General features: G+C 42.8%; 1 protein-coding gene across 1 annotated transcript; it reads right to left on the bottom strand.

The window, feature by feature from the left end:
- Positions 1-4295: 4295 nt before the first annotated feature.
- On the bottom strand, positions 4296-29237 carry KPNA7 (karyopherin subunit alpha 7; the record flags this gene model as incomplete). The annotated part of the gene is given in 11 exon segments (XM_081134037.1): positions 4296-4340; positions 4344-4409; positions 6575-6721; positions 9739-9921; positions 11341-11574; positions 13239-13502; positions 16272-16354; positions 17691-17959; positions 18385-18467; positions 27379-27507; positions 29172-29237. Coding segments are annotated over 11 exon segments (1569 nt in total).
- Positions 29238-64136: the final 34899 nt, after the last annotated feature.

Below are 64136 nucleotides of genomic sequence, written 5' to 3'. Positions count from 1 at the left end.
ATATTACTTTGAAACAAATGCCAAACATCATTTCATCTGCAATCATTCAGTACATACCTTTTAAAGAGACATATTAACATAACCTTGATTATAAAACCTAACAAAAACAAACAATTCTTTAATATCAAACCTCCATTCAATGTTCAAATTTCCAATTATCTCATAAATGTCACATGTTTTATTTTTACATTTGTTTGTTGCAATCAGAATACAAATAAAGTACACACAATCTGGATAGTCGATATGTCTTTTCTGTCTCAATTCATAGCTTCCCCCGCGTGTAATTTTTAAATCAGAATGTATTAGATGAGGAGAGAATTTCTCAGTTTGGATTTTTCTGATGCATCTCCGAAGTGTTGATTAACATTTTCCTGTCTTCTGTATTTCCTGTGAATTGGTAGTTGGATCTATGTTTAATTGTTTCTTTCCATTGTTCTATTTTCAAGTTCACTGATTCTTTCCTCGCTCTACTCCATTCTGCTGTTGAGCCCATTCAGTAAAGTTTTGATTTCAGTTATTGTATTTTTCAGTTCTAAACTTTCCATCTGATTCTTTTAAAAAAAAATCTTTGATTTCAGAGAGAGGAAGGGAGAGGGAGAGAGAGAAACATCAATGATGAGTGGGGGCCTTCTGCATGCCCACAACCCAGGCATGTGCCCTGAATGGGAATCCAACAGGGCTCATCTGGATCCTAGGTCGATGTTCAAACGCTGAGCTATGCCTGGCTGTGCCCATTTGATTCTTTCTCTCTTCTATTTCTTTGTTGAGATTCACTGACCCTAGGCTATCATCTAAATGATTTTTAAAAATTGTGAGCACATGGTAGAGTGGCAGGATGTGGTAGTCAGCCTCTAAGCTGGCTGCCAATGATCCCTGTCTCCTAGTCTTCACATCCTGTGTAGCGCCTCTGACATTCTACCAGGGTTAGTTTGTGTAACCAATAGCATATGGCAGGAGTGATGGTGTATCATTTCTGACATTAGGTTATAAAATGCTGTAGCTTCTGTCTTGGCCATGCTTTTTCTCCCCCCCACACATGCTCAAATCACTTGCTTTGGGAGAAGTGAGCTACCCTGAGGTTAGGAGATTCAGGCAGCCTTCGGAGGCACCCACGTGGTAGGAAACTAGTCTCCAGCCGACAGCCACAGAGGAACTGAAATCTACTATCTACCACATAAGTGACTTTAGAAGCATATCATCCCCCAGTTGAGCCTTCAGATGAAACTGCAGTTCCAGTAGAAGCTTGAATGCACTCTGAGAGACTTTGAACCAGAACCACCAGCTCAGCTATCTCCAGATTCTGGCTCACAGAAACTATGCAGTATTTTTTAAAACTGTTTAGTTTTGAGGAAATTTATTATGTAGCAGGTAACTAATTCACTGGGGTCCCTGCTAAACTACTTACTAAAAGATTCAGAACAAGCTGAATAAGCTTGTGATCACCAGGTTCTTTACTTGGAAATTGATGACCATTTTTGGCTCATCTGCTTTTCAGGGTTGTTGAGTCTCATAGAAGCTAAAACATTATATAACTATTAATTTTCAAACCTAATCCTCCTAATTTACAGAAGAAAATGGGAAGCTAAAAGGAATGAAAAGAACTGACTGATGAGGCATTTAGGTTACAGAGGAATTATATGACTTTGCCTGGCATCAACTATTTAGAAAAAGAACAAAGACTAAAGTATCACATGCTATTATCATTAAACAGTCACTCCATGTTTCAGGAAAATAGACAGTAAATTATGGACTGTGTGTGGTTAACTAAGAGAATTGCATTTCTTCTATGGCTCATGACAAATGTGGAATAAATGCAAGAGGGTCAGAGTTGTTCCAATTCAGCTTTTACATCATAAAGCCAACATACAGCCAGTTACGCCTTCTTTCCACTCTTTGTTGCTCTGCCAGTCATCCCAACATGCTGAGTCCAAGCACGTGGGCACCCAGCCAGGTGACTAACACCATCTCTTTGCATTCAAACCATGTACAATAGGCAAGTAGTTCCTTTCTTTAAAACCTTGCTAGGCAAGTTGGTATCAGTAACTTTAAACTATAAATACTCTTTTGTTATGCAATTTTAGTAAAAAATAAAAATAGTTGACTGAGAGGAGAAAAGAGGCTAACAGTATTTTGAGACTACAGGGGCAGACCATTTGAGCAACAATGATTAACCTCAATGGGGTTTCAAACTTTTTAATTAAAAAAATTTTTTTCTCTCTCAAAAAAGTATTGTTGTAAACCACCTTACCTTCTGCTTTCCCCTGTGCTTCAGTCTATTGATAGGGGAGAAAGTGATGTTTTAAAATGTTGAAAAAGAATCAGATAAATAAAAGCATGTATGTTGACTTAACCTGGAAGGGAAAATGAAAACATGCAATAGTTGTTTTGGACTGGTAGGATAATTTTTTTCCATTCTTAGTTTTGTTTTTAATTTTTTAAAATGTATTTATAAATAATATGTATAAACATTATATATACACTATGTGGTAACATATTTTATATATAATTTATATATATAAATTTATATATATATAATTTACATTGTGTTTTTAATTTAAAAGTTCAGATTCTATACAATGTCTTGACAGAATGGGATTAATAGCTCTTTTGGATTTAAATAACTACTTATGCTTTAATTTTTCACCCTTCATGTGTATCTGTTGATTCTTTAGCTGCAAGCAACAGAGACTAGCTCTGGCTACTTAAGCAAGAAAATGTATTGGAAAAATATAGGAGAGAGTATAGGACCTGTAGGAAGGCCTTAGAGGAGCAGAAAGCAAGCAGCCACTGACAGTGTCCCCTTCACTGAACATAAGGCCCTGCCACTGGAGTAAGTGAACATGCGCCAACTATTTGTTTCTTCTGTTCAGTCCCTGGGTCTAGGATGCAAAGCCATTGCAGAATAAGATTTTTCTTGGCAAAAGATGTGCCAAACTAGAATGTCCTGAGCTGATGAACTAAAGAGGGAGTTGAAAGGACTCTCCCAGGTCCCCTCATTTCCATGTGGAAAGCAGAACACATTGAGGATCCCATCTCACCAATGCAGCCCTCAGCAGTGGGCAGGCAGTCACCCGAAAAGGAGATGAGAATACCGATTGGAAGGCCCAATGTCCACTCAGTTGTAGACTTGTTCTTACCACTGATCGAGAAGTTTGAGACATGAACTGTTTTCCAGCAGTGTTTTAGATGGATACCCGCACATCTTTCCTCCTCACTTATCAAGAACCAGCGAAGACATGCTTTGGGCATGACATTTTGGTGTGATGGATGCTTTATATAACTTTATATAACTCAAATTACATGAATCAAGTCCAACCCTCCTTTAAACATGCCCCACATCCATTATCAAGGCCTAGGTCCTTCTCATCCCAGCCTCTCTCCTTTTCTCCTCCTTTTGATGGCCCATACAGCTTTCCCTGAAACAAGTTCTATATTACTAGTGTAACCTAATCTATGTATATGCACACACACACTTTCTTCCATACCTTTGCCATCCTTTCCTTTGACATTTGCCAGGCCTGTCTTTTCAGGCAGATGCCTGGGATGATTCACACAACCAAAGGGCTAATCTGGCTCAAACTGCCTGGGTCTGGCTGAAGCCGCCTGAAGGACCCTTTATTGACCTCTTCATGGACTTTTCTCATTATACTACTAAAATCTCCCAGGGGTAGAGATTTTCCACCATTTTTGAACATGCGATGTACGTATAGGCATGTTTGCTAACTGCGCAGGTGAGGGAACGTCCCCACCCATACATGTGATGATGAAGCTTACCTTGATTCATAAATGATTTCCCTGAATAAAGACAAATCCAGTCCTTTGTTTGGGGACACACTGCTCTGAGAGCAACCCCCAGTTGTGTTCTTCGCGTGCTGGCTTGCAACAAAGTTCCTTCTCATAAAATCTTCTCAGAGTTGTCTTTTGGCTGGCAACTACTGAGTAATTGGACCCAGTTTGGGTCTGGTAATAATAGGTGTTACATAAAAGTGAAAAAGGAAGGGTACCCACATGTTTAAGAAATACTGGCTAAACCAAATCTACAAGTCAGTTTGTCTAGATAGCTAATAGACCATTCTACTCAGCTTTGAAGATCTTACTTTAAGATCCTTAAAGGTAACCATTAAACCACATATTCTTAGGAGATGAATTCCACATGGCTTTCAAACACAAGTGGTTTAACGGCATTCTTTGATAGAGGTGAAAGTGTGAAAAATTTTATTAACATTCAATTTTAAAAGCTTTATACCCGTGTTACACCAAAATATACGAGTGCTGCTTCTTAAAGAAGCTATCCTTCAGGGTGTAGTCCCTGGTTTAGAAGTTGTGGAGCTTTGGCATTTCTATGTTAACTGCTTTAAGAATTCATGATCTTGGTCCAAGGATCGTAATATTGTGCAATTTTCTTCTTCCTTCAGGGGAGAAGAGACACTATTACACCTCCAGGCTCTCAACACATCATTACCACCCAACTGACTCCTTAACGTCTTCTGTGGATTAGAATTTGCTCTAAATTAGCCTCGAGGCTTCCTTAGAGGAGAATTTGGAAGAGGGAAGTATTGAAATATTTCTTGAGATGGATCTTAAATGCAGTTTTTTGGTGTGTGTGATAAAAGATACATACCAGAAAATTTAACATCTTTGATCATTTGTAAGTGGACATGTTCAGCAGCGTTAAGCGCATTCGCATTGCTGTGCAACCACCACCATGCATCTGCAGAACTTTTTCATCTTTCCGAACCCAAACTCTGTACTCATCAAGCAACTCCCTTTCCCCTCGCCCTCTCAGCCCCTGGAAACCAACACTCCACTTTCTGTCTCTATGAGTTTGACTACTCTAGGTCCCTCACGTAAGTGGAATCATACAGCATTTGTCATTTTGTGCCTGGCTTATTTTTAAATGCTTTTTGATACATAGAATACTAGCCTTACTGGAAGGATACAGTGGGTGTAGCTGTCACTTCTAGATCAGAAGTTTTTCACCTGGAGCCCTTAGATGAGTCCTATGGATACAAACCCTATTTAAGGGACAAGTCTCCTAATTATAAGGTTTTCATAAGAGCTTTACATTCAAAGTATGCTAGTCACTGCTCTGAGTCTTCTCTGCTTTGAGAGCATCCTCTTGGTTCCAAACCAAGATTAGCTGCCTCTGGTTAGCACCAACCACCATCTTGGTCACATTTATTGTATGGCTCTGGGTTTTGCTGATGAATCAAGTTTGACACCTAACAGTATCACTCACTCTATAAATCTCAAGCTCCCATGTTGATCTGGCCACATACAAACTTTGAGGTCACCTTCCTTACATGAAAAATATCTACCAAAAATGCAAATCAAAACCACACTTAGATACTACTTCACAAACATTAGAATGCCTATGATAAAAATAAAGAGAAATAAGTACTGGTGAAGATGCTGAGAAATGGGAACCCTTGTGCCCTGCTGGTAGGAATGTAAATTGTGTATCCACTATTGATAACAGTAGGTGGTTCATAAAAAATTAAAAATAGAATTACCAAATGATCCAGCAATTCCACTTCTGGGTTTATACCCAACAGACTTGGTAGCAGGAACTTGAATAGATATTTGCACTCCCAAGCTCATAACAACAGTATTCACAATAGCCCAAAAGTAAAACAACCCAAGTGTCCATTGACAGGCTAATGGATAAACAAAATGTGATATATCCATACACTGGAATGTTCTTTGGTGTTAAAAAGGGAAGACATTCTGACATACACTACAACACGGATGAGCCTTGGGACATTACGCTAAGTGAAATAAGCCAATCACAAAAGGACAAACACTATATGATTCCACTTAAATGAAGTACTTAGTCAAATTTACTGAGACAGAAAGTAAAAAATGGTGGTTACCAGGGTCTGGGGAGGGGGAATGGGAGTTAGTGTTTAATGGATATAGAGTTTGGTTTGGAAAGATGAAAAAGTTCTGAGATGGACAGTGGTGACAGTTGCACAGTACTGTGAATGTACTTAATCCCACCAAATGTTCACTTAAAAATGGTTAAAATGGTACACATTTGATGTTATGAATATTTTACCACAATAAAAAAAAGTTTTAAAAAATGTTTAATGTTATCCAATCGTTATTCCCAGCTCCTGCAGAAAACTTAAAAGGCTTTTGTAGAGTTCATCCCCAAACACTGTATTATAGAAAGAGACAAAAAAATGCAGTAAACAGCAAAATGGGTTTTCAAAAGCTGGGCCTGCCTTGGTTGTCTGCATTTTTTTCAATAAAATGCCACTTTAATATCATATCCCTTCCTGTACTACTGCCCTCCCCTAAAAAGAGTCAAGTAGGAAAAAAAAAAAAAAAAGGAATATTTGAAACCGGAGGCAACAGGGCAAATGTCTGTTAGAAGTTTCCAGGGATTAGGACAGTTCCCAGGAGCCAGAAAGCTGCTGCTCGCAGGTGGCCCAACTCAGCTGGGGGAGCAACTCAGCTCAGTCCCGAGAGAAGCCACCTGTCTGAGCAGCACAGGCACCTGCCAGCTGATCACCTGCTGAAGTGGCCCACCAGGGGGTACGGACGCGGCTTCACACTTGAAGTCACCTACCTCAGGAAAGTAGTTCTCCATGATGCTCAGAGCAGTCAGCGCAACATGATGATTCTCGTGGAACTGCAAAGCCTTGATTCTATCAACCCCACCAAGTTCCTCGATCAGAAGACACAGGTTTTCCTTCTCGGAAAGCTTCGCTGCTGCCTGGGGGCAAGAGGAGAGAAAGTGACCAAAGGCTCCCGGTTCCCGAATGGGCAGCTGCAGCTTCACTTTTCCCAAATCCATTTAGACTTGCACGGTCTTCCTCCCACTTTGCATACTTACGTTATATGTACTTAGGTTTTTTTCTTCATTGAAAAAATACAGTATTTCTTTTGCTGAAGATGCTGCCTGCCATCCATAAACACATCGCTACCACTGTTTAGCAGATATCCCCCTTCTAATGAATAGAAATTATTTTGAAATAGAACATTCAAGTAATGCTACGTAAATACAGATGTTCTGGCCCTGCACGCCCTGAAAGCCTTGAAAGGTGAGAGGGGAGACCCTCAGTAACAAAAGCCACACCATGGCAAATAATGAAGTCCCTGGAAACGAATAACTTGAGAGGATTTAACCCAATGCTGGTCACGGGATTTATCACCCAGGGCTATTCATTCGCTCACGCACGTGAACATGGACGATGGGCGAGGCACACGAAACTGAGATACAGATGTGATTCAGAGAAGGCCTAGAGTAAGCAACTCATACGCTCAGGAGAGACAAGTAAATAATTGTTATGGTGTAGAAAGTATAATCTAGTAAATGATCAGAGGTTTAAATTATAGACGATATGCACGGAAGGCTTGGAAAGTAACACAAGTTCTTAATGAACAACACTGTGTGGGCTCAGTCATAGGGTAATGACATTCCCAAAAGGAGGAATGGCGAGGACTGGCCGGTGTGGTTCAGTGGCTGAGTGTCAACCTATGAACCCAGAGATCACAGTTCGATTTGGGTCAGGGCACATGCCCGGGTTGCGGGCTTGATCCCCAGCAGGGTGTGTGCAGGAGGCAGTCGATCAATGTCTCTCTCATCATTGATGTCTCTCTCTCCCTCTCCCTTCTCTCTGAAATCAATAAAAACATATAAAAAAAAAAGGAAATGGCGAGGATGAAGTTTTGAAGGAATAAGAGCTGCATGTTATGAGAAGAGGGAATAGTTCAGCTAAACAGCATATCTGGGGGAAGTGGAGGAAGGTGAAAAACCTTTGCTGTCATATCTGGAAGGGTTCTGCTCGCTATTTCGTGAGCAGTAATAAAAAACCTCCTATGGGTCAAACTGAATTTTTTGGGCCCCATTATTTACCTGATGACAGTTTGCACTGTATGCCTAAGCCCTGATATGCTTTAGTCCTGTGAGTGACTGGATTTGGGTGAAGAAAGTAGGGCAGGAATCAACATGCTAGGTTAGCCTCAGAAAGAAAACTGGAACGTGGGCAGCAGGAGCCCCGGCCAAGGATTTGGAACCTTAACAGCAAACGGCCCCAAAGTTACTTCAAAGAGCCTCAGCTACACCTGCTGCCTATTTGAACTCCTTCCCGTCTCTATCTTTCTAACCTACTGAACCAAGCACCTCTAGATGATCCAGGGCCTGAACTGGTCGGTCCACCAGATGGGGTTTGCCCAGACTCTCCCGAGAAAGAATCCCAAGCGTTTAATTTAAATGAAGCCAGTGAAGTAAAACTTCTAGAGCCCAAATTTGCTTTTACAAATTTGTTATGTTCAACTTAGGCTGTTGGCCGCCAAGTCTCTACTCACGGTCTGTGTGATTTGCTCAAAGTCTCAGTGCCTAGTTGGGCTGTGTTTCAAATCTGTTCTTGAATCAGGTCAGTTCTTTCCAAGACAGTCACATGAAAAGGGTGCTTAAAGTGAGTTTTCAAAAGGAGTTCCCTCATGTTACTTTGAAACTTCTCAAAAGGCTTAGTTGTATATAAAATACCAGGTGTATATAAATAGCCAAGATGGGCCCAGGTGGTCCCTTCCTCCTAGTATTCGTGCCCTTGTGTTGGTGTGAGCGTTAACCAGGGCAGATGTGTGTAACCACTGGGTGTTATTGAAATGACCTCCTTTGTAGGCCATAAGAGACACGGGGGCTTCCACCCGGCTTTCTTAGATTACTTGCTCCAGAGGAAGCCGGCTGCCATCACGTAAGGACACCCCAGCAGTCCCAGGAGAGGTTTCGTGTGGTGAGAATAACTTGGCTGGCACATGAGTGAGCCATCCTGGAAGCCGATCAAACTTTCAGACGAGACTAAAGCCCCCAAATGACATCTTGAACCTCATGAGAGACACTGAGCCAGAACCATCTAGCTAAGTTGCTCCCAGATTCCTAACCCAATAAATTATGTGAGATAATAAGTGTTTAAGTCACCAAGGGGTAATTTGTTTGCAGCCATACAGAACTGAGGCAAATAGTATAAAAAACAGTGCCTTAACTTCCCTTTCTTTCAGAAATAAGACTTTTCTAGAGCTATAATTCAAGGCTCTGTAGTCTATTTTCTTAGCCATGCAGATGAATGGAAAAGGAACTCTAGTCTGTATTCTTGCAGCTCCTTCCAGGATATCCGATGTTTCAGCTTTCTAAAAGAGCCACCCATGTGGCCGTCTTTTCCCTCCTTCAAACCTTCAGTTGGTTTCTTCAGCTCACTCAGATAAGTCGAAGTTCTCACAGACCTTCTGTGATCTGGCCCCTGGGTGCCTCGAGCCTGCCCTCCCACCACCTTCCCTCTGCTCTGGCCACAAGACTCACTCGCTTCTGAGGCTTTGCTCAACGGTTATTCCTCAGAGAAGTTCTTCCTAACTACTGCACGTAAGAGGTCACCGTCCCCTCGCCACTCTGAGCTGCAGTGACCACCTCTTTGTCTGCTATATTTATCTATAACTCCCTCCCTGTGTCTGTTCCCCTCCCCACTACTACATATCCTCTGTGAGAGCAAGGACCTTGCCCTGGCCACGTCCTGACCAGCTAAAACAGTGCTGGGCACAAGACACTCATGTGACAAAGGTAACCTACCTTCTTTGCAAGGCCTTGCGTTACTGTTATCTGTAGGATGGATGCACAGAGGGAGGAGGCAGGGGAGTCGGGAAGACAGAGAATCCTACTTGGGTTTTAAGAACCAAATTAAATGGCTTAAGTTTGGAGACAGGTATTTAGAAACCGACCTGCTCAGAACAGCTCACCTGGAGGAGAAAAGAGATGATGTCAAGGATGATGATAATAAATTTGATGTCTGGGATGGTGAGCAGTTTCACCAGGGGCTCCAAGACTCCAGAGTGGACAAGCTGGATCAACTGTTCCATGGTGCCCCCAGTTGTAAAGTTAGCCACTGTCCAGACAGCCTCTTTCTGGACTTTAAAATCTCCCTGCAGAAAGAGAACATTTACATTCTGTACGGATCCTGAAGAACTTAAATATAGTAATGCTAACTTGGTTCAGTTTCTAGATAGGCTGGGGACAGCCAGGACTAAATGTGCAATTTACATAGAACACCCTGGGGACTTGAAGCCTAAAAGGAGGCAAGCAGACTTATATGGGGTTCTAGAGGGAGGTTCTAAGTTCAAACAGCCTCGTTTCATTAACTCAGGCTATGGGAAAAATAGAACCAACACAAACCAATCTAGGTAATCAATATAGATTAGGAATTATGCTTGGAATTTTAGGTTATAGTGGCCTGTGTCTACATTTCTAGTCTTTCTGCCCTAATAAAACTTTGGCTAAGAAGTGCTATAGCTACAAAGTTAAGCACACAAATGTGATCTTGGTGACAGAGACAGCCCAGAGGTTACAGAGGAAGGCCACTGAAATATCACTCAATGCATCCCTTATATTTATAAAAGGCATTTTTCCAGAGATATGGGAGTAAATGATTATGGATCCTACTGTCCCTGGGCAGAAGAAGTTATTCCCATTTTGTGGCTGGGGAAAACTGTGACCACAGTTTAAAACAAAAATAAAAAAACAAATAGCTTATGGCTCCAAGCAAGTTTAGTTCAGAAGGCAGTTTGAAACAAGATTACTTCTTGATTCATGGCTAGATGTTTCTTACTAGAGTACAGACAGACTCACAGTAGAACACAGGTTAGGAAGTGTCTAATAGCTTGGAAGATGCTATAATTTGGGTTGCACACCTGGCCTAGTTTCTCATACTTAATGAAAACCTGAGAATCCACCATCCAACCTCAGAGCAGAAACACCTAAACAGAAAAACATAGCTCATTCAGGAGAAGGTGGTGAAAAGAAATGCTGATAATAGTGATTGTCCTGGAGAAGGGAAGTGGAAATCAGGAGGAAAGAGGAAGCTTTGTTGTATATCTACTTTTATATTTGGATTTTCTGTATATATTATCACTTTCATCAATGTGATTTGATTCTGAAAAGGCCACCATTCTTCAGTGTATAATATCAGTATAACCAGATATGGTTTTCCTTCCAAAACAAAACAAAACAAAACAAAACCTCCCTCCTCTTTTGGCAAGTAAAAAGTGGATGGCACGTTGTTTTAACACTATTTACCGGCTCAAGATTTTTCTGGATATTCGAGCTGTGAGGCCACCTTTTCACTGAACAATGCTTGTTCAGTCATCTAAATTGTCCATGGGTTGTCCAAACAGGATGCCCTTTCCTTTTCTGGGGGGCAGTGGAGCTGGGACACTAATGTGTCATAGTTTTGTTGTGGTCTCAATTAATTTGCTTCTGAGCATGTGTGTGAGTTCCTGAAGGAGTTCAACACAGGGCCAGCTGGAAAGTAGCCTTTTGTCATAGACACTGAGTGTGCCACTTACATTCCTTAGCAGAGCCACCAAGGGAGGCAGAATGTTGCAAGCAATCAGCTGCTGGATGTGTTGGTGCGGCCCCGCAGCCACATTGCTCAGGGCCCAGGCTGACTCCTTCTGGATGGAGGACTTGGGGTGCAGCAGGAGCTGGGGCAGCACTGTCAGTATGCCCGCGTCAATGGCCACCTGGGTCTGGTCATCGGTTCCCGTGACGATGTTCCCCACAGTGCGGAGAGAGGGCGTCTGCAAGAACAAGGCTAGAAGTGTAATCAAGTACTGCAAATGCGTCACAGTGGAAGGCGACGACAATCATACAAGATCTGTGCCCTCCCAGACGTTAGGCGTGCTATGCCGATGGCTCTCTGGAAGCCTGTGACCAATGACGACATCCATGACCCTTATTAATTCAGCACATTGGCGGCTGTTTATATAGCTTGAAGGTGCTTGCCAGCTTCCCAGCAGAGAATGAAGCAGGATAGAGGTGAAGGGGATACATTTATCAGGAAATGATGTTCCCGCCCGCAGGCGTGGCTCAGCGGTTGAGCATCGACCTAGGATCCAGGAGATCGGGGTTCGATTCCCGGTCAGGGCACATGCCCGGGTTGCGGGCTCGAGGCAGCTGATCAATGACTCTCTCATCATTGAGGTTTCTATCTCTCTCTCCCTCCCTCTCCTTCCTCTCTGAAATCAATAAAGATGTATTTAAAACAAACAAAAAAACCCAATCAGAAAAAAAGAAATGATGTTCTCCCTTTTATATCCTTACATTGGGAAAACGGCTAAATTGATTGTAGTGTTTATAATGTAACAATATCTATTGAATTTATATTTAGCACCAGAGTCAAGTTTCTGTTGTATATATTATTGGAGCTAATGAGATCCCAATGGCATTTTTAAAATATATTCACAAACCCCCTCAACAATTCTGAAGGGTTCCAGGATGGGTCTACGATTGGGCTCCAGACAACTGTCCTTGGTGGGTTGATTTTGGATTTATTTTGGTTCCTACAGACTTTAGTGAGAGATAACAGTTCTAGAATTTTCCTAGCCTATTATACTGGGTATCTGCTACTCATGTGAGAAGTAGTAGTGGTGCTATAGGCCAAGCACAGCCTTGCAGGGCCTGGCAATTTGCCCCCAAACCCCCAGGATAAGCAACTTCTTATAGATACTCTCTTCGCACTTCCAGGCTACCAGCACTCTCCCCAAACTCACCTTGACAGCTGAGGAATATTACGCTAATCTCAGAACAGATGATCACTAAGGCTGCATAATACATAGTATTAGGCATAGAAATCAAAAGGGGCACCCACATTTTAAAAGACATTTTCAAGAAGTATATTATGTAAGTGACATGTTTCATAACATAGCAAAGTATTTGGTATTGGTTTTATTTGCTTTTCTCCTATATCTGAAGTAGTCTTAGAGAACAAACTGGGGAGAGGATAAGATGGAATTTTTTTTATACTTGAGTAAGAAATTCAAATGTTGCATGGGCTTTACATTACACACACACACACACACACACACACACACACTGTCAGCCAGTTTGTTAACATCTACACACATAGACCACTAGAAGGAAAGGCCACAAAAGGATAGTTCACTGGGTGAAGGGATTATAGGCAATTCTAATTTGGTGCTCTCTATAATTTCCAGTTATCTGATTAAGAAAAAAGTACGTTACTTAATACCCACTAGGATTTTGGATCAAGATAGATTCAAGTGTTTGGCTAGAGTAGTAGAAACCAAGGAAATGCAGACAATAAGCTTTGTTCTAGGTAAAGGTTGAGAACGGAGTGTGGAAACCAGGGGGTGGGGAAAGAACAGAACTTGCTAAAGTAAATATGACTCACAGCTCTAATCGGAAGGCCCATACAGAGACAGACAAGACCTGGGGCACTTACCAGGACATTGAGTTCGGAGCTGGTCATGAGCTGAACCAGCCTGGGCAGCACCCCGATGTCAACCACTTGGCCGATGCGCTCATTGGAGCCCTCGGTGAGGTAGGACAGGGCCCAGCAGGTGTCAGAGAGCACCTCGCTGTCCTGGTGCTGCAGGAGGTGCAAGAGCACCGGCAGCATCTGCCTCACGGCTCTTCGGCAGGGGTACGGGTTCTTGTTTCGGCACAGGTTGGACAGGGTCCACGTGATGTTCCGCAGAAATGTAATCTGTAACAAGAGACTGCTTCTAGAATCAACCAGTGAATGCATAAATAAGTGAACAACAAATTGATGTTTCTCTCTCGCCCTCCCCTTCTTCTCTCTCAAATAAATAATTAAAAAAAAAAAAAAAAGACTTCTTCTAGCATCAGGTGCAAAGAAGAAAAAATGCAAAGGCCAGTGCATCCTTGCCATCATTGATCAATATTATTGACTAGCATGAGCCAAAGAATTTGAGCTACAAAAAGAAATTTGTTCTAGGTAGTAGTGTATACATAGGATGTCCCCAAAACATGCATACACACACTTTGAATAATTATAAAGGAATGTTTATTAAAATACATTTCATTTTCAAAATTGAGCTATCAGCTCTTGATGTGTGTGTACATTTTTTGGGACACCTGGTATACTAGGGACGCAGAGAATGAGCTTTATGCTGCCCATTCAAATGTTAGATGATTTCCTTATATTCTTCAAAATGTCCTTCCCCTCAACTCAACTGATGACCTAATTTCATTTTTCATTGGCCAAACAAAGATAAAGCAGGGGTTCCTTGTTCTTTCCACTAGTCTATAACCAAAATGTCATAGCAACATTTCTGATCTTCTTTTCGAGGATTAGTCTTCCTACCTTGCCTCTGAATTCCATCACTTTTCACCTGTAAAGACTCTGTCCCCAGGATCACTCCTCTCTCCTGGATCACTCCCGCTGGTATAGGAACACACACTGTGACCTTCAACCCTTACCCTTGACACCTCTGCAGCCATCACCCCGCTTCTGTTTTTCAGAGTCTATCCTCAAGGAGGCATCTGTATTTCACTATCTACCTTGTAGCTCCCAATCTGTGCTTCTACCCTTCCTAGTCTGGTTTCTGACCTACTTCTTTGTGGTTAGTGATGAAATCAGCTTCTTCCAAGTCACTAATCCCACAGCTGCTTTCTGTACTGTCCCTCTTGGTCATATTTAGCTGCCAGCTGTTCCCTTCTTGGCATCTGTGAAACCAAGCCTGTGTTTTTTTTTTATTGCTGTATGGGATGTTTCTCCTCAATCTTCTTGGCAGGCTCTGCCTGGCTTATGAATGTCAGAGCTCCTAGAACCTAGTCAGGGATGGGCAAACTTTTCTGTAAAGGGCCAGACAGTAAAGACAGGAAATATTTTCAGTTCTATGAGCCCACAGGGTCTCTGTTACAACTATTCAACGCTGTCCTTGTAACACTACAAGAGTCACAGACAATTATGTATATAAATACATAAAGATTTGGGCATGGCTATACTCCAATAAAACTTTATTTACAAAAGCAAGCAGCTGACCCCTGCTCTAGTTGATCTTGCCCTGCTGGATGGCATATGTGTGCGCAAGTACCTAGACCTACATATCCACCTACTTGATGTTGCTGCAACAGTGCCTCTCACTCACTTCAACTTCATATGTACAACTAAGACTCTCATCCTTTCTCCCTCCATCTTTCCCATTTCTCTAGGATAGTCATCTAAAAGAACCTAAGCCACAACCTGGGGCCCCCTTGCTTCTTTCTGTCTCACATTCATGTCTAGCACAGCAGCATCCCAGGTCCATCTGCTTCACCATCTCCCTGTGCTACAATCCTCAGCAAGCAGCCAGGAGGGTCTTTCTCAAAGATCAGACCAGTTAACTTCCTGTCTTGAAATCCTCCAAAGGCTCCCTTTTGCCACCAGGATGTCCAAGTCCCTTGCCCTACCTTTTATATTACACTGCTTTCTCCTTGCAAACTCCCTTGGTCATGCCAGCCTTTCACTGATTCAACCATGTCAGGTTTCTCCCGTCTTGAGGGCTGGGTGTATATTTCCTTGGCTTTTGGAAGCTATTTTCTCTTCATTTTTAAAAAAGATTTTTAAATTGATTTTTAGAGAGAGAGGAAGGGAGGAAGGGGGGGGGAGAGAGCGCAACATCAACATGAGAGCAGAACATCAATTGGCTGCCTCCTCCACACCCCCCGCCAGGATCGAGCCTGAAACCCGGGCATGTGCCCTGACTAGGAATCGAATCAGCAACCCTTCAGTGCGCGGCATGACACCCAACCAACTAAGCCATACTAGCCAGGGTTTCTCTTCATTTTTGTTTGAGGCAAAGGTAGAATCTGAATTTAATTTCTAATCCATGGAGTCCTCTATTGTTGCCACATCAATCGAATTTTTTTTTTTTAAACCCTCGCCCAAGGAAATGTTTATTGATTTTAGAGAGAGAGGAAGGAAGAGGGAAAGGGAAAGGGTGAGGGAGAGAAACATCAATGTGAGAGAGAAACCCTGATCTGTTGCCTCGAGTACGTGCCCTGATAGGGGATGGAACACGCAACCTAGGTCTGTGCCCTGACCAGGGATCGAACCCACAACCTTTTTGGTGTATGGGACGACTCGCCAATCAACTGAGCCATCCAGCCTGGGTGCCACATTAATCACATCTAATCTTTAAACCTAAACCTTATTATCTAGGAACAGAACCAGTGAGCCACTGATTCTGTTTATGCCCCTTGAATGGTAGAGTTTAATCATCTAATTTTGCAGGATTGTAAGCGGCAAACTTCCAATGCTTTCAAAAGAAAGGTCAGCACTACTGCCTACTGAGGACAAATTTGGATCAATTTCTACCCAAAGTGATATTCAGTTCTAGGCCTTCTTTATAATTGCCGTCATATGGGGCCAGACGGTGACCACATGACCTAGCATTGATTTGGAAATACTTCCTCAATTTCCCAGCTTTGGAACTTGTTACCAGCTAGGTTTTCTAATTTAGACACTCACTGGTATGGTTGATGAAATCAAGGCCAGTAGGTGTGGGATGGCATTGCTCGAGATAACAAAGTCTCTGAATTCTGGGCCGTCACCTACAAATAGGTAAGAACAGGACATTCAAAGAGGGAACAAAGAGAATCCTGGGATAGGTGACCAATTTTTAAAAGTCTGTGCAAAGGGTGAGAGGCCAAAACGCATTCCCGGGGTTGGGCAAGTAGAGAGTGTAGTCATGAACTTGATCCTGAGTCTTGAACATGTCGGCTGGGTGGATAGGCCTGGTGTGAAAGCAGGCCCCACACAGCAGCAACTGCCATAAGTAGTCTGTGGACCCATAAAGGAACTGGGCCCAGGCAGTGCTTTCTAAATGCTAATAGCATTTTACAGCATGGTTCTCAGGAAGATGAAGGCCACTGCAGACCAAACTGTTTTCACAGAAGACTGGCACAGGGGAGTAACTTCTAGAAGCAAATCATCAGAACAAAGTCTGGGAGATGGATAGGTGTTAGGCATTGGCTATCAGTGACTTTGACTAGAACACCATATTTCTAGACCCTTCAAGTTTCAGTTTGTAATTCTTCAACCATCAGGCAAGGCATAAGTTATATCATACAACTCAATTTTGCCTGTTCCTTACTGAACCACTCAAAATGAGAGACAAAGTCTCTGCAATAGGTGCTTTACTTCTGCAGGCATTTCAAAAGCAAACTCATTTTATATTCTGTTCTTGCTAATCCCAATATCTGATGTCCTTGGGGGTCTAATCACACTGTTTCTGCTGACTCAGCCAGCTATTGTGGATTGTTGATTCTCTGGACTTGAAATTGCTAATATTTGGCTGATCTCACTTTGTCAAAATCCTGAGGGACCCAGTTGAGTTAGTTTCCCCCAGAGAGCATTATATTTATATTCAGCCAAGAATCAGGGACCTCCCAGCCCTGCAGCACTAAGTCCCCAGCTTTTGCTTTCCTGGACCCCACAGGTAATACAGCATCATCTCAAACCTATAAGGCCAGTCTTAGGATTGTGTTTTCAGGGGAGACTTTTACCCCAAGCTAAGGAAACACTGTTTTGTATGTTCCCTTGGCAACTTTCTCTGGAGGTAGTGCAGCTGTCAAAACCCCCAATACTGCATAAGCCAAAAGCTTGTCCTTTTTTCCTGTAGCCATTAAGACCTAAGGGCATAAGGCTTGGTATTGGCAAATGTCCCTAGGTGGCCTGTAGCTCAGGACATACTGCATTATCTGGTTATAGCTTCAATTTATGGCCCCTGAACTTGACTCTGAATTTTGGAAAAGCCTGTTGTACTTTCTTCAGCTTTTCTAGGCATTTATACTTCAAGTGTCATGTCCACAATACTACCCAAAGGACTCCTATATCATGCCACGTGCCTGGCCCACTATTTTCTCAGCCCCCTGAATGGAGTCTCACCTGCTATGTTACCAAGGGCCCACACCGCCTGCTCACACACAGTCATGTGGGGGGAAGACAGGAGCTCCACCAAGGGCTGGATGGCGCCCCCTTCCACAACAGCTCGAGTCTGCTCGGATGTTCCTGAAGCGATGTTGGTCAGAGCCCAGGCCGCCTCGAACTGCAGGCAGGGATGAAGCGATGACTTCAGGAACTCCACCAGCCTGGGAATGAGCCCTGCTTCAACGATCAGTTTTAGAGGAGGGTTCTTTTCCCGGGACAGTATTTTCCTTTGCAATGAAAGAGAAAAAGAAAAAAACCAAGTCTCATGAAGCAGGTATTAAGAACCTCCTTTATAGATGTTCCTGGCATTCCTAACTATCACATGAGACAAATAGCTGGGCCAGAGCCACTTAATATCCTAGAGTTCAGCCTATAGCACTTTGCAGTGATGAAGCAACACTTTCCCTTCAGGTATTATCTATCACGAAGACTCCTGTAGAGGCCAATTTAAATTAAGCAATTCATCTCTGACAACACTTGTATATCGTAAGTTGTTCTCAAGGACAGTGTAGAGGAGATACTGAGTCTCACTTTTGGATGGACTCGCCTTTTCTTATATTTTGTGGGCATTTTGCCACTGCCAAGAAACCAAATGGGCCCTTGGAGCTCATTTCTAACTATGAACCTGTAAACAGCAGCAGTCTGGTGATACCTGGCTGCCTGGGTGGCCTGGAAACATAGGTCTGGATCTGAGGCATTCACACCATTGATTATTTCTTCCAGTGTGAGGCTGACCTGCAAGGAGACACACATTCAGGTCAGAGTCTCTGCTAAAAAGAACTGTGAAGGTCATCTAGTCTATCCATCTATCTGATTAGAACAGGCTGGCATGAAGAATATGTCTCAATCTGCACGCTGGTCTGTATTAAGGGAGAGAGGAATATTTGCTGGTCTCATAGGTCTCACATATCTCTGGGATGTTCCTCATGCTCTGGGGGAGAGGTGATTCCTATCATCGCTTGGATCCCCAGAACCTTTTTACAACTTGCAGTAAGAACATGCCAGTGGATGTCAGCAAAAATGAGAGAGTAAAGACCTCCAAAAATTCTCTTCTCAATAAAAGCAACAAGAAAACTGACAATAGTCAGAATCAACTTTTTCAGAACTCTAGAAACTGACCAAAGGCTTGCAGCAATTTGTTTTACTTAAGCTTAAAAGAGTTTATGGAAGAAAAAGTCTAGATCTCAGCCAGTGAGTACTGTGGCATTGTGCTTTGCCCTATTCCCAGCTATTCCCGGCTCAGTGCTAGCCCTGGGAACCAACAACTCAGTAGCCACTGGAGGAGGCAGAATGTGTTAGTGCTTTTCAAAAGTCTTATTCCCATAAATTATTATTTGACCTGTCTGGTAGTTTCCTGGGAGATCCCATTTGTAAGGTTTTCTGTATTTTATTTGACTCAGATATTACTCAGTGCAAAAGTTCCCCCCCCCCCCCCGGGGGCATTTATTTTAAGTAATTAGAGGAATTTGTTTAACTTCACAGTTGCTTTTAGAAAGAGAGGTGTTGAATAAGAGTTGGGGGCAAACAATAGACTAACCAAAAGACTTAAAAGGAAAATCTGGGAGATGAGATGTTCATTGGGGCTTTGAAAGCTCTGACATAGTCTTGAAAACCTAGAAGGCCATGTGCATGTATAGGCTGTGCACATGCTTACAAAAAACTGAGAAGTTCCTGAGCCCTCATCTCCAGCTGACTTTGAGGCTCTGTGCAAGCAGGAAGTGGAGGTTTAAGGCAGGGTTGTCAACTGCCTGGTGGAGTATTGAAGGCATGCCCCAACATGCACACCGAACTCCTTGGCAAAGACTGGGGAATTTTCGGTTCCAAGTATTTAAGGAAATCTGTTCAATCATTAGCTGGTCACTGAGCTAACTAAGCAGAGAACTCAGTGACCACACATAAAAGAAAACAGACTTTACAAAATTAGTTCAGAAGTCATTGAATAAGCAAACAATCAGCAACAACAGAAAACCATGGGCAAAAGGGCATCTGATGCCCAAAGCTGCCACATTATATTATTGAAAGTGACCATTGCCAAAGAAATAGCAAGACATGCAAAATATGGCATGTACACATGAAAAAAAATCAATAGAAACTGTCCCTGAGGAGCCCAAATATTGAACTTACTAGACAAAGACTTTAAATATGTTCAAAGGAGTTAAAAAACCATGCCTGAAACACACACACACACACACACACACACACACACACAAACAAACAAAAAAACCCATGCCTGAAGAACTAAGGGAAGTATGAGAATGATGCCTCACTAAATAGAGAATATTGATGAAGAGATAGAAATTATACATAAGAACCAACTAGAAATTCTGAAATTGGAAAGAACAAGAACTGAAATAAAAGATTCACTAAGGGGCTCATGGGCAGATTTGAATAAACAATCACTAAGCTTGAAGACAGGTCAGTTAAGATCAGTCTGAGGATGATAAATAAAAAAGAATAAACATGAACATTAACAGGTCCTTATGGCTCTGCGGGACACCATCAAGCATACCAGTATGTGATGCATAAAAGGATGAAAAGAAGAGAAAAGGGCAGAAAGTATATTTGAAGCAATGGTTTCCAAAAACTTCCCAAATTTGATTAAAAAATAATCTACACCTTTGAGTAGTTTCATGAATCCCAAATAGGAAAAACCCAAGAGATCCACACATAGACATATAATCAAATTGTTTAAAGCAAAAAACAAAGAGAGCATCTTACAATCATCAAAAGAGAAGCAACTCATCATGCACCAGCCCTCAGAACAATTAAGAGTTGATTTATCACTAAAAAGCACAAAGCAGCAGAGTGACATATCTTAAATGCTGAAAGACTGTTAAGCAAGCATTCTATATCCAACAAACTATAATGAAGAGGAAATTAAGACATACCCAGATAAACAAAAACAGAGAGAATATGTTGTTAGCAAATCCTCTGTATAAAAAGAGTTCTTCAGGTACTAAAAAGTAGAAAATTAAAATTATATTTAAGAAATCAAGAACACCAGTAAAGATATATATTAGTAAGTAAAAAGACAAAAATACTAATGTTTTTTATTATAACATTTTTACATGATTTAAAGACAACTGCATAAAGCAATATTTATAAATCTATATTTATGGGCACACAATGTATAAAGAGATAACTTGTATGACAATAAGACTAAAAGGAAGTGGGAGGGAATGAAGCTATATAGGAGTAAATTTTGTATACTATTAAAATTAGGTTGATATTACTCCAAACTAGATTGTTATAAGTTAAGATGTTAAGAATCCCCAGGAAAAAAACTAAAAAATTAATTTAAAAAATAAAGCAAAAGAAACAGAAATTAAAATATTAAACTATTTAGCACAAAAGAGGACAGTAATGAAGAAATAGAGGCACAAAAAACATAAGACATAGATAATAGCAAAATGGCAGACAGAAATCCTATTTTTATCAGTTGCACACGTAAATACATTAAACATTCTCAATAAAAAGCAAGGATTGACAGAATGGATATAAAAATCATGATCCAACTGTAAGCTGTCTACAAGAGACACATTTTAATTTTTTTAAAATATATATCTTTATTGATTTCAGAGAGAGGAAAGGAGAGGGAGAGAGAGATAGAAACACCCATGATGAGAGAGTCATTGGGGATCGAGCCCGCAACCCGGGCATGTGCTCTGACCAGGAATCGAACCTCAATCTCCTGGATCCTGGGTCGACGCTCAAACGCTGAGCCACGCCCGGGCGGGCAAGAAACACATTTTAGATTCAAAGGCAAAAATGGGTTGACAATAAAAGAATTGAAAACAATATAACCAAAGAGAGCTGGACTGGGTATATTACTAGTAGACAAAATAAACTTTAAGACAAAAGTTGTTACTCAAGACAATGACATTTTATAAGTCAATTCATCCATCAAAAACATAATTATAAACATATATGCACCTATCAACAACCCCCAAAATACATGCAGCAAAAACTGACAGAATCAAAGAGAGAAATAGAGAATCCAACATAGACAGTTGGAAACATCAAACCCTACACTCAATAATAGATGGAACAACTATATACAATGGTACCTCGGTTTTCGAACGTCTCTGCTGACGAACATTTCAGTTTACAAACACTGTAAACCCGGAAATAAATGCTTCGGTTCTCCAACATGCCTCGGAAGTCGAACATGCCACACGGCTTCCGCTGAGGGCAAGATCCTGCAGCCCAGCTGTTGGCTGCTGATCCCTCAGGCTTTTAACGTTTCACAACTCGAAGGGTCTTCCGGAACAGATTACATTAGAAAACCGAGGTACCACTGTAGAATGTCAACAACTTCATAGAAGACTTGAACAGCACTACAAATCAGCCAGACCTAACAGACATCTACAGTAAGGAATAGCAAAATATATGTTCTCTTCAAGGGCACATGGAATGCTCTCCATGATAGACCACGTGACATAAAACATGTCGACAAGTTTATAAGGACCACAATCATGCAAAGTATGTTCTCCAACCACAAGGGCATAAAATTAGAAACCAATAATAGAAGAAAACTTGGGAAATTCACAAATTTGTAGATGTTAAAAGACACAAAGAAGAAATCACAAGAGAAATTAGAAAATGCTTTGAGATGAATGAAACAAACACAACATAAAAACCTGATAAGATACAGCTAAAGTGGAGTTTAGCGGGAAGCATATAGCCATAAGTCCATATATTAAAAAAGTAGAAAGATCTCAAATCCATAATCTAACTTTATACCTTAAAAAAAAAGTAGAGCCCTGGCCCATGTGACTCAGGTGGTTGGAGCATTGTCCTGTACACAGGAAAAAGGTGGTGGGTTTGATTCCCAGTCAGGGCACCAGAGTTTGTGGGTTTGATCCCTGTTGGGGTGTGTACGGGAGGCAACCGATTGATGTTTCTCTCTCTCTCTCTCCAAACTGCTCTCTCTAAAATAATAATAATAATAATAATAATAATAATAATAATAATAATAATAATAAATCAATAAAATATATACTCAGGTGAGAATAAAACAACTAGAAAAATAAGAGCAAACTAAACCCAAAACTAGCAGAAGAAAGAAAATATTAAATACTAGAGAGGAAAGAAATGAAATAAAGAATAGAAAAATGGGCGGGCAATGAAACCGAAAGTTGGTGCAAAAGATCAGCAAAAACAAATCTGCAGCTGGACTGAGCAAGAGAAAAAGAGAAGACTCAAGTGATTAAAACCAGGAATGAAATTTTAGTTTACTACTAAACTTACAGAAATGAAAAAAGATTAGAGACTAGATGAACAAAGTATGACAACAAATGAGGTTATCAAATAAGGGACAGATTCCTAGGAATACATAAACTACCAAAAGTGACTCAAGAAGAAATAGAAAATCTTAATAGACCTGTAACAAATGAACCATTAATGAAAAAAAAAAAAATCCACAAAGAGAAGCCTAGGCCCAGACCGGCTTCACTGGTGAATTTTCCTAAACATTTAAAGAGGAATTAAAAGCAATCCATAAACTCTTCCAAAAAAATAGAAGATGAAGGAACTTTCTAGCTCATTCTATGAGTCTAGCATTACCTTGATACCAAACCAGACAAAGACATTACAAGAAAAAGTGCAGACCATATCTCTCATGAATATATATGCAAATATCCTGAACAAATTCTAGGAAACAAAATGCAACAATATATAAACAGGATTACATATCATGACCAATTGGGATTTAACTCAGGAATGTAAGAGTGACTCAACATAAGAAAATCAATATAGTATACTATATTAATAGAATATGGGGGAAGAATCACATGATCATCTCAACAATGCATAGAAAGCATTTGACAAAATTCAGCAACCTTCCATAATTAAAAAAAAAAATTCAACAAACTAGGAATAAAAGGGAACCTCCTTAAACTGGATAAAAACATCTACAAAAAACCCACAGCTAGCATCTTACTTAACGGTAAAAGATGGAAAACTTCCCCTCTAAGATCAGAAACAAGACAAGGATGTCCACTCTTATTACTTTTATTCTAGTATTGAAAGTTTTAGACAGGGTTATTAGGCAAGAAAAAGAAATAAAAGGCAACCATATTAGAAAGGAAGAAATAAAACCATCTCTATTTGCAGATGACTTCATCTTGGATGTAGAAAAATCCTACACACAAGAAAATTTAGAACAAACAAGATTTAGCTAGGTAGCAAAATTAACATATGAAAATCAATAGTATTTCTATATACTATCAATAAACAGTCCAAAAATAAGATTAAAAAACAATTTTATTTACAAAAGCATCAAAGAGAATAAAATAATATTTGGGGCCCTGGCCGGGTAGCTCAGTGGGTTAGAGTGTCATCCTGATAGGTCATGGTTGAGGGTTTGATCCCCAGTCAGGACACATACAAGAATCAACCAATGAATGCATAAATAAGTGGAACAACAAATCAATGTTTTCTCTCTCTCTCTAATCAATAAAAAACAAAAGAATAAAAAATTGGAGAATAACTTTAAATTTAACAAACATATAACACATATGCTGAAAATTGTAAATAAATTTAAAGAGGACCTAAATAAATGTAAAACTATCTCATGCTTATGAATTGGAAGACTTAACATTGTTAAGATGGCAATACTCCACAAATTGATCTATAGATTCAATGCAATCTCCATTGAAAGCTGAGCTGAGTTTATTGAAAAAATGGACAAATTGGTTCTAAAATCTGGATCTGGAAAAGCCAAAATAATCTTAAAGAAGAAAAACAAAGTTGGAAGACTCACATTTCCCAATTTCAAAAATCTACTACAAAGCTGCATTAATCAAGTCTGTGTTGTTCTGGCGAAAGGATAAACATGTAAATCAATGGAATAGAATTCCGAGTCCACAAATAAACCATTGCATTTATGGGCAATCAATGTTTGACGTGCTGTTAGGACCATTCAATGGGGAGAGAATAGTCTTTTCAACAAATGGTGCAGGGACAACTGGATATGCACATGCAAAACAATGAAATTAGACCCATCGTAATGTACTTATGCCATTTACAAAAATTAATTCAAAATGGACCAATGACCTAAATATAAGAGTTAAAACCACAAAACTCTTAGGAAAAAAACAAAGGATAAGTCTTCATGACCTTGGATTAGGCAATGGGATCTTAAATATGATACCTAAAGCACATGCAGGCAAAGCAAAAAGTAGATAAATTGATCTGGCCAGTGTTGCCTAGCGGTTGAGCATTGTCCCAGTCAGGGCACATGTCCAGGTTTTGGGCTCAATCCCCAGTAGGGGGTGTGCAGGAGGCAGCTGATCAGTGATGTTTCTCTCTCACTGATGTTTCTCTCTCTCTATCCCTCTCCCTTCCTCTCTCTAAAAATCAATAAAAACATATTTTTTAAAAGTTCCTTTAAAAAAAGTAGATAAATTGGACTGCTTCAAAATGAACAACTTTTATGCTTCAAGGATTCTATCAAAAAAGTGAAAAGGTGACCCATAGAATAGGAGAAAATATTTGCAAATCATATACCTGGTGAGGGTCTATTATCCAGAATACACAAAGAACTTTTACAATTCAAGAATAAAAAGACGAATTCCTTAATTTTAAAAATGAGCAAAGGGTTTGGATAGACATTTTTCCAAAGAAAATAAACAAACAGCCAATAAGCACATGAAAAAATGCTCATTAGTCATTAGAAAAACATATCAAAATCAGAAAAATATAGCCCTTCGCATGCTCTAGACGGCTATCGTCCCAAAATGGACAATACCAAGCGTTGGTTAGAATATCAGAATGTACAATGGTGCAGCTACTTGGGAAAACAGTTTTCCAGCATATTTCCGATTGCTGCATATTTGGAGGCTTAAAACAACACAAACTTATTCTCTCACAGTTCTGGAGGTCAGAAGCTCATAATCCGTGTCACTGGATTAAAGTTGTGGTGTTGGCAGGGCTGGTTCCTCCAGGAGGCTCTGAGGGGAGAATCTGTTTTCTTGCCCTTTTCAGCTTCTAGTAGGGCTGCTGTGTTCCTTGGCTTGTGACCGGTTCCTCCTTCAAAGCACAGCACACTAATCTCTGCTCCTGTCATCAAATAACCTTCTGCTCTGACTTGTCCTTCATCCTTATTATAATGATTGATGTGATTACATTGGGCCCATCAGATAATCAAGGATAATCTCCCCATCTCAAGATCCTTAACTTAATCATGTCTACAAAGTCCCTTTCATCATATTAGGTAACAGCCATAGGTTCTGGGATTAGGAGATGGAGACATTTGTGGGAGGACATTATTCAGCCTACCACAGGCAGATCCTCAAAGAGTTAAACATAGAGTTACCATAGAACCCTTGGGTATGTACCCAAGGGGACTGAAAACATTCCCATAAAAACTTGTACACAAATGTTTATAGCAGCACTATTCACAATAGCCAGAATGTAGAAACAGCCCAACTGTCCATCAACTAATAAATGGATAAACCAATTGTGGTATATCCATACAACGAAATATTATTCAGCCATAAAAGGTATGAAGGACTGACACCTGCTACAACATGGCTGAACCTTGAAAATATTATGCTAAGTAAAAGAAGCCAGGCATGGAAGGCCACATATTATATGATTTCATTTATATAAAATATCCAGAATAGGTAAATTCAGAGACAGAATGTAGATTCATAGTTACCAGAAAGTAGGGGGAAGGAGGACTGAGTGACTGCTTACCGGGCATGGGGTTTCTATTTGCAGTGATGAATATGTTCTGAAATTAGCTAGTGGTGATGGTTGTACAACTTTGTGAATATACTCAAAAACACTGATTATATGCTTTAAAAAGGTGAATTCTGTGGTACATGAATTATATTTTAGTTTTTTTAAAAAGGCATAGCAATATAGGATAAAAAGGAAAACAACTCTTTCCTTTCATAGATTCATCTTTCTTGGAGTGGGGGGACTCTCAGGGACTATTCTAGAAGAATGAAGCTAACTAGAGGTACAGTTTAGAGTCCTATAGCAGTTCAGAGAATGGCTACAGTCCCTCTGTTCGATGGCTGGTAACACATCAACAAATCCCCTTGCCTGGATCGAGCCACTCTCTGCCTCTAAGAGCAGAGTGCAGTGATGACACACAGTGTCGGATCACAAAAGGCTCGTAGATACAAAGGCACGTAGATCTGATGCTATTGGAGTTCTAAGAAGGGAAACCTCCTGGTCAGGGCATTCTGGAAAAGACCACAAAAACTAGTATTGGCCTGGAAGTCAACCCAGGATTTGTATCGAGCGAGGTTAGGGTGGATGGAGAAGGGAAGACAGAAGGCAGCATTCAAGTCCTGGGCAAGACTACGTGTTGAGTAACTAGATGCCTCTGCTGAGAGGCAACCTTCATGGCCCCTCATTCCCTGTTTCTGGCTGAGTGGCAGCAAGTGAATTTTCAATTAGAAGCAGTACTTCCCCCCTACTAGAACCTAGATCCCAGACTCACAGCCACAAAGATAATGACCCTTAGCTTTCTGACGACACCAGTTTAGCTCTAAACATAATCTCTCCACCCCTTTCTTTCAAGACCCTTGATTAGAGCTTGCAAGTTCTGAATGAAACATTTCAAGCCAGAGAAATTTACCAAGGTTATATTTTACACACAACTGCTCTAAACACCACATTCCCAACATACCCCTTTGGTCCCTTCTTCAGAAGCTGGGTCAGGGGAGAGGTTGGTGATATTTCTTCTCTTTAAGACCTGCTCATCTTTCTTGGCCTTTCGGAGCTGCAGGCTCACTGCTATCCGCTGCTGTCGCCTCATCTAGTGAGGGAAAGAAAGTTGGTGCACTTAGAGCTGGGAAGTTAGGCTGTTAAATTAGCCTTTAGAACACACTTAAAGCATCTGATTTCACTTTACAGATTTGACAGGCTGGAAGAATTAAAATCACACAGCTAGTAAATAGTCCCAGCTCTGTTGACCTCCTCTGCTTTCTTACACCATATCTAGAAGAACAGTCAGTCTTCCTCCCAAAGTAAAGGAAGATCACATATGCCTTCAGCAGACCAGGATTCTCAGCAGTAGAGACATCTGAGCAAAGTGTCCTGTTGCACTGAGACATCTTCACTGGTGCTGATTAGTTCCTGAAGGGCAGGCCTGGGCCTTCCAACTATGGGGATCCAGTTGGGCTATGAATGGGCTGCTCAGGCCCAGATGTCCCTGATCATTCCCACTGTTAGGGAATCACTCTCTAGGTCATTCAAATCTTAATCCAGTCCCAAGAGTTTTACTTGGACACCAGACTGAGGAAGATTAAAATTTAAAATAAAAACAACCCTTTTCTCATATCAAGGAAAACTCAGACTTTATAGTATTGAGAATCCTGGAGAAATGATCTAACCTATATGGATGGAGGAGTTTTAGGTTGAAGACTTTCTTGATTTAAGAAAATTTACATGTATTAGACACTTTTGATTCCTTAAACAAGCCATGTAATTCTTGCTGGATAGGGTCACTGTGATGTTAGATGGCGAGGCAGGAACGCCTTTGGGCCCACCGAGCCAATTGCACTGTTGCCCCATCACTAAGTGGCCCCTCCCTGTGTTTTCTCCCTTGTCTCATCTCCTGGCCCTTCCTGCTGCTCTTCACACAGAGGGTTCAATTCCTTTGTTCTAATTGGTTTCCTTTAATCTACACCGGTCTTGAAAGCCAGATAGCCATGCTTGTCGGAAAGGGTGTAAGAGTGATAGTACCCTAACCAAGTGGCTTCTCCCATCCTCAGCTGTCTTTCGGATTCCCAAGGTGTACCCAACTTTGTGTGATATCACATAGATATCACACTACATAGATGTGTGTGATCTACTACATAAAACTACATAGATGTAGGACACAGAGCTAGAGCCAGAAAATTGAGCCCAGAGAAACTGAATGAGTTAGAATCCACACACAGCTCAGGCTCCCCACCCCAGGCCCTCATGCTCAGCCCAGCAGTTAGAAGAACAGTCTGGACTTTTCATTTCCAAGTCTTATTTCTACAAGGCATGCTTGTTGGCTATACTGTATTCCAAACATTTTAGCTTCTTGGTAAGCCTACTTGACATGAGTGGCTGCAGCATCTATATGCCAGGCATTTGACACTGTTATCCAGTCCCTGAGAGGGAGGTATCAACCCTGTTTTTTATAGATGAAAAAACTGAAATAGTCCTAAGATCACATGGGAACCTTGATTTGAGTCCACAGTTGCCTGTCTCCTAAGTCCTTGAGCTTTTGCCCTCCTCACTCTTGATATTTTATTATGAAAATTTCAAACAGAGAAAAGTTGAAAGAATTATTTGGTGAGCACCCACGCACCTATCCACAATGAACATTTTGCTGTATTTGCTTTGTCACTCCCTTTCCCCACCCTCCGCTCTATATTTGATGCATTTCAACCATGTAGTTTTACTGCACTAGTCCTTGAGAGAGCGAAGCTCTTGCCTCATACTTACAGATGCGTCTTTGCCTCGGTACTTAAACTTCCTCAGCCTCTCTTCTGGAGCTTCTAAAGTTGGCATATTGACTGGAAGAAGTAAACCACCTGTAGGTAGAACAGTTACAAAGAGATTTTCAGTGTCCAGTGTGTGGGTTACTATGTTAAAGCCACCCAGGTTCTAAGCCCTTAAAGGCTCACAGTGGAATGGAGAGACTCAGGAAGTCCTCTCCCATAGGCATCACTACACCAGGTGATGAGCACTGTGGGAGCTCAGAGGGGACCAATAGATGGAAGGGACACCTTTTAGAGGCAGTTTGGCTTGAGTTGGGCCCTTGATAGCTAGGGTAGGCTAGAAATAAAACGCTGAACCCTTCCATGTGGCTGTGTCCAAGGAGTCCTACACAGATTGTATGTGTAGGACAGTAAGGAATCCAGCCAGGCTATGATAGGAGCATGGCCCTCTCTTCCCACACCCAGGCCACCAGTTTTTTGGGTCAGGACAGTCTCAAATGTAACCCACTCCTTTTAATTCTTTAGCAGACTGCCACCACTATCTTTCACTCATACTATGGCAATTGCCTCCCAATGATCCTTCCTGCTTCTACCATTGCTTTATTCTAATCCATTCCTACATAGAAACCATGTGATCTTTTAAAGACAAGAATCTGATCATGTAATTTCTCCCACTTAAAAACCCTCTACTGGCTGCCCATTGATCTTAAAAGAAAACCTAAACTCCTGGTGATGCCTTGAGTGAGCTGTCCCCAGCCCACTCCCTCTCCAACAACTCTTTCCCATCCAAGAATCTAAGTACCTTCTCAGTCTGTTTTATTTTCTCCATAGCTCTTCACCACCACACAATATTTTCTTGTTTATTGTGCGTCTTCCTCCCCACTACTCCCAATGACAACAGGACCATGTGTGTCTTATGTACAATTTTTCAGGCCCTTCACAATGCATGGCATATAGTAAGTAGGTACTTAAATATTTGTTGGATGAAGGTGGTGGGTGATAAGGTCACAAAGGGTATTGACCCTCAATTAGAGAAGGTTATTAAAATCAGGCCAGTTTGAACTTTCTACAAGGCTGCAGGGAATGACATTTCTTAAAAGTGTGTAATGAATATCTGTTTCCAAGTATACAGAATGGGCAAGACAACACTATAGAAAAGAGAAAGCTAGACAAAGAAGACCCGAGTCTATTGACTCTATTCTTGAGTGTGTAACAGCTGAGAATAATTTTGGCAGGAAGGACTAATTTAGACATATCAATTTGGAAGGATAATGTAGACAACTTGAAGAATTCCATAAGTGGGTAGAAAGCCAAGACTGACGTCTTAAGAAGAGATGAACTCTATGGGAGAGCAACACAAGGACTGTGTCTTGGTGATACTCATATTAGGGCCCAAGAGAACCAGCCAAAGACCAGGAGAAAGAATGGAACTGGAGACAGAACAACAGAACAGTTTCAGAGTCTCTACTGAAACAGCCAGCTACTAGGTAACGGCCAGCTACCAGGCCAGGGACAAGTCTCAAGACCAAAGCACTACCAGCCATCCACAGCAAGACAGGAGAACATGTTGACTGAGGCTTTGTTGTGGTGACTTTGCCCGTTTTAAAGCATTAGTCTCTTTGGGAGCTTGGGCAAGAATAGCATACAACTTGTCTGCACATCTGCAAATGGAAAACGCAAATGACTTCCTGGAATTGACCAATCCCTCTGACAACCCCCAGGACAGCTCCGACGGGAGAAGTGGAGAGTGACAGACCGGTTCAAAGGACATTAAGGACGTTTTCAACCATTCTGCTGACAAGGTCATGGTGGCCACTTCCCCAATCCCCACCCCCCATGCAGAGTAGAGGGGCCTCTGTGACATCCATAGTCCTTCAGTTGCTGTATATTTAGCAGGAGAAGCACCTCACAGACATTAGCTTAGAACAATCTCAGATTTTAGATTAATTCAATTAAAAGTTCAAGCTGGAGGCAGATTTACCTCCATCAACACATCAGAAGGCAGAATATCAGAAAGAGGAGAAATGTACTGCAGGACAACTTCAGCCCTGGAAGCTCAGGCCAGAGCTTAACTATGTCAATATCCTCTCATCTATTTTTAAGTAATCTCAAATTGTGCCCCATAAAAAGAAAAGAGTTGCTTTTTGACCAAAAGGTAAATCATTGCCATTAATTATGACCCTCTTTAAAAAATCATCTCAAAAGAGTTTTCTAGTTGCTGTAATAACCAGTTTCAAGAGGATTATCAGTGGGAGTCTGAGATTTGGGTTTAATGAGAAGCTATATCCTACATCTTCAAGATAGAAGACATATGGCATTTTATAAGTCTGGAGTAGACTAGTATTATGTGCCCATTTCAGGGAGCAATGGCCCAAACATATTGATTACATTCCAGGATTGTTGGACACTTACGATTAAACGAAGCAACATTCATAGTTAGGTAGAAATAGTTCCATTTCATAGGTAGGGAAACCATCTCCCACATCATTTCCCACAGAGGCCCAGAGTTCCTATAGCTGTTACATATCAGGGCCAGGACTTCAGCTTATATCTATCTGATCCCTGCGTCAGTGCTTTGGATCACTAAGCTTTGCAGCAAACAATCTGTAAGAAAGGTCTGATTAGGAAAACCCCAAGTCACCACCATGACACTTAACATGTAAGATGAGATGTTGGAAAATAGAAAAGCACATGCTTTAGGCAATGGAAACAATGGAGCCACCTCGGAAATAGTCTGCTTTGTGCTCCCACCTCAGTGCTGCTCAGCCACCGTAAGTGATCCAACCAGCTCAGTTCACGAGACTGTCTGAACGTGCATAAGTAAGAGGCCAGTTTGGTACAAGGAGATAAAATGCTTTTGCTTCTGAGGAGGCCCAAGGCAGTGCCTAGCTCTAGGACCATGGCCATGGGAACTATTCATCCTTCTGCCACATTCCAGAAGGTATGGCCAAAAAGAACCTTGAAAGTGGATCGGGGGGTTCAGATGGCTGCCACATTCCTTCACATCAAGTATCAAATATGAGATGGCATAAGCAGAGGAAGCTCAGCTTCAGATCAGACAGGGTTCTCTCCTCTCCCTGAGGCGTCTTGAGGGAACAGTTTGAAATTCACAGATTTGGCCAAACCACTTCATTGGGGAACATTCTGCAAAAACCAGCTGCAAAGCAAACCCTTCTGGGTTTCACACGCTTCTCTAGTCACAGCTCACAGCGTGCTTCCTTCCCTCACATTGCTATTTGTGGTGTCTGGGAGAGCCGGCTACCCTGCTATTCCTTACCAGTCGCTTCTGAATCTCAGCTCCAGAGGAAGCCGAATTTGTTATTTAGGCAAACGTCACCAACACCATGAACTAAATGGCTTTATCTACACACGCACCACCCCAGCCTCAGGCCAGCTCTGCTGCTCCCCACTCAGACACCCTGCCCTGGCTGCCGAAACCTAGTCAAGGGACCCTGGCCAAGTCTTGTTAATGGCTCTGAGTCACTTTTTCTGGTTGAGGCATCATAGGACATTTAAAAAATATATCTTTTTATTGATTTTTAGAGAGAGGAAGGTGAGAGGGGAGAGAGAAAAATCGATGTGAGAGACAAACATGGATCGGCTGCCTCCTGCATGCCCCCCACTGGGGATGGAGTTGCAACCAGGGCATGTGCCCTGACCAGGAATCGAATCAGCAACCCTTTGGTGCATGGGCCGATGCCCAACCAACTGAGCCACACAGGCCAGTGCCAGGACATTTTGTTATTTTCTATGCATTTCTCAATGTAGCCAAGCTTTGACTGTGAGCATCTTTCATGAACTGAGAGCTGTGTTAAATTAAGACATATTTCATCATCCAAGAGCGGGCTTCTCTAAAGCAGTATTTTTCTGATTTTAAATTAACACAGCCTTCAGAAATGTGTTGAGCATTAACTTCCAATAACCCCACTCCTCCTCCAAGTTAACCTTTGAATGCTCGCACCACCTTCTCCGTGCTTCAGTGCTCTGCACGTGCATCAAGGGGCCGATTACAGAAGGGGAACTTGATTCGTGGCTTTGGGACACGTTTCTCCTCTTTGCCTCTACTGTGGACATCTTTTGATGTCAGCATGTTGAGATCTGCATCACTAACAGACAATTTCTCAAGCAAAGCGGGATTTGTTTTAAGCTAAAACTACACATGGGGTTGGAGCGAGTGAGGCTCATTCCCCAGGAAGAACTGAGCCAACCTCTGCTCCGAGGTGCACACATCAGCAAGTGGTCAGCTAGCAGACGCCACCGGGGCCTGGAGGGGGCTCCTGGGCAGGGGTTGTGGGCCCCAGGAGCAGGGCCCAGTCTCGACATACTTTGGCTCCCTGCAGGGCTTTGCCGACATGGCTATGACACATCCAGACAGCATGTTTGATGCAGGGAGGCACAGCCAGACCCCACTGCAGGGCTCACAGTGGCCCAGAGGGAAGGCAGGTGTCACAGCAAAGGTGGAGGCAGGACCAGGCGCTCTTCCCCGTGGTCCCACCTCCCCGGCTTGGGAAGGCTTTGTGGGCGGGGCAAAATTGGGTGGACAATTCCCACAGGTGAAAATGTCCCGAGGGATATTTCGGGGAGAGAACACAAGCAAAGGCACAGGGCACACCCACCCACAGCTGCTGTATGGTCACACACGGCTCTACGCAGCCTGCAAGCTCCCATCTGGGCTCTCCAGAGTAAACAGACACCTGACATCTGCCACATTCCCCTCACCCGCCCTGGAAACAGGCCACGGGCCCCTGAGCACAGTTTCTGTAAACCGAGGCTGAGTTCAACAAGGAGACCCACTGAGGCCGTCTGGGAGCCGCTGGCTTCGGGAAGGGCCCGGCTGCAGCGCCTTGCCAGGGGCCCCAGACAGCTTCGTGGCTCATTACCTGAACAAGAGCAAGGTGTCTGTCTGGTCAATCCTTAGAAAGAGGGCTCTGGGAGGACACGGCCACACCAGGAGCTCCGGGCACCCTCACGCACAGGAACGGCCGTTACTCACCTGGCAGCAAACTGCAGCCTCCAGCGGCCTGGTCAGCCTTAAATACCCTCAGCGGGTAGCAGGTGTTTTGGGGCGTTTGGCCCTTCCCCACTGGGGTGGTTTCTGACTTAGCTCTGGATGCACATTGGGATCATGTGAGTAGCTCTGAACACTCTGCGCCTGGGCCTTAGCGCAGAGACCGAGTTGGTCTGGGGGGGGGGTGGTGGTGGAGGAAGGTCTCCAGGTGATTCTCATGGCCCGGTGAGGTACGGACAGGAGCCTCAGAGGCACCATGGACCTTCGAGCTCTGCAGCTGCAGCCTTTTGAGACCCTCAGACAAACTATTAAAGGTGAGCGGCAGGGGCATCTCCCTGCAGGAAGGGTTGCATTCTGGGTGTTTAAGGCTCTGGGAGGGCTAGGTTGAGAGGCTTCTTCCTCAAAGCAGAGTATTAGGCTTAAAGCTGATGTTGAGCAGTTAATAAATGTTTCTTCCCATGGTAGGCAAGGAGATAGAGTGGTGGCTTTGCTTAGTATTGAAATGGAAATAGGAACTGATTTTCATGTATATATTTAACAAATATTTATTGAGTCCCCGCTGTGTGCCAGGCCCAGACATGTGACAGTGAACAAGATCACCTGGTCCTGCCCTCCCATCAGGAGCAGAGATGGGTTGTCCCAGCACAGTGGAAGCAGGACATCAATTGGGACAACACAAGGCCAGGGAAGTCAGGGAGGGCTTCCTGGAGGAGGTAGTGTTGAAGCCAAGTCCTCAGGAAAAGCAGTTAGCAGGTGAAAAACTGAGAAAGATGCTTCAGGCAGAGGGAATAGCATAGGAAAAGGCACTGAGGCAAGAAAAATGGCCACAGTTCCCCTGGGAACACAGGCAATTCAGGATTGCCAGAGAAACAATGGGGCCAGGTGCCAGGGCAAAGGCGGGCTAGTGTACAGGGGAGTGGGGGTGGGGGGTGGGAGCTGTCCATCCTGGCCCAGGATGCACTGTCGGTAGAGGGTTTTAAACCAAAGACAAACTGACTACAAGTCTGCTTGCTTTTTATCACCATCATTGGCCAGGAATTCTGAACAGTGTTGGTGAACAGCACCCGCCCTATTCCTCACTCCCTGAAAGTGTTTGGACTTTGTCCTGAGGGCACCAGGGAGCCCTGAAGGCCTCAGCAGGGTTGTGCTTCTATTTGCATTGTTTATACTTTTTCATTATGCAAAGTTCCAAATCCATAAAAGCAGAGAACAGTAAAAAGGAATCCTCGAGTACCTCACTCAGGTCCAACCAACACCATCTTCTTTCTTCTTCCCCCGCCTTCTTTATTTCTTATTTATTTATTTTTTCTGGGGTGTTTTAAAGGAGATCTCAGGCGTCATATCACTTCACCCATAAATATTCAGAATAAATCTCTAACAGATAGGACTTTAAAAACTAAAACCAAAAGACCTCGATCACATCTAACAAAATGAACAATCATTCCGAGTGTGTAATTTTGGAATATTTAGGCTAGCCTTGGGGAGGTAAGAGAAGGGTCCTTTCCAGGGTGGGGCTGAATGGAGGAAGAATAGATAGGAGGTGGCTGGAGGTAAGACCGGGGAGAGGAGGATCTGACCCCAGGATGCGCTGGTAACAGGAAGTGAGGGGTGAAGAGAATTGGGGGCTCTGAGAGGGTGCAGTGTGGAGTTCAGGGTTGGATCCACACACCCAGGTGCCTGAAGGACACCGAGGTGGGGATGCAGCAAAGGCCAGTCAGTTCAGAGCTGGGCAGGACTGGGTGGCCCATTGGAGGTGGAGGTGGAGGTGGGTGACAATAATATAGACGCATAGCTGATGCCATAGTTTTAAACTGAAGTGGCTGTTGAGTGGTAGTGTCAGAAGAGGGCGGTTCAGGGTGACTTGTGGAGGCCTGATCCTGCAGGATCCAAGGCTCTCACGAGGGATTGCCCCAGGCCTCCCCATCCTGCCTACAGCCTTTGAGACGACCCACCTCTTTCAACTTCCATCTGGGACCCAATGGTGTTCCTCTCACCTCATCACAGCTATCCCTGCTTTAGCCTATGTCCCTACAGGCTTTTCCACACATACAGCTGAGGGATCCTTTAAATATTTAAGTCAGGTTATACTACTTTGCTACTTGAACACTCTAGTGCTCCCCAGTATCCCTACAATCAGCCACGAGGCCCTTCATACTCTGCCTTGCCCCCCATCCTGTTCCTCCTGACCTCACTCCCACACTGTCATGCTCTAGCCACCCTGGCCTCCTCACGGTCCCTCAAACACATCAGGCCCACACTGGCCACAGGGCCTTTGCACCTGCTGTTCCCTGTGCCTCCCTCACCCCCTAAATTCAGGTCTGTCTTTAGAGACCATTCCTGGTCACCCTGTTTGAAATCAAGCCTTACCCCAACCCTGCATTCCCGCCTGACATTTCATTTCATCCTCCCTAGCAACACTTGTTAACGTGTGAAGTGCAATACATTTACCACTGCTTGTCCCCCGCCCCACATAGAATGTAAACTCCATGGGGACAGGGGTGTTGTCTGTTTTACTTGCTGCTTTATCCCCACGCCTGGAATAGCCACTGCTCATTACTTTTGTTGAATGCATACATGGGATGCTGGCCCCAAAGCCAGGCACTCCCCCTGTCCCTCACTGTGTTCAGGTATCCCTCCTCCGTCACCCAGGATGTTCCCAGATGTACAGCGGGCAGTGCTCAGACCCTTCCCAAGCCGAGTATCCAGCTGGTGTCCTTTGAGTGAATCTAATCAACTCACTATAACGTGCCCACAGTCACTACCCACAGGACCCAGAAAAGCACTTTGGGTGGAATCGGAGTCCTTGGATGGAAGTCATGGCATCTTCCTCTATCCCTAAGGCCCGGTCACTCGTAAGGGCCACACCGCCCACCCAGGCTGGGAGCCTGGTCAGTCTCCCCTTTCCTACCTCCCTGCCCTCCACTGAGCGCTGCTCCGCAACCTCCCGACCTCTGTTCCCGGCTGACCCGCGGGGGCCACTTGCCCACTGGGCCGGGGGCATGTTCCCATAATATCTCTCCAACAATCTCTTACATTCAATTCTCGCGACTGGATTACCAGATGGTTCGTTACCTGGTTTAAGCCGCCTTGGCTCCTCTGATGTGGCAGGAATTGCCAATCCCATTTCACAGCGTGGGGACTGAGGCTGCCAGCATCCACGTGACCTGCCCGAGGGTACACGATGGTCTGTCTGGCTCTATATTGCCTATGTTGGGACTGCACCTGACTTTTTTTTTTTAAGGTGGTAAAATACACATCAAATTGATCATTTTAACCAGTTTCGAGTGTATGGTCCCGTGGCATCAAGTGCGTTCATATTATTTGCAACCATCACCACCATCCATCGCCAGGACTATTTTCATCTTGCAAAATGGAAACTGCACGCATGAAACACTAACTCATTCCCCCTCCCCCAGCGCCGGCAACCACTGCTCTCCTTTCTGTCTCTGCGACCTGACCACGTCAGGTCCCTCCTCTAAGGGGAATCACACGGTATTTGTCCTTTCCCAAGTAGCTTATTGCATTAGCATAATGTCCTCAAGTTTCGTCCACGTTGTAGCATGTGTCAGAATCCCCTTCCTTCTGATTTCTTTCTGTAAAACAAAGACACGTTTTTGTGGTATCATTAATCCTGCTATTTACAGTGGCACCCCAAGCACGTGGTGCGGGGGGCATGGCGCCCCCTGGCAGGGAGGAGCATTTATAATTGACATTGTTAATGGTCAGTGCAGGGTGGGAATAAAAGCAGACTGATTTCTGCTCAGTTTTCATTATTGTCTTGAATGCTCCATAGTCAATGCACTCCTTTGTTGCCATACCCCTGGCCAATTGCTTTCACCATCCCCCCAACTTGGTACATCACTGGTTATTTATAAATGCCCATTCATTATATTGTTAATATAAAAAAGGGTTTTGAAAAAAGAAGCCTGAAATTGGAGAGTTGATGACCCAGTTGCTCAGGGGATTCAGGGAAGGTTTTGTGCTCAAGGTCAGTCTTTGGGATCCATTGGCTCCTGATGAAGGCAGCTGTTAAACACCCTTGGCCTCTGCACTGGGGAGCTTGTCTGTGTGTATGTGTGTGTATGTGTGTGTGTGTGTCTGTCTATGTGTATGTGTGTGTGTGCTCACATGTGTCAGAAAGTCCCCAGATTCTGGAGGGATTTGAACTCCCAGATGCTGACCCTTAAGGAGCTGATTTTAGACTCTTGGTAGATGCTATCTGGCCCAGAACCAGGAGGTGAGGAGGAAAGGGGATACTAAGGAAAGAAAAAGGCAGGTGGAAAGACAGCAAAGGAAACCGAAGGCTAGTTATGTATCAGAGGGCTCTCCAGTGAAATCAGAACCTGACTCCCCCCATACAGTTGTTATTTCCTAAGACTGTGTTCTGTCTTATGGGCTGTTTCAGCACCATTGCTCCCAGTTTTCTCATCCACCTGATTGTCTTAAGTGTTTTCTTTTCTGGAGGTGTTGGGGTGGTCTACAAAATTTTCTCCTCATTGTGGCCTCAGAATAGCAGAAGCAGAAACTGAGATGAGCCCAGGGTTATGTGTGGCTTTTTCCTGACACCATGTACCGTAGGAGCTGGACTGTGGACAAGGCTCCATCTGGGAGCAGCTACTGGACACCCCTCTGTGCTGAGGAGTGAACCAGACAGGGCCCCCGGAGCCAAGGAATTTAGGACTCACGGCTGTCACTGCTTGAGTGTCTAGACTCTAATAATCACATAGGGCCTTTTTGTCCACTGTTATCGTCTCAACTTGTGTAACAACCTGGTGAAAATAGATAGTATTATCATCCCAGATGGGAAAGTGAGGTAGGTATTCAAAGACGGCACGGTGTGTCCCACAGGGTGCTGCCACTCCCTGCGGTGGCTCTGTGGGACACACTGTCTTCACAGAGTGCTGGAGAAGAGGAGGGGAATAAGCCAAGGTTTGCCCCAGTTCAGTCCCTGGCCCCAGAGAGAGTCCCATAAATATATGCTGAATGGATGGATGAATGGATGGATGATGGCTGGATGAATGATAAATGAGTGGATGAGCAGATGATGAAAAAATGAATGGATGATGGATGATGGATGGATGGATGGATGGATGGAAGGATGGATGGATGGATGGATGGATGGATGGATGGGTGGATGGGTGGATAATGGATGGGTGATGGATGAATGAATGATGGATGGCTGGGTGGGTAGATGATAGATGGATAAGTGGATGGATGGATAGATGAGTGATGATGGATATATGATAAAATGGATGGATGAATGAATAAGAGATTACCCAGCTGAGTTGGGGTTTGAATCCATCTGAGCTTTTCAGACACTGGGCTTTACTTGACCTTGCAAGATTCACAGAAAGTAAAGAGAAGCTCTCCTTTAGAAAAATAATACTAAATACTTCTCGATGAAAGGAATGTTGCTGGAGGGCAGGGTGGAGGGAGAGATAAAAAGTTGAAGACTTTTGAGATAAAATGAAAGGGGCACTTTAGTGCCAAATAAAATAAAATTGAGATATAATTTTAAATGTAGTATGAAAAAGAGAGAAACGCAGCTGGAGAAATCTCTCTCTGGCAGCCTTGACCACCATATTTCTGGGATCCCATGGAATTCAAGATTAATTAAAAAATCTCCAGTTGGCTTGAGTCCAGAGTCCAAAAATCTCCAGAGACTTTTCAAGCTAGGCTGAGTTTGGAGAATTCCCTGTCCAGGTCTCAGCTTGTCTCTGCCCAATTCCAGAGCATTCTGCTCAGAGGAACCTGTCCTAGCCCCATGTGCCATCTCCTAGCCTGTGACGCAGCTTCTGGCAGTGGCCTACTCAGGCTTTCCCTGCAGAATTCCCTGCAGGGGCCTCTGGGACAAGGGGCTGGTTCTGGGCTTAGGCTCCACATCCATGTTCAGTTTTCAAGTGGCACATTTTGAACTTTCCTCAACTTGTCAAGGCTTCATTTCATGCCCCTCCTGGGAGGGCAGTGATCACCCTTCCTCCAAGGCTTGAACAACAGCTGGAAATGAAGCTTCTGGGGTATGCCAGGAAGGACCTTCTGACCACCACTCTGAACCAAAAAAAAAGAGAGAGAGAAAAGGAAGCCTCTTAAGACATATCAACTGACATTTCTTTCTTTTTCTTTCCTAAAAAATAATTTCAGAGCCTTAGAATAGCCCTTCTCATGGAAAAAACTTCAGGCAACACTGATAAATTTGAAGAACGTTTAACAACAAATCACCTGAAACTCCACTAATGGGTGTGATCAGCTGGCTGAACATCCTTTCAGATAAGCTCTTGGTGCATCTGTTCACAAAATGGACTTGAGCTGTTCTAGAACCTTTTTTAAAAAGACCCAATATGCTGTGGTCCTTGCTCTGTGCTACCAAACAGGAATTTACATGGTCAATTAAAAAATATCCACTGTACGTTTATTTAACTTTATATTTCACTTTATTAACAAATCCTCTATGGATGGACACTTAGGTTGTTTCCAACTTTTCATTTTCACAGTTTGTTTAACCACCCCAATAGCAGTTTCCTGCAGAAGGTCCCCTTCTGCTCCCTTCTATGGAAAGCCAGCTCAGAGCTGCCTGAAGGAAGGAAGGAGAGAGAGGAGAGAGGAAGGGAGAAGGGAGGCAAATGGCATTTGGGCTTCTAAAGAGGCCCCCCAAAGAGCTGAGGCATGTCTGAGGTGGGCAGTGCCTGGTGAGGGGCTGTTCCAGGCCCAACGCTGGCAGTAGTTGCCCTTCTCCAGATCAGAGGGCTCCAGAGCCTGAGTATCCTAGAGGTTTGGGTCCAGCCTGTCCCTGTCCCAGCAGCCTAACAATAACCTACACATCCAAACTGTGTGGAATGTAGGGTGGGGAAGGTCAGAGAGGTGGCAATGAGATGCTCCCGTGGGGGACCAGGACCAGGCTACTGAAGACACAACCTTGCAGACACCTGCCGAGAGTGGCTGAGGAACGCGGAGGCAGGATAAATCTATTCCGATTCTGTTCTCTCACTCCCCCGAGACAGGTTATGGGCACTCGTGTCTCCAGCCCTTGACCTTGCTGAGAGAGCCTGACCTGCTTCAGGGAAGTGGCCTAGGGTAAACACACCATAGATGGAAGTGAAGTTTCTTTCTTTTATTTTTTGCTTCAAAACATTTTTTATTTTATTTTTAAATGTTTTCTATTGAGTTGATTGGGGTGACAATAGTTAACAAAACCATACAGGTTTCAACATCATCTGCACTGGAGGTGGAATTTTGTGGGGTCTGCATTCTGAATCATTCAGAGAGACTCTTAACATGTAGGTAGCATATTGCCACTTAAAAGCTTTTTCAAGAGAAGCCACAGACCAGGAAAAACTCTTCACAAAGCACATATCCCACAGTAGCCTTGTATCACGAATATATAAAGAACTCTCAAAATTCAATAAAAAGACAAACTACATAATGATAAAAAAAATGGGCAGAAGATGAACAGATATTTCACCACAGAGGATAGATAAGTGGTAAGTAAGCACGTGAAAAGATGCCCAACATCATTCTTTGATGATAATTAGTTAAAAATTAAAAAGCATTTTCAAATTCATAATCCCACTTGATCATTTCACCAAATCTGTGAGGTTTGTTGTTATTATTTTTCCCATTTTATAGTGAAGAAATGGAGGCTCATGGAGGTTAAGTGACTTGCCCAAGGTCAGAACTGAGACTCACAGCAGAGAACTCTTTCCACTCGGGAGGTTTCTGGGTTCTAAAAATGTTCTAGAAGCCAGTGCTTAGTATCCAATTGGACAAGGCCGCACTTCTCATTTTAAACGAGAGAAGGCCACATCCCCACACACCCTCCTACCATCCTGACCAGCCTCATAAGCAGTAGGACCCAGCACAGGTCCTGCCCCTACGGGTGCCCAGTAAAATGAGAAGCATGTGACAGCTGAGCGGCCAAAAGCAGGAGTTCTTGATGGCTGGGAAAGGCCTGCCCTGTGGACCCACCACAGCTGGCGCTTTGCTTCATAGAAAGGGCGCCTACTCCAGGAGCAGCTGGTCCTAGCCCAGGACCTGGCACACAGCAGGGAATCTGTAGCTTTGGCTTCCTGGCCCTGGGTTTGGACAGGAGTTCAAGGTACTTCGAAATACCTTGACTGAGAACTCGGTTCCAGCTGATGTTCTGGGCCCTGGTCCTGGACTGGGGGCCCTCCAAGGGCACAGAGTGGCGGGGGTCTTCAGGCTGGCGGAAGGAGAAGAGAGCACAGGATTGATCATTGCGCCACTCCTCCACCTTTATCTTCTGTATCTCCTCTGCCCTTCCCAGTCCCTCATCCATTATAGCACTCAGCACAGTGTTTCCCTACCAGAGGTGGCAAGACAATGCTGCAAACTCCTCCAAGGCAGAGAAAGTGTCTAGTCAACTGCATATCTTTGCTTGGGTCTAGCAAAGACCTTGGCACAGAGCTCAAGGAACTGGGGAAAAGAAGGAAATGGGGGCAGGGTGGGGAGAGATTATACATGTGAGGGCTAGCAAGACTATTTCCTAAGCTGGCTGTTTGGGGACAGGGCCCACCCTCTCTGTATGCCAAGTCCAGGGGTTTCTGCATGTGGATGCCAAGAACAATTCCCATCTCAACCGCCACCCAAACAAAATACTGCGCTGGCAGTCATTGTACCCGTCACATGGCTCTGGCTTTCATTCATTCAACAAATATTGATTGGTTAATAGATGCTAAGCACTTTACACATATGAACTCATTTAATTCTCATAACAAGCCTATTTGGTAAGTACCATGATTATCCCCATTTTATAGGCAAGAATATTGAAGAATGGAGATGTCATAGAAGGGCAAGCCCAGAGAATTTGGTTTCACAGTGCAAGTTCTTGACTGCCACACTCTGCTTCCTCCCAGTAGAGAGACTAGGACAAGCTCCTGCCCTCATCGTGCTTACATTTTAAGGGGGAAAGAGCCCAGAAATCATCTGGTAGACTATTGTTGGATAGTGATAAGTGCTAGAAAGAAAAAAAAAGCCATGTCTCAGATGTGTATTTGTGTGTCTTTGGGCAAATTGCTTCACCCCTCTGAGCCCCTGCTATCTGCTAAAAGCAGGCCATTTTTTTTACACATATCTGTCCAATTTTCTCAACACCATTTATTGAATAGACTATCTTTACCCTGTTGTATGTTCTTGACTCCTTTGTTGAATATTAATTGACCATAAAGGTGTGGGTTTATTTCTGGGCTTTCTATTCCGTTCCTTTGACCTACATGTCTCTTTTTATGTCAGTACCATGCTGTTTTGATTACTATGGCCTTGTAGTGTAGTTTGATATCAGCTGGCCTGATTCCTCCAACTTTGTTTTTCTTTCTCAAGATTGCTGTGGTTATTTGGGGTCTTTTGTGTTTCCATATAAATTTTGGGAATATTTGTTCCAGTTCTGTGAAATATGCCATTGGTATCTTGACAAGAATTGCGTTGAATCTGCAGATTGCTTTGGGTAGTATGGACATTTTAATGATGATAATTCTTCCTATCCATGAACACAGTATATGCTTCCATTTATTTGTATTGTCTTCAGTTTCTTTCTTCAGTGTCTTATAATTTTCTAAGTACAGGTCTTTTACATCCTCGGTTAAATGTATTCCTAGGTTTTTTCTTTTTTCTTTTTTCTATGCCATTGTAAATGGGATTGATTTCTTAGTTTCCCTTTCTGATAGTTCATTATTGGTGCTTAAAAACTGATTTCTGGATATTTATTTTGTATCCTGCTACTTTACTGAATTCATTTATCAGTTCTACTTGTTTTTTGGTGGAATCTTTAGGGTTCTCTATGTACAGTATCATGTCATCTGCAAATAATGATAGTTTTACTTCTTTCTTTCCAGTTTGGATGCCTTTTATTTCTTCTTGTCTGATTGCTGTGGCTAAGACTTCCAGTACTCTGTTGAAAAAGGTGGTGAAAGCGGACATCCCTGTCTTGGTTCTGATCTTAAGGGAAACATTTTTAGTTTTTGCCCACTGAGTATGATGTTGGCTGTAGGTTTGTCATATATAGCCTTATTATGATGAGGCATGTTCCCTCTTTTCCCACTTTGCTGAGTTTTTCTGCTAAATGTCTCTATTAGATGATGTCTGAGGTCTCTTTTGTGTCTAAAATTTACCTTGCAGCTCTTTGAATAATTAGATTGTACCACATTCTGTCTCTGTATAAAATGAGTATCTTGACACCCATCATTGGTTTTGCAAAAAAATTGTGAGAATTCCCCATGGGGGAGGGTGTAAAAGCTGTTTTGGGTACTTGACTTTCTTTGCTTTCCTTATCACTAAGCATCCATAAAACACAGTGGAATCAGAAAATCTTGTTTGGAGTCAGCCAAGAAATCCCATGATCCTTTAATAATACCTAGACAAAGTATTCATCTAAAAATATTACTTTTGACTGAATTATAGCTTTGATTTTTCAGTACAGGAAGCTTGAAGATGTATTTAGTATAACAATTCTTCACCAAATATTTGTAGAGAGCCTACTATGTGCCAGGAAGTAGCCTAGGGGCTGTGATACAACCGCAAACAACAGAAGCAAGGCTCTGCCCTCACAACATATACAAGTGGTGATAAGTGTTAAGAAAGAGAAGAGGAATGAAGCAGGAAATGGGTATAGATAGTGATCACAGTGATCTATTTTATATAAGAGAGTAAGGGTGGACCTCTTTGCCTTGAGGCTCATATTTGAACACGGACCTAAATTAAATGAGGGAGAGAAAACTCATACAGGCTCATGTAAAACTCAAAGAGTGTGGCTATCTGGGAGGAGAGTAGTTTCCAGGCAGAAAGAAAAACAAGTACAAAGGATGAAAAGCAACAAAGGGTCAGTGGGCTTGGAGGAGAGAGAGTGAGAGGCAGGAATCAAGATCAGAGAAATAATGTAAGACACTGAACTGTACTTTTAAAATTATTTTAAGGCAAAAATTTATATGCAGCAAAACGTGCCGATCCTAAGTACACAAATGAATTACATAATATTTCCATCAGCCCAGAAAATTCTGTGACCCCTTCCAATCGTTTCAGTCCTCCCACAGGCAACCATTGTTCTGATTTCTATCACCAGAGATTAGTTTTATTGGTTTTTGAACTGCATTTGAAAGGAATCACACAATATACGCTCTTTATGTCTGGCTGCATGGTTCTCTTTCAGATTCATCCAGGTTATTATGTGTATCAGATACTCTTTATTTTTATTTCTGTGTAGTGTTCCATGTGTGAACACATCCCTATCTGTTTATCAAATCTCATTGATATTTGGGTTATTTCCAGTTTTTGGATATTGTGACTGGAGCTGCCATGAATATTTGTGTATCGGTCTTTTTGTGGACATAGGTTTTAATGTCTCTCACATAAATACTTAGAATTGAGATTTCGTGGTTAAAGGACAGGTGCATGTTTCACTATGTAAAAAGCTGCCATACTGATTTCTTCAAAATGTTGAGCCATTTTATACACCCACTGCAAATGCATAAAAGTTCTAGTCTAGCCCGGCCAGGTGTGGCTCAGCGGTTGTAGGAGATTGCGGTTCGATTCCCAGTCGGGGCACATGCCCGGGTTGCGGGCTCGATCCCCAGTCGGGGGCGTGCAGGAGGCAGCCGATCAGTGACTCTCATCATTGATGTTTCTATCTTTTTCTCTCCCTCACCCTTCCTCTCTCGGAAATCAATAAAGACATATTTTTTAAAAAAATTTTAAAAAAAGTTCTAGTCCATATTGTTGTCATTGTCTTTTTAATTTTAGCTATTTTAGTGGGTGTAAAGTAGTATTTTTCTTGTTGATTTCGTTTGTATTTTCCTGACAACTAGTGATGTTAAGCACTTTGTCATGTGCTTGTTGGACACTTGTTCATCGTTTTTTAATGAAGTGTCTCTTCGAGTCTTTAATCCCGTTTTTATTTGGCTGTCTTTCTATGAGCATTACCATGCAATATGAAAATTGTCACACTTGGTGCTCATTCCCATATGGACATTTTCATATCTTTCTCCTAGATCTCCTGTTCCTGATCTTCCAATCTTTCTTCTTCCAGGTTCCTGACTCGCTTGCCAAGCCATCTGCCACTGCCTATGATTCTGTGTATTTTCCAAGTTCAGTTCTGGCACCTTCTCCTTCCATGTAAAGAGATGACCAGGTGACTGCCCAAATCTTTGCCCACTGGATTTCTCCTCATTCCTGTCTTCTAAGGCTTGTACCAACATATTATGCCAATCCAGCTGTGGACCACGCTCAAATATTTTTATGCCCCGTCAACTAGTGATAACGGATTTCCCCACGCGGCCTGAGGGAGAGGCGCTGGTGGAACGGAAGTGGATGACCTCAGTGTCTAGGATTGCGGCTTATGTAGTTCATTTGTTCTGTCCAGTCTTGCTGGTTCTTGATCCTATATGTACCACTTATGAATTTCTTTGGATTTCTTCTGGACCTTCTTAATCTTAAGTTGTGGTGGATCTGACAGAAATCAGCTCAGGATGGGCTGTTCCATGTACATGGTCACTTGATGCCCTATGAGAACAATATACATTTCAGCAGCAAATGGCATGGCCTTGTTTCAAAAATGATGGTGTCTGCATTGTGATTCTTGCATTAGGGTTTGCCATAAATCTAATGGCATCTTTTTCTACCACTGCTATTTCCAACACTATAGGATCTGTTAGGTTATATGGTAGGACAGACAGGGCAATTTGTACTGCCACCTGGATCTACTTCAAAACTACTTCTACTACTCCAGGCCCCACTCAAAGCTGACAGAATTTCATGTCCTACAGAATGAGTCATAGCATTATTCTCTGTTGGGGAATTATACTGTCTCTGTGATCCGGAGGTCTCCTTGGCATGGTGCTTCCTTCTTCAGGGTGGGATATGCAAGTGCAAGAAGCAATAATTTTTCCTGTACTTTGAAAGGAATGTCTTGGAATGCCCTAGGACACTGGACCCTAAAATTTTACTAATGTGGTGGGTGCCTGAAACTTCTCAGACGTTCTCTCTCTCCTTTGGAGCTCTTGTGTCTTGCGAAGTCCTTCCATGGATAGTCACTTTTGCTTGTCTTATCTAATTAACATGATATTATCAATATAGTTGACAAGTGTGATGTTCTGCAGCCAGTTTATGTGTCTTCAGAGTATATTATGATAGAGGGAAAGACAGTTAACATCACTTTGGGGTGAGAATGTAAATTCATGGCTCATGTAGGAGCTATCCTAGAAGCACTATATTTGATCCATCTTCCAAAAGCTTTACTAAGGTGTTAAATCCTATATGCTAGTAGAATGTTTCTTAATTGATAACCTTATGTTCCACATCCTTGATCATAAATCCTCCTAATTTAGTGGCACACATAATCACTCAGCTCCTGATGGTATATGCTGGTTAGAGTCTGCAATTCCTTTGGGATATAGTCTCTTTCCTTCCTTATCAAGCCCAGTACGTATGGCCTGGTTTTGCTGTTACTTAAGCCTATGTATGGGCCAAGGCACCAGGAGAGAAGATGAGGGGGAAATCCTGGGAGTTCATGTCTTGCTGAGGAAAAGTTTCTGCATTGTCTTCAAAAAATGGGGAAATACTAGTCATTAAGAAATCTGAGAACTCAAGATTTTTGGTGTGATCAACCCAATCCAATGTGTCATGGTCCCTTTTCCAAGCAGGGCCTTAACTTTGGCATAGAAAATATGCATTATTTAAAGATCTTAACCTTCTTTGGAGCTCTACTACTCTTAATATTAAGTCCTGGTCTTAGTCCTCAGTATTCTCTGTCTTCTCACTGCAGGAATTGAGAGCCTCTCTCAGTGCTACCAAAAAGGCCTTCTGGCTTTCATACTTAGCTTCCCCCCACCCCCCTAGGCTGAAACTAACCTTATGGTATGTTATTGAAATGGTATTGGAAGAATCAGTATGACTTCATAAATTTTAATTAAATAGACAGTTGATAAGTAGATAGATAATAGATAGAGAGATGAGATAGATAGGTAGACAGTTTTTTGAATTCCTGGACCCAATTCTGACATATGTGTGTGGGTGTGTAGAGGGGCTTCTCACACACCACCAAACAATTCTCAAACATGAGCTGGATGTCCTACAGTTAAAACCAACTTAAACTGGCATCAGACCCCAGAAGTTAAGGGCTCAGTCCTACAGGAATGCCATACCCCAACTTTAGATGCCAGTTGCAAGTCCAGGTTTGTTACTTGTGCTTCTGACCAACTGACTACAGATTGAAGTTTCCCATGACTGCCCCCTTGGGTTTGATTGATTAATTTGCTGGAGTGGCTCACAGAACTCAGAGAAACCCTTTACTTACTAGATCACCATTTTAATATAAAGTGATATAACTTAGGAACAGACAAATGGGAGAGTTGCATAGGGAAAGGAATGTAGGAAGGGGTGAGGAACTTCCATGCCCTCTCTGAGTGCATCATTTTTCCTGCAGCTCCATGTATTCACCAACCCAGCAAGCTCTCAGAATGTTGCCCTTTTGGGTTTTTTATGGTAGTGTCAATGTAAGAGCATCCAAATTTGTAGATAATTTTTATGAGTTTATTTGAGCCAAACTGATGATATGCCAGAAAGCAAGATCTCAAATTCTCCACTTCACACTTAGCTTGTAATTGCGAATTATTTATCTCATTATCTTTTTCTAGAACATCAACTAAACTTTGTGATTGTCACTCAATTCCTTTATCTTTATAATTAGTATTTCCCCCATATTTTCAAATGATTGATACAGCAAAGGCATTTCTTTCCACTAGTGTACGATCCCAGTTCACCATTGGTTGAAGTTTTAACAATTGCCAGTGGCTATCTGTGCTCCACTTTCTGGAAGTGGTGAGGTATTCATTACTAGCCTGATAATGAATGATCCAGCTCCCAAATCCCATCCGCATTGACTTTCTTGGGTCATTCCTGGCATTAAATGTTACAGGTTGGTTTCCCTAGAAACAGACTCTGGGAAAAATTGCTGGACTTAATGGGAACTACTATTTAAGCCATTATTTCTTCATATATTCTTACTGCCCCACTCTTTCTCGCCCCTTCTTTTCTGGACTCCCATTACACATGTGTTAGACCACTTGAGATTATCCTACAACTCACTAAAGCTATCTATATATTTTTTCTGAGTTTTTAAAAACTATGTCTTTTATTGATTTTAGAGAGAGAGGAAGGGAGAGGAAGAGAGGGAGAGAAACGTTGATGTGAGAGAGAAACATTGATAGGTTGCCTCCCATATGAACCCTGGCTGAGGATCGAACCTGCAACTGGGTATGTGCTCTGACCGGGAATCAAACTGGCGACCTTTTGGTGCATGGGGTGATGCTCAATCAACTGAACCACATTGGCCATGGCAAGGCTATCGTCATATTTTAAAAATCTCTTATACATGCAAAAAAAAAAAAAAAAGAAGAAAGAAATTAGACCACTCTCTTACACCATATACAAAAATAAACTGAAAATGGATTAAAGATTTAAATGTAAGAGCTGAAACCATAAAACTCCTGGAAGAAAACATAGGCAATAAACTCTTTGACACTGGTCTTAGCAATATTTTTTTGGATATGTCTCCTTGGGCAAAGACAACATAAGCAAAAAGTAAACAAATGGCACTACATCAAACTAAAGTTTTTGCACCACAAAGGAAACCATCAACAAAACAAAAAGGCAACTTACTAAATTCGAGAAGATATTTGCAAATGATATATCTGATAAGGGGTTAATATCCAAAATATATAAGAAACTCATACAGCTTAACATAAAAAATATAAACAACCTGATTTAAAAATGGGCAGAGCACTTGAAAAGACATTTCTTCAAAAAGGATATACAGATGGTCAACAGACATATGAAAAGGTTCTCAACATCATTAATCATCAGGGAAATGCAAATCCAAACCACAATGAGATATCACCTCATACCTATCAGAATGGCTGTTATCAATAAATCAACAAAATGTGTTGTCAAGGATGTGGAGAAAAGGGAACCCTCATGCACTGTTGGTGGGATTGCAAATTGGCACAACCACTGTGGAAAACACTATGAAGGTTCCTCCAAAAATTAAAAGTAGAACTACTGTAGGACCCAGCAATTCCACTTCTGGGTATTTATCCAAAGAAATCTAAAACACTAATTCAAAAAGACATATGCACTCACATGAATTCATTGCAACATTATTTATAATAGCCAAGATATGGAAGCAGCCCAAGTATTCACCTACAGATGAATGGACAAAGAAATGGTACGTATATACAATGGAATATTACTTAGCCAATAAAAGAATGAAATCTTACCATTTGGGACAACATGAATGGACCTAGAGGGTATTATGCTAAGTGAAATACGTCAGAGAGAGAAAGACAAATACCATAGGATTTTGCCTGTATGTGGAATCTAAAAACCACAATGAATAAACAAACTCATAGGTACAGAGAACAAATTGATGGTTGCCAGATGGGAGGCCATTGTGGGATGGGTCAAAAAAGTGAAAGGGTTGAGTAGCACAAATTGGCAGTTGCAAAATAGTCACGGGATGTAAAGTACAGCATAGGGAAGACAGTCAATAATAGTGTAATAACTATGTATATGGTGCCAGATGGGTACTAGATTTATTGGGGTGGTCACTTTGTAAGTATATAAATGTCTAATCACTTTGTTCTACACCTGAAATTAATATGTCAATTATAATTGAAAAATAAATTAAAAAATTAGAAATAAAATGGAGATAACACCCCCAAATCTCTTTCTGTTCTTCACATTAGATAATTTCTATTAATCTGCTTACAATTTCACTGATCATATCTTCTACAACCTACAATCTAATGTTTAGACTATCTGGTGAAATTTTCGTTCCAGATGTTGTACTTTTCAGTTTTAAAACTTGTACTTATTTTTTGTCATTTTCATTTTTTTTTTGCTGATATTCCCCATCTGTGCTTCCTTATAACCCTTTTTTACATTCTTAAATATACTTATAATAAATGCTATAAAGTTCTTTTCTCTTAATTCCAACATTTGGATTTTCTTGAGGTCTGTTTCTATGCATTGGAGAATTGTGAACAGAAAGTGATACACTTTGAAATTATGTTTTTAAAAAGTAGTACTCTGCCATATGGCTGATGGACTTTGGGGGTCAAAAATCAAAGCCTGGGCTTAACTTATGAGGATAGTGTTATAATCAAAAAGGTTTGATCGTGTGTGGTAGCACTGGTGTGAATGAGAGGGTTCTGACCATCAGTTATTGTTGACAGATAAGAAGGAACACTTTTATATTTAGTCTTCCCAAATAGGTACCTTTTGCAATCAGTCAGACTAGAGGAAGTATCTTTCTCTTATTCACACAGGTTTGCACGTCTGCATATGGAAGACCTTGCAATGGAGTGATAGCTGCAAAAATATAATTTTGGGGCTGATGCGTTCAGCCAAGAGTTTAAAATGGAATCTTAGTTTGATGAAAAATTAGAAAACAGATTATTTTCAGTAGCTTGGGTAAAAATGAGTAATAAAGGCCAAAGGATGCTCTTAGCATCACTTGAAAGCAGTGGTTCTCAAGGGGGCAAATTGGCCCCACTGGGGGATATTTCCCACCGTCTGGAAACACTGGCTTGTCAAGACTAGGTAGGAGTGGAGTGCTACTGGCATCTAGTGGACAGAGGGCAGGGATGCTGCAAAACATCCCACAAATACACCAGATAGCGCCCCCGTGAAAAAATAGTATCCATTCCGAATGTCAGCAATACCATTGAGAAATCCTGCCTTAAAAGTTATTATTTTGTAAGAAGAGGAAACCCCTAATATCTAAAATATAATTTCATATTTAGACTCATGTGCCTATCTTCCTGGGACCCGATGTTAAGGAGACTTCATTCATAGTGTACGCTTACCTCATTCCAGTTAATTATTATGCCTTACAGTGTTCATAGGGCAGAGGATTAGAAAAATCTTGATTTTTACTCTTACCCGTCTTTATATATTGCAATTCCCAACCGAAGTTCTCCTGGCAATTGGGTTCAGATAAAGGGAGGTCAATATTTCACAGCCATTACTAGAGATCCTGCGTTCCAGGGTAACACACGCAATACTGGCCCCAAGGAAGGATTTTACCTCCGCTGCTCTTAGAATATTGACCAGCCCGTCCTACTGGTTTGGAGATTCCCGCCGCCACCTTCGAGGGCTGCGCGCCTCCGCTCGAGGCCGAAGGTACCGCGTCCCAGCCGCACAGGGGGCAGCCCAGTGTCCCAAGCATAACCCTAGACCCCCGGAGAGCACCGCGCCTTCTCGGGGGCCACACCTCCTCCGTGGCCTCGAGCGCCCGCGGCGGGGCGCGTGTCCCCCAGGCGCCCGGCTCTCGGAGGCTGGGGGGGGGGCGCGCGCTCGGGGCGCAGCCGCGCGGCCGCCGGGAAGGTGGGCGGGGCGGCCGGGGGCGAGCACAGGCCCGCGCGCGCCCAGCCCAACCCGCGCAGCCGAGGCGCGTTTCTCCGTCCCGGGTGCCCGCGGGCTGTGCGGGGAGGCGGGCGGGGGCGCCCGGCTGGGTGGACGGCTCGGCGACCTCGGAGCCCGCCGACGCTCCCGGGACAAGGCGATGCCGGCGGCGGAGGTGGGCGGTCCCCGCGCTTCCCTACGGGGCCCGGGAGCGCCGTCGGACACGGTCCCCGCGCTCTCCTGCTTCTCGGCCGGCGAGCTGCTGGTGCAGAAGTGCCTCCGGAGGCCTGGCGACCGGCTCGGCACGCGCCGCAGGCCCGCGGGGCAGCTCTTCGCGGACGGTGGGGCCGGCAGGCGGCCCTGCCCGAGGGCGCGGCGGCGAGCGCGCAGCCAGGGGCGCCGCTCGGGGTCCCCGGGCGTCCCCGACCCTCCGCGCTCCTCTGGCGGCCTGCGTTGCGGGGCGCTGGGCCTGGCGCGCCTCGCCGGCTTGGAAGGACGGCGCCGCTCTCAAAAGCCTCCGGAACAGCCCAGAGAATGTGTCTGTCCGAAGGTGACGGTCGCCAGCTGTCTTTGGTCGCCTGTGGGAGGAGACACGTGGTCTCCCACGTGGTTGCGGCGCGCGCGACCCGGGGAATGTGTGGTCCGCATCCGCGGGCATCCGCCTGGTGTCGCAGGAGCAAGTCCCAGCCTCCTGCGTGACCAAAGGGCTGTGCAGGAGTGGCCGTTTTTAAAAAATTTTTAATTAAAAAAAAAAAAATTCGGGGTGCTGCCGAATGGGGCAAAGAGATTGTGGGAGTATTGCCTTCAGGGTTTGTCCCTGGAGTTGTGTTCACCACGTGGGGAAACACAAACTTCAGGAGTCAGACCCTTTCCCCTCCGCTTCCCCAATTTTCAGTTCTTTAAGCTTCAGCCTCCCCTAAACTTAAGGGAAATAACCATTTGCTTAGCTTCTTCCTAGTAACGGAACTGAATCTGTTGAATACGTATGTGTCGCCTACATTAAAAAAGTCCTTTGACTCCAGGACTGCAATACCTCCTTAAATATCAGCTTTAGCTAGACCGTGATTTCCAAATACTGCCTGAGGAGGGCTGGGGCTATCCCGAGGAGGCAAACCTCTTTGTGATGATTTTCTGAAGTGGTTGGGAGAGCTGGCGGCTGGCACTTAGTAGATGTGATGACAAATTAGCGACCTCCCCTTATCTGTAAGGTCCCCCCCCCCAAGATAAGATTTTTTTATTTTTAAAAATTCAAGGCCCGGGTCTCACAACTCTAGTTAGTCAGTCTTCACCCGAGGATTTTTTCCCATTGATTTTTAGAGCGAGTGGAAGGGAGGAAGGGAGGGGGAGAGGAGGAGAGAGAGGGAGAGAGAGAGAGAGAGAGAGAGAGAGAGAAAGAGAGAAACCTGGATGCCATAGAGACACATCGATTGCTGGCCTGGTTGCCTCCTGCACACACCCCAACAGCGCCCAGGAGCAACTGGCAACCTAGGTACCCACTCTTGACCAGGAATTGAACCTGGGACCCTTGAGTGTGCAGGCCATGCTCCAACCACTGAGCCACAATGGCCAGGGCTGACAACTCTTTTTAATTAAACATTCTGGAAATTAATAATGTATATGTGTATACTTGAAATGTCTTGTATTACAAAATACAAGAGACATTCTCAAAAGGCATAATATAGTTCAGGTCACTTGTGGCTTTTGAAATAATTTGCTTGGTATAGGAAATCTTTAGTTTTTAGTGCTTTAAAATGATTATAATAAAATCACTATTCCATCCTATCCTTTTAAAAGTTTTTTTTTCACTTTATTAAGTATCTGTTATATAGTACTTTATATATTTTAAACTATTTTTCTTTTATATTATCTCATTTTAGTAATCACAATACTTGGATTTCTTCAGCCAGGTACCTCCTCCAGCTTAAAAATAGGTAATCTGGCAGGATACACACACATACATACCCCCTCCCCCTACATACAGGGTGGGGCAAAAGTAGGTTTACAGTTGTTTGTATGGGAAATAATACAATAATTACCAAATAACAATACGTACAAGAATAAACTCTGTTTCACATACTCACAACTGTAAACCTACTTTTGCCCCACCCTGTATATCCATATAACTATTCTAATACCTATTTGTATCTGCATGAGAAGAAATATACATATATATGCATATACATATACATGTATGTGTGTATATATAGGGTGTCCCAAAAAATGCGTACACACTTTAACAGCTGATAATTCACTTAATTTTCATTCCTTTTCAGGTTTAACTGATTTGAAATAATGGGTGAAATCAGACAAAGCTTTGAACAAAGAAAATTTATCTTAAAGTGCCAGTGGACATTTTTTTATGGGTATACATAAAAGATAAAGTTTATAGTACGAAACTGGCAACATTTGACTAATTGAGGGTGCATAGATACCAAACGAAGTGATTCTTGATGTTTATGATTCCACTGCTTCACGTTAGCAGCAGTACCTGGACCAGAGGGGTTATCGGTTTGAAAACAGGCACTATATGTTTTTGGAACCTAGCTATATAATCCTAGAGACATGGGTACTTTATGGCTAGATGAGACTATAGAGAGCTGTAAGTGCTGGGTACCATGAATACCAACATGGATAAGACCCAAAGCTTGTTTCTTATTTGATAATCTAACTCTTCCAAGAGCAGAGCATACAGGGAATTGCCCAAAGTTCCATGGTGATGGGGGAGATAGAGAGAGAGGACAGGGGAGAAAAAGGGAGAGAGAGAGAGAGAGAAACACCAATTGGTTGCCTCTTGTACTGGGGATAGAACCCTAAGCCTAGGTATGTACTCTGATGGGAATCGAACCGGTGACCTTTTGGTGTATGGGACGACACTCAATCCATTGAGCCACACCAGCCGGGCTAGTCCTGAGAAGTTTTGAGGAAGGAAGGAAAGAATATGGTTTGGGCTGGATTTGGAAGAGCCTGGACCAAACAACATTGCTTTGGGTTAAGGTGTTGGGGTTGAAAGGGGGAAAAGAATCAGGTCAGGCAGTGATGGGAAGGAAAGATGTGCCACATTTCAGCTTTTTCATCTCAGTCTGAAGTCGATATGGGGGTATCTTAGTTTGTCCTGAAATGATGAGGAGAAATGTTAAGTTTTCTCTTTTAATCTGTGACTGTGAATGTTAAACAGCAATCCGGCCACCTCCTCTTCTTTATTCGTTTAGAACACAACTACTGAGGATAATTCCCGAGCCCTCCCCTATTGCCCGTTACGATTATTCTACTAGTAAGATTTATAGTTACCATTACTGAAACCTCTGTGCCTGGGTCTGAGCTGAGTGCTTATTCTACAACATTTTTTGAGCCCCTGCCATCTGTCAGGCATTGTTTCTTTCAACCAATAATTGTAGAGTAAATGCAGAATAAAGTAGAATAAAACCCTGTCTTGAACTTGATGTTCTTGTACTTCTGGGGAGTTGTTAGTGTTGCTTGGAAATCTAATAGGTTTGTGGGTGTCCTCATAGCTCAGGGAGGTGTCCCAGACCTGCCAGAGTCTGGAAAAGCTGCTGTTCCGTCTCAGCTTTGGCACCTTTCCGGCTGGTGCTGGGCTGGCACTGCCTGATCTAAAAGCTTTGCATTTTGCTGAGCCATGCCTTCCCCTAATACAGGTTCTTGGCTTGAGTGCTTTTGAATCTAGTCGATATTGGCCATATCTCAGCCTGGAAGTCAAGTAATACTGTTCAGGTTTCAGTTTCCTAAGATGTGTTCCTGGGCCCAGCGCCTCCCAGCCCACCCCTGCCACGGTGACCTGGCTCTCAGCGTCACCAAGGGTGGTTGGCCCCAAGGGGGCCAGGCTCTGGTCAGCAGAGCACCAGGGAAAGCTGGCTTCTTCCCCAGTCGTCAGAATTCTTCCTCAGGCCTGGGAACAGCTTTCTGTCCTTCCTGTGTCACTCAAGAACTAGAAAATTAGTGACAGCTGACCTTTGTTGGCACTTTGCAGTATATAAAGCACTTTCACAGACATCCAAAGTGCGTGATTCAGATTCAGACTGAGTCACCGAAAGCCCATTGATTCAACAATGAGCAGAAAGGAGGGCGGGTGGGGCGGGGCAGGGCAGGGGCTGGGGTGGGAGGAATGACTGAGCTGCAGGAGTCTTACAATGACTCCCTGCCCTTCCGTCTGAAGCACGCACACCTTTGAGATTTATGAGGGATTTGATAGGATAGCCAGGAGCTGCCTGAAAAGCAAATAGGAGGAAATGAGTTTCTAGAAGTCTTTAAAAAACTCAGAGATAGCTCCCCCTGTGGTGTCCGCCCCAGCTGGAGGGCACTGGCAGCCTGGCTTTCCCTGCCCCTTCCCTGCCCGCCTCCCTGCGCCTGGCCCGCGCTCTGCAGGCGCTCCCGCACTGGTCGCGGGGGCCCAGGCCTGCGTCCTGCTGGGAGGCTTTGGCCCGGGCTCCCTCCTGATCCTTGGGGGTGAAAGGAAGGGAATGCCAGGGGACAGGCCGGGGCTGCGGTCCACGGCCACCGGAGGGAGGATGGCTTGCGCTGCACAGCGACGCCCTGGCTCTCCAAGTGGCCCCTTCTTTAAGACCAGACACTGACCTGGGTCTTTTCCTCTGACTTGCCTGGGGATTTTTCTAACCAACTCACCTTCCGCGGCTCTTACAGGGGGTGATTATTGGGACAGCAGTTGGCCCAGTTGGGATAGTTATTTGCCTGGGGTTTCTGATAACAAACACATCCAGAGGCTGAATCTTTAGAATCCTTTTCTTGCCAGAATCTCCCCCCCCCCACTTTCTCCTCTTGCCCTTCTCCCTCCCTCTTGCCTCTTCCTCCCTCCTTCACTCTCCCCCTCCTGCCCCTCCTTGAGATTTTTGTCCTTAGTTACTTTTTTTTTTTTTTAAATCCTCACCCATGGATATTTTTTCCATTGATTTCTAGAGAGAGTAGCTGGGAGGGAGGAGGAGGGAGGGAGAGAGAGAGAGAGAAACATTGACGAGAGAGAGACACATCGACTGGTTGCCTCCCACACTCGCTCCCACCGACTGGGGGGGACGACTGGGAACCTGCAACCCAAGTATGTGCCCTTGACCAGGAACTGAACCTGTGACCCTTCCCAATGCTCCAACTGGCCAGGGCTGTCCGTAGTTCTTTATTCGGATTCCACTGGAGCAATTTGGCAAGGACGTTCTTTGACTTGTCACTGAAACTTAAGCAGCCTTAACTGTTACCCTCTGGTTTCGTGATTCTAAAAAGTGAATGATGGTGGCAGTGGTGATGGTTCTGTCATCCTGGTGGCAGTGGTGATGGTTATCATCCGGAGGCACATTCTTAAACCTCACATGGGACTCTTCCTCCACCTGTCATTTCTTACTTATGGGAAGGACACACGTACAATATGTCAGATGCTTGGCGACAGAAAAAAATTACTCATCATTGTTTTAATCATTAGCCTTGATTTCCCTTCTGTCCCTGGCACATATAAGTCCTAATATTGGCTACCTGTTTTCTTTCTTTACCTGTTCCTAGCCCATGTTACTAATACTGAGAGTAATCATAATGGGTTTGTGGTGTGGCTAGTTTGGAATCTAACCCCATCACTGAATTTGATGGCATGGCGAAGGACCCTGGTTTTAATAGAGGACACTCATTACTGTGCCCCAGCATCCTTTTTGCTATTTTAATATAGTGTTCATTCTCATGCTTACTTCTTGATTTGTCTTTACCATTTTTTTTTAAAGTGTCTTGCTCGAACTGGGATCATAGTGACTGCGAGTGAGGCTGTTCTGCTCCAGCTGGTGGCTGACAAAGACCATCCGAAATTCAAGGACGTTTAGAATCTGATTAAGGCGAGTGCTCCAGAGTCAGGCCTGCTTTAGGGCATTTAAAGGACTGTAACCAGACAAGGTCTTGTCTCTACTAGAATTAAAATGTTAAGTCAAAATTGGTTCCTTTTTTGCTCCTCTTAAAACTTAACCAGTTAGACCATTTGGATACCAGCATTTAGTTACAAATGTCAAAGGCTTCAGGTGCTGTTTACCTTCTTTTTTGGTTAATGTGGTTTTATTTATTTAAAAAGATTACAGTGGAGGCGCCTGTTTTTGTCTATACTGTATACATTAATCATAACTTTCAAAAGTGCACACTCTTGTGACATTTTCTTAAATTGTACACTGTAAGGAAAAAGATATATTGAAAATGGTTTGGTTTTTGTATTATTATAAGATGTATGTTACAATGTTAATGTGGATTTAGTGCTTTTATTTTACACGTTGATTGAAATAGGATTATTAGATGAGAATTTAAAAACAGGACTCTGGTCTATGCCCTGGCTGGTGTGGCTCATTTGGTTGGAGCATTGTCCCATGCACCAAAAGGTGTCGGGTTCGATTCCCGGTGAGTACCAGAGGCAACCCATCCAGGTTTCTCTCTCACATGATTTTCTCCCCCTCTCTTCCTCCCTCCCTCTCTCAAATCAATTAAAAAAAAATTAAAAAATAAATTAAAACTAAAAACAGGACTCTGGTTTATGTTACTTCTTTCCCTCCCAAGGCAGTCAATTTACTTATTGAATGAGTTGCTGTGATCTAACCAGAATAAATTATGTTGAGTAATTCTATGTCTTTCTCAGTTATGCTAATTTTCTAATTCTGGTTGCCATCAGTAATTCTCTGTTAAAGTTCTCTTTTAGCTCATTCTTTTACCTAGAAAGACTTACTGGATCATTGTTTTAATTTTACAAACAGATGGGAAGATTTGCAATGCCATATAAATCTTTACAGCTGTCTTCAATACTCCTTCTAATATGCACAAGATTTAGCAAAAAGTAAAGACTGGATAGAGTATACTTTTAAAACATCCCATATTTTTGTTTAATGTTTTCTCTGCCTATCTTCCAATTGTTAATGCAAAAGGCGTCAGTAATGATTTGTTAATTTTGTAGTCATGGCTACCCTGGAATAAATTAATTTTCATTAAATACTTATTAGAGAGTTTTAAAACAGCTTTTTAAATATTATGTGAAATATGGAACATTGCTATCTTTTGTATTAATTAAATAAAATGTATTATGTGAATGAAGTTATTTTGTCCGACATGTAATGGCTCTATGAGTAGTATTCCATCGATTCTATTTGTTTAAAGACACGAAATTTTTGACATTTATAGTCTTTTAATTTATGGGAATTTTCAGAGAAGGAAAGTCCTTTGCTGTTGGGGCAAATGGATTTTACTGAGAGGATTTCTTTATGATTTAAGAGAAGAAATACATATTCTTTTGTCAGTGGTAACAAGCAGCAACCTCACATTCTTATAGTGGTTTGTTTACATATATTTTCCCAGCAAACTTGTGTGCCAGAAAAGAATCAAAGATTTCTCAACATTTAGAAGTAGCTTTTAATAAATTTAACCTAGCACTTCTGAAACTTTAATATGAATGCAGATCACCTGTGGATCTTGTTAATGTGCTTACTGGTTCAGTAGGTCTGGGATGGACCTGACCGTTTACTCAAAAAAGAGAGACCAGTTTCCACCAGTGCTTCTCAGAAGGCACCACACCTTGAGGAACTGGGATTTAACTAACAAAGCCTGTTTCCCTTCACTGCACCCAGGCTCGTCATCTCTCATGAAACGCCAGTATGGTGGAACTAATTCTGTGACCTGGAATTAGTCTTCCACCGCCATCATAACAAATGAGCACAAACTTTGTGGCTTAAAACAACAAAAACATATTACCTTGCAGTTCTGTAGGTTAGAAGTCTGAAATGGGTCTCACTGGGGTAACTCCATCTTTCCCACTAGATTGTAAGTTCCTTGAAAGCAGGACCTGTGCATTTTCCAGTAGTTAGAACTTAACTAACTTCTAAAAATTGTTCTGTGTTGATGCAAAGATGCCCCTAGGAAGCTTATGGGCTGGTGTACAAGCAGATAGATCAGAGCCTCTCATGAATTGTGAATTGAATTAAGGTATGTCAGAGGTTCAGGAATGTTGCTACAACAATAAAGTTCAGAGTAACAATTGTGAATTTTGCCTTCTTTTTTGTAGATCATGCAAAGCAAGGTGATAGGCATTATTATTATAGGAAAACTGCACTGATTTTAATACATTAGTCTTTGAATTTTGAAGTGTCTATAATTTTGTAAGATAACAAATCTTTTAACTGATGTAAATAAAGAACCTGAGCACATAAGCAAAATAATTCAGTGTACTGAATAGTGAGAGGGTTAGGAGCAGGATCGAGATGCTTCATTTCATGAAATGCTAAAACATCTGCATAAACTTAATCTAAAATTAAAAGTAATGAAAGTTATAATGTAGTCCAACCAGGAAACCACATACCCCGTTATATCCATTCAAATATCACATTTGTCTGATTGGGTGGAATATTTTCCCTTTTCAAAAACTGATGTTTGGGTAAATAAGACTAGAGCTGGGTGGAACTTTAAAGATCGTGATCTCAAAGGTCCTTTTCAGCTGTAAAATTCTAAGTGGTTTTATTTTACAAATTCAGCTAGTGAGGCCGAGAGATAAATGCAGTTTCTGAAATTGAACGGGTGGGTTAAAAGCACACTGCGATGAGAGCCAGGCTACCTCGCACATTGCCCTGTGCTTCCTTGCACTTGTTGGTAATGCTGACAATTATCAGAAGGAATGGGGCGGGGGGGGGGAGAACAGTAAAAAAAGGTGCATTTTACAACCTATAGAACAGTAGGCTGTTTTCCATGAGCAAAGCCAATGGGATCCTCCCAGCGCTGACATCTGCGCTTGGATATAACATTTAGCATTGCCCTGCGCCGCCGTCTTTAATCTAGTCTTGTTTCTTTCTGGTTGGTTTTCTAACTCAGGAGAATAGCTGATAATGTAAAAGTTATTTTCATTGTCAAATAACTACAAATCAATACGCCCACATCATTAATGCTTCCTTAACCCTTGCTGTCACTGTTTAACCCTTGGTTAAAGAGAACTTATAAATCCCTAGGCTTCCATCATGAGATACATCTATTACTTAGTTATAATTGAAATGGATTTTTAAAAATAATTGCAGTTGGCTATTAGAACTCTTTATTTCCATGTTGCTTTTCTTTATCATTTAAGCCTGAACAGCAGACATTTTGTTAAGACAGCTTATTTTTAGAAGAAATTAAAATCCAAAATGGTGGTTAAGTTAAATGTGGAGAGATTTTACTCCTGACTTGCCTGCGGTAGGAAACAGTTTTGAAATGCCCCCCAAGGTGCCCACCCTGGTGCGCACACCTCCCCTGTAGGCTGCGCAGCGCCAGTGCTGCTGCTGGGGAGGGGTTTTGCTCTTAGGGTCACCGGCTGCATAACCAGCCCTGAGAAGTGGCTGGGAGAAGGGCCCTGGGACTTGAGGAGGTGGCACCCCCAGCAGGACACGGGGCCCAGGAAGCCCAGGGGGAGCTGGACCCGTCCACAGACAGACACGGGCACCGTGGGGGAGGGGCAGGGTCGGGCAGGGCTCTGGCTCCCCCCCTGCAGCAGCCTCGCCAGGCCTTTGGGAGAAATCTCCAGGTTCTCCCATGCAGGAAAGGGAGTTGGATGGAATGCCGAAAAAATATCATCTAGATACTAGGTGTTACACTTTTCTGAAAACCTTCATTTAAGGTAATTTTGACCAAAAAAAAAAAAATAAAATTTTTTTTTGCAGGTTGCCTAAGGCTCAGACTTGAGCCTCAGAGTTTTCATATACCCAAGCACCACAAACACAGTATGGCTGATCACCGTCAAGTGTTCCATGGTTTCTTAGAAGAGAACAGGAATCATTGTAATTGCTCAATCAAGGATGCCCTATATAATTTAAAGAGAAATATATCTTGAAAAAAGAAGAAAAAATTAAAGAGAAATATATCTTAGAAAAATGCAAACGCAATTATAAATGCGGGACTAAGAAATATTACCTCAAGTTCTCTTTCTTTGATAACTGTAAAAAAAAAATCCAATGATTGGATAAGGCATAAGTGAGTTGTGAGCATTTAAAAAATTATCATCTTAATGGAATGTCTGGACTAACTTAGAGATATTGTAGATTGCACTGTTTGAGGTAAAAAGTTTTAATTTTTTTCAAGAACAAATGAATCAGAGCTCAGTGCTTAGTCTCCTCCCTCCCCCAAGTGCTTAGTCTTTTGAAACAAATTTTTATAGATTTTTAAAAAAATATTGGAGTAAATTCTATATATACACAAATTGGCTAAATAGTACTATGTTTAGATCAGTTTGGTTGGTCAAACCTTCGTAAATTGGTTTTGCATCTCCTCTTGACCCTTTGGAATACTTCTACTCTATTGAAAGACCTAAGAAAGATATAAACAAAAGATAACTTGGGAAGGGAAAATGTTAAATAATTTCAGTCCATACTAATTTGCAAAATAGCAAAGTGCTGTTCTGGAAAAATTCACAATCATGCTATCATTGATTGTTAAAATTTGGATGGCACACAAATTCTATTTTGGCTGATTGGGATGTGGAAGGATGTAAGTCCAGGTGCACAGGGATGTATGCATATTAATATCACCCAACAAAAGCTTTTCTGTCACTGATCACTGGCAGCATAGGTTTTGAAGTATTTTTAACACATAATAAATATAATACAGGCAAATCTTAGCTACCAAGAATTCTCTGGGATGAGTATGAGTTTATTTGTTCATTCTTTCAGTACTGCTTTATTGACTACCTACCTGTAGTCAATAAACTTTCTGGCTGGGGATGGTTTAGAGAAGAGAGGGCTATTGTTTCTGAAGGAACCCAGTCAAATAAATGACCAAAGGCCACACAGGGTAGTTAGTGCAAAGATGAGGTACTAGATGCAGCCAGGGAATGCTGGATGACAAATTCTCCCTGGATGGATTAGGGCTTTAAAGTCCAGAGCCTTTTCATTTTAATTCTTTCTAGTAGGGTTTGTTTGATTGGTTTGGGTTAATATACAGAATATTTCCTGGTTCTTAATGGGATAAGTTTTGCTCCAAGCTTATAGTCCCTTGAAGGAATTCACAGTCTAGTCTAAAAATTGCTGTCCAACGTGCACGGGGCATACCCAGCTCCTATGCATAGGCACTGGATGGGTAATAAGAGCAGCTTGACATTGGCTGAGCCCTTGCTATGGGCCAGGCACTGATAGATGCTCTGGGCCTATTGTGCAATCATCATAACCTTGTCAGATTGTTACTGTTATCCTCACACACAGAGTTTAGTACCTGGAGCTGGGAGTGGGAATGTGTGCACCTGTTTTATGGGTCCTTCGCTGACTGTGTGGCCTTGAATATTTCTAAATATGAGCTGTGGGGAACGACAGCTCTTTAATACATATACCAGGGCAATGTCTACAAATTCTACTCAGTTGGCTAATTATTCATTTTACGTACAGTCACTCTTGATTAAAGAGAGCTCTGCTGGAGAGTTGCTAGTCATGCCAAGTGGCCTGGAGTCAGTGTGCAGTAGGCATTGCTCAACCAGAGCTTTCAGACTTGATTGCCCATGGGGCGAGGCAGGGAAGACAAATAAATGAGGTGGGACAGGTAGGCCTGGCACACGGGAAAGTGCACGTACCTTCTAAA

The sequence above is a fragment of the Miniopterus schreibersii genome (genome assembly GCF_964146895.1).
Source record: "Miniopterus schreibersii genome assembly, chromosome: 4".
NCBI lineage: Eukaryota > Metazoa > Chordata > Mammalia > Chiroptera > Miniopteridae > Miniopterus > Miniopterus schreibersii.
The sequence above is the reverse complement of the archived record's forward strand: the minus strand, read 5'-3'. Positions and strand labels throughout refer to the sequence as shown.